Source organism: Mytilus edulis, chromosome 1 (genome assembly GCF_963676685.1).
Source record: "Mytilus edulis chromosome 1, xbMytEdul2.2, whole genome shotgun sequence".
Lineage (NCBI taxonomy): Eukaryota > Metazoa > Mollusca > Bivalvia > Mytilida > Mytilidae > Mytilus > Mytilus edulis.
Window position 1 is genome coordinate 27459693 of NC_092344.1, and position 72089 is coordinate 27531781.

The window sequence follows — 72089 nt, forward strand, 5'->3', positions numbered from 1 at the left end:
GTAGTCTGGAGCTGGCACGTCAGTTAACTGCTAGTAGTCTGTTGTTATTTATGTAATATTGTCATTTTGTTTATTTTCTTTGGTTTCATTTTCTGACATCAGACTCGGACTTCTCTTAAACTGAATTTTAAATATACGTATTGCTATGCGTTTACTTTCTACATTGGCTAGAGGTACATTGTATAAGAAGAGGGTTGAGACCTCATAAACATGCTTAACCCCGCCGCATTTTTGCACCTGTCCCAAGTCAGGAGCCTCTGGCCTTTGTTAGTCTTGTATTATTTTAATTTTAGTTTCTTGTGTACAATTTGGAAATTAGTATGGCGTTCATTATCACTGCACTAGTATATATTTGTCTAGGGGCCAGCTGAAGGACGCCTCCGGGTGCGGAAATTTCTCGCTACATTGAAGACCTGTTGGTGAACTACTGCTGTTGGTTTTTCTATGGTCGGGTTGTTTTCTCTTTGACACATTCCCCATTTCCATTCTCAATTTTAACTCAGAAAACAGACAATAATTTATTTCACTGAATGAGATTGGGCTGACGGATTTTGTTAATGGATTGGCAATTTCTTTTTTAAAGCGAAAGTTTACGAGGCAAGATTATTCACCTTTTTCACCTACAAATGTAATGGTTGCCCCCTTACACCTACACGACCTAAACATATTCATATAAACATTTGGTATCATTCATTTTGTGTGACAACAATTAACCAGTGGCCCGAGTGTAAGGTTGACGAGGGCTGATCCAGAACTTTTCATTAGAGGTTTGGGGGGAGGGTGTGTGTTTACTCCTGTCATGCTTCAGGGATTCCCTATATGACCAAAACAATTTTTCACACGAAAGAAGGGGGGTAGTCGTGAACCTGTTCTCGATGTTCTAGAGCCTCAACATTACCACGTGCTCTTGACTGTTCAAACATTACAAAGCTGGGATGCCGAGAGCTATTTGCATTACATAACAGATTATCAAAAAGAAATATTTTGATTTACTCCAACTGATGTTGGACCTTTTTTAAACGTTTTCCACGTTACGGCTGGAAGACAATAACAATTAAAATCAAGGACTAAACAAAGACTCATCAAACCAAACGACATTTACATCAACAGTTACAACTAATAAATAAGAAACAACACAAACTCAACTTAAAACCAGGAGTGAAATCAGGTGCTCCGGAAGAGTAAGCATTTCCTGCACCGTATACGGCAACCGTCGTGTAATTTCTTTGTTCAGTTCGTACGTAATGATGGAAGGTTATTATGACTGAGGAAGAATATCAAATATGATTTCTGACACACTTTTGTCATTTTTTGGAAATTATTATAATATGGTAAATTTGTATACCCGTGTTAGGCAACAATGACAAACTCTTACTTTACAAAGTCAAATGCTCTACGCAGGCAGCTTGCGTGAATGTAAGTGATCAAGACAAAGTAAATTAATAAAATATATATTACCTCAGTAATAAATTAACAAAATAGCAATTCAATTCAATAAAATATATACATAGTTTTGGTAGTCATTTCTTTCGTCATAAATTAACAAAATAGCAATTCAATTCAATAAAATATATACATAGGTTTGGTAATCATTTTTTTCGTCATAAATAACTGCAATTGAATGGTTAAACAATTTAAGTGAAAAAGCATATTTGCATAAATGAATGACAAGAATACAAAAATGATAATAGAACAATAACACAATGGCGGGATTTATAAGTTCCCAGCAACGTCAAATGGATACCACCAAAAGAACAGACTTGATAGTTAAAGTAATATTCATAAAGACAGATAAAAGAATTCTATAACACGTTATTAAGATAATAAACAACGTCAATACCCAAAATCTATACTTCAAAACTATCATGTATTATTTTTGACGTTGATACGGACTATTTATCAATAAGACATTGATATGTTCCGATGATCTTTTTTTAGAAAACGGACGTGACATACTCCTAGTTCATCAACTTTCTACACTGGTGGCGTTTTACAAAATCTGAGTAGTTGCTGCATGCTCTAGAATATCGAATAAGTGTTCTCTATTTATACTTAATACCAACGTACTTGCTTATGCCATCACAATTATCAATTACGACAATCCATCTGGTAGTTAGCAGTAAAATAAACACAATGTCTAACGTTACAAGATGTGTTTGTGACTCAGTGAAAATATGGTGAAAGCAATACATATATATCATTTTCATAAAAAGAAACAATTAATACAGAATAATTCTTATATAATTTGCATATTAGGGAATATGTTGATATGATTGGTCGAGAGGACTTCCGGTAGTTGATCTTGACGTTGGTTATTTTTCGATAGACGACGTTGACCGAATTTCTTTTCGTAACAAATGTAATGAAGATCGTGGCAATTATAACAACGACGTAAACAAAATGTTTTTTCACTGCACTTAAATCGTTTAATAAAATTATAAACACAAAAAACATTCGTTTGAATGATAATCAGAGTTTTTGCAGTTTATTTTTCATCAGATAGCAAATTTCATTGCGTACATAATTTTACGTAAGCCAACAAATATATCCATGCGCCAGGTCTATTCAATGATCTATATATATATACAATTTACGTGTGATAGAGGTAACGAGTTCGGACAAATATATTCCCTATCTCCAATTTTAAAGATTTATAAGGATTAAACGCCTTTTTCGAGGAATTTATTGGTGGATAAACTGGACCAAGTCACTCACAAACATATCATAAATGTCCTTTGTTTGTGAGTGAATTGATCGAGTTGATACAGCAATAAATTCATTATAAAAGGCGTTCAATCCTATATAAAAATACCACATTGAAACATCATTTATACATGCAAATTGGATAATTTAATAAAATAAAATAATACAAACCGGTTAGTAACACACTGACTTCATTTGTAGTTGTATTACTATTATTCTTGTCCAGAACGAAACGTATTTCCACGAAAGGAACAGTCGGTATTTGTAAATCCGTTACATTTGATCCTACACGAAAGAACTGGTCGTCGCGGGTAGGATTCAATTTATAATCAAAATATATAAAACAGTACATTATTATTAAAGTCAGCTTCCTTTTTTCTAGAAAAGCTACTACTTTAAATAAAAGAAATATCACACACCTTATTTTCTCATAAACTGGTAACTCAAAACTCCCATCAGTACTATATAATATATAAATATGTTACAGACAAACGTATTGTCTTTTTCAATGTTCACGTACTTTTACGATAGGGACAGTCCATCTTGATGAATCTGTTTCTATATATCACGTTTACCTGACATTAAATTGAGAGGATGCGAATCATTAAAGGATTATTGTAGAGTGGTTGTATCGGACAAAAATTAAGGCTTAGTAATAAGAATGTCTGCTTGTAATGGTACTTGTATTGAAACTCTGATTATCAAACGTCACAACAAGGGTGACGTCGTGTACATGGAGAGCGGTAGCCGGACCCACCTTAAGTGCAATTCTCAAAACATTCTGGGGCCTGCAAATGAATTTAATTGCAATAAAAGGAAAATAAATTATGAAAATATCTCTAATAAATATAAAACTTTGAATATCTGTATAACTGTCTTAAGCCGTATTTGGTACAACTTTTTGGAATTTTGGATCCTCAATGCTCTTCAACTTTGTAATTGTTTGGCTTTACAAAAATTTTGAGCGTCACTGATGAGTCTTATGAAGACGAAACGCGCGTCTGGCGTACTAAATTATAATCCTGGTACCTTTGATAACTATTTGATAATGAGCACGAAAAAAAAAATATTGTACAATCTGTAATAAAGCACGAACAGTTAACAGTCCATGAAATTATACGATAGTCTCATTTGGTCCACATTTTTATCTTTTCTTTTGCATCGGTCTTCGATCGTCCTGTGGGCAGTATTTAATCACGGTCCTACATATTCTTCAGTTGTCAGTTCTACCGGATATAATGATTGCGATTCCTTTTTAAGTCTTTTAATAACATTTTCTTTTCTCCATTTAAAAATATCTTTGTTCACTGGTAAAGGTGTGTGATAATCTTTCCGGGATAAAGTATCGAAATCTCTGTTGTCATGGTTACTTATACATGTTTTCTGATATGTCCCTTTGCATTGGTGTGAAACGCTGCAATAGCGATATGAGTTTCCGTGAATTGCCTTCCTCCATATTATTGAGTGCGTGAAATATCACATGTCGTAGGTAAGATAATTGCCAACGGCTCAAACCATGGTGTCTTGTGAAATGTATGCGTACTCCTCCTGGTAACTTTTTTCAATATGATAGGGACCATTAATGAGCCATAAGTATCCTCTGTCTGACCAAGTGATTCCAAACCACGTACATATGTTTCTTTTTTGTCATAATAATTACGTAAGCTTTGTAAGGTATTCTTATGTGATTGTATTTCAAGTAATACATGCATGTACTTTTGTTTAATTTTATGAATTTGCCGGTACCTCTGTTGTAAAAACGAAACTGCTCTTTCGTAATTTAAGTTTGTAAGCGCAAAGCCATTTTTGGTTTGGAATGCTTCATCATGCAACAATGACTTCAAGTAATTGAACCCTTGGACGTTACTCAATGTTGGATTTGTATGTATGGCTGCTTCATACGAGTTCCAAAATGACTGCCATTGTAGAATGTCGCCATCGAAAGTTGGTAGGTTGTGTTTAGTAAGCTTATTGTACTCGCTAGCAATTGAGGAATATGAGTAATAATCTGAACAGAAATGTGTATTGTGCTGATTTTCTGTGCTTGAGAGATTAATACATGTAGGATCTGACGTAGGATCAGACGGTGGAACGTCGCTTCTAGAATTTGTAAAGCTTGTGGCATTTGTATGTAGCTTAGGTAGCGATACACAGTTAGGAGTTTAGTTTCGCATTTGTGGATTTTTCAAATAGGGAAATTATTGTGTAATAAAATTCATTTTTAGACAGCTGAGTGTTAATTTAGACTTCAAAGATGGTTTATAAGAGCACCAAGATTATTCTTTACATGCTTTATAGGCTATTTTCTCTTTGACAATCCGTATTTTCATAGCTAGACCGGCTATCGGTCCACAAATTAATGTAATGTTTACAAACATTTTTTTCTACACGAAGTTTTTGACCCAATTTTATAAAAAAAAATGAGACTAAAGACATATGATTTTCATTGGATTTGCTGAATGATATATGTACACAGATTCAGAAAAGGTATTACTTCAAGCGATTAAATTTCTACTTTTAGCCAAATTTTGGGGAAATATGTGACCCCCCCCCCCTTTTGCAATATTTTATAACAAATAAATGCAGATTGTTGCCATGAATACACCCAAAAGAAATTATATTTTACCATTTTATATACTGGATATAAAATCTATGAACGATTCTGATTACATACATATGCACATAAATGACACAAACAGTAAGCTTGATACTGCAAGAAAGCAATGAAAAGGGGGTGGTAAATAAAGGCTAAAGTAGTATACCGCTGTTCAAAACTCGTAAATCTATGGACAAAAAACAAAATCGGCGTAGCAAGCCAAAACTGAGGGAAACGCATTAAATATAAGAGGAGAACAACGACACAACATTTAAGTGTAACACACACAGAAACGGACTAAGCATTAGACAAAAGCCGATAGATACAAATATAACATCAAAACCAAATAAATGAATTTGGGATAGAAAAGTACTGTGACACGTCTTATAGTAATGTGAATTCACACTAAAATCTGTTTCAATATCCTCTGGATCCAAATCCTGAACTATATTCTCATCTTATTTCCTGAAATATTATTGCTTCCTTTTCAAAGTGTCTAAAGTGTTCGAAAGTTCATCAGAATCAATAACTTCTGTTCTGTTTTCCCAAATTTCGTCGAATTTCTTGAATATTCTTGAAACGGCGCTTTTATGTCCTGCAAGTATCGATTTCTGCTTCAAATTCATCCTGGTCACTAGGCACCAATATCGTAGAGTGGTTGTATCGGACACAATTAAATTAAGGATTAGTAATAAGAACGTCTGCTTGCAATGATACTTGTATTGAAACTCGAATAGCTAACGCCACAACAAGGGTGACGTCATGTACATGGAGAGCGGCAGCGGTAACACTTCATGTGAAATTATTAACAAGGATATATACAAAGTACACTTACATTTCCATTCGCTTAATGAGCGAAAGACAATGTGATATTTTTTTTTTGGTTTAATGCTTGTCTTTATTTGTTATATTGATGACGATAGAAGAGACACCATGTACCGAGTCAAATAGATTTCTGTGTAAATATTTTAATATTTTTTTGTGGAAATATGACAGAACATATAAATGCTGTTCCATTTTAAGATTTTAAGATTGTTTTTCTTTAACTCAATCATAGCAAAAACGTAAAAACGTTAACCTGAAAAGATGTAGTTAAAGACAGTTTTTATAATACAGAAAGGAAACGAGATGGTAAATAATCCTTGTGGTATTAGTTGGTTAATATCGAGTTTTGTTTAAACGTTGAGACATCTGCAAATCAATGTATAAAGGTTTTGTATTGTATTTCAAAAGATAGTTTTAAATTTCTATAGGAAAGGATGTCATCAATCTTGATAAGAAATTTTGTGAATACGTGCACGATCTCTAGCACAAAAAAAAACTGCCAAAACTATAACATATGATCATTCAAAACCTTCCGCTTAGGAAATGAAGATTGCATAGCTTGACGAAAAATGAATTCACAATTAGTTATCAGATATTCAAATCGCAATTTATACTTTTGTGGTTGGGGACCCAAGGTCTTTTCGAGATTGAATCATTGCTGAAAAAATCATTTATACTCTCAATCACTTGGACCAAAAATACATTTTATTTGTGGTATATTTATATTAACGTTTGGCTATTCGCATTAAAAATAACGACAGTTGTTTAGAAAAATAATGTTTCATTTAGAGTGAAAAACAAAATATAGGGATGAATTCATATATGATCTGTAAAGATAAAACGTCATATCTTTTCATGGAATATAGCATTTGTTTAAAAAAATTCCTGCGCCAGTAAAAAATAATCATTTCTGACCACACCATTCAAACGATTCATGTACATTGACTTAACAGTAATCATCTATGCAGTTTTTGAAGCTGAATTATGTGTGTACCTCTAGCTATGTTAAACAAGTGTTAAGGTGCTGGAATTCAATGTACCCTATCAAAATGGAAGGTGAAAATAAAAAAAGGACATTGATCAATTATCGAATATTGAAAATGCATCTGTATTTTAATGGAAATCGCAATGCATACTCTTTTCAGTAACACGTTACCATATTGTTAGGATCTTCAAGAATTGTTATTTTTATTTTATTATTATTATTATTATTATTATTATTATTATTATTATTATTATTATTATTATTATTATTATTATTATTATTATTATTACAAGGCATTTTTATAGCGCATTATATAAAAAATACAATTACTCTAAGCGCTTTACATGTTAAAACAAAAGTACACAAGTTCGTACATACACGAAATTACAAAGTTAAAAATATACCGAAATATGTATAAAGCATACATCAAATCAATTATAAAAAACTAAGACTACAGCAACTTGGTAAAAACTGACTTAAAATAATTATTAATGAATAAGTAAAAATTTGAATAACTAATTATTTCAAAAAAATTGCTGAATTTGTATTTAAAGATAAGTTACTAAATTATTCCCGCTAATAAAATGTACAGAATATTAAAAATCAACAGCAGTCAAATACAACCAATCACAGTTCCAGGTCTTAACTTATGAGCGATCCACAAATGCAACTTTGAATAGATGCGTCTTTAGTCCTTTCTTAAATAGTTCAAGTGATTGTTCATTTCGAAGATTTGTTCGAAGGCTATTCCACAGAGTCCCGGCCGCCACATCGAACCTCCGTTCACCATACATTTTGGTCCGTGCATTGTTCGGCATCTCAATTAAAGAAGCATTTTCAGATCGCAACGATCGTGCTGGTTTATAAAAATGTATTAGTTCACTAAGATACAAAGTTGCAAGTCCATACAAGGCTTTAAATACCTAAAGCAACAGTTTGTCCTGGCATCGGAATCTGAATGGTAGCCAATGAAGAGTCATAAGTGTTGGAGCTATATGTTCAAACTTCTTTATGCGGGTCACTAGTCTGGCAGCTGTGTTCTGAACACATTGAAGTTGAGATAGACTCGAGGCATTCACGCCATACGTCAAAGCATTACCGTAATCAAGTCGCGACGTAACAAGAGAGTATACAAGAGTTTTGCAAGCGTCTTCCGTTATATATGGTCGAATCCGTCCTATGTTACGAATCTGATGGAAGCAGGATTTGGTAATTGCATTTGTCTGTTGCTGCATGCTGAGGGTTTGATCGAGAAAAACTCCAACATTTCGAACACAGGTAGATTCACTTAGTATAGTTCCGTCAAAATTCAGTTGTAACTTGCTAAGACTTTTGACTTTGTGTTTTGGAGCAAAAACAATCAATTCGGTCTTGTCCTGATTTAACTTCAACATATTTGTACACATCCAAGTTTTGATATCTTCCAGACAAGCTTCTAGGCGCTCGGTAATGTCATCCCAGTTATCTAATGGCTTGATGACTTGATAAATTTGCGTATCATCCGCATAACAGTGGTATGCCATACCATGCTTCTTACATATTTCACTAACCGGGTACGAACACATGGAGTAAAGTCTCGGTCCAAGCACGGAACCCTGTGGAACGCCATATTTCAGAACCATGTTGTCGGAGTGAACAGATCCAATAGAGACACATTGCGACCTATTAGTCAAGTATGAATGAAGCCACGATAAGGCTGTTCCAGATATACCAAACGTATGCTGTATACGATCGAATAGAATGCCGTGATCGATCACGTCGAACGCTGCTGAGAGATCCAACATCAGCAATATTGCACAAGAGTTGTTGTCGAGTGCGTATGTAATGTCATGATGAACACGGATCACACTGCATGAAATGATGCATTTATTAGAAAATTATATCCATATAAAAGCTAATATATATTTAAAATTTCAAAATTTATCATTAGTATAATCCATTTGAAAATATCTTATTTACACCGTATTTACTTTAAGTTTATTATAACCAATAAACTTTTAAGAATAAACCCAATTTACATATACTTTTAAAGTTGTATAAATCTAAAATTTATTTTCTTTTAAATTGCAGTAAACCTATCTAAATGAGAAATTTAAATTAGGGAAAATTTATGTAAATTTAATAAAGTTAGAAATTTAAAGCAGAACAAATGTCTTTATTTTTCTGATTTAAACCATTTACTGTGAATAAAATTTAAAGTTTACAAATGCAATAATTAAAATAAACTTTTTATATACTAAATTAAATATTGTTTAATTTTCGTAAATTTGAAAATTATTCATATGTAATTGCCATTAAATTTAATATTTAATATTAATTTATTACCCGCAATAAACTGTTCCAAATGTTCTACGTAACTTCTTTCTTCCTTTTTTTTTGTTTGTTTGTTTGTTTGGTTTTTTTTTTTCGAATGTTATAAGCGTTAAAAAGGGGAAAGGGTGTGTGCAAATATGTTGATAGTTTGATGATATACAAATCTACAAGATTCACAATTAACAAGAGTGTTTGTATTTTTATAAAGATGGTTAAGTGAGACTTAAGGCCATAACCTTATCCACAAATTTGCTGTCCCATATGGCTGCAAAAGTTTCAAGCTTCAGGTGTATCTTGACTTGCTACATGCCTTTATCATGTTTATGTCATTTATCGTTTTTTGTTCCGTAATGAGGTAAAAAAGAAAAAAAAAGCTGCATTTTGCTTCACATATTCTAAACGCTAAAAAAAGTTAAAAAAAACACTAACACTTTGACTTAGCAAAAGGTAATTCGATCAATCAATAATCAGAAGACTCTGGACTATAAATCTTAGAAAAGACTGCCATGAGAACATTTTTACATCAAACAATTAGAATTAAGAAATTGCAACGATAAACACCAAAATCGAGCAGCACACCTATAGCATAGTCCCGATACTCAAGAAGTATATTTTGCAATATAAAACTCTGAAATTATATTTTTCTTATTTACACAAGAAGCCCCGGAACAAGCTATTTACAAGTATAAATAATAAAGTAAATACATTTTATGTGGTCATATTCGTTATTATACACATTCAAATAGCTACATGTTTGGAGAAGTTTTACATATTTGGCATCACATTCTGATCAAACCTTATTTTGATAAATAAAAAATCTAGACAAACTGAAAACGAGTTCTTTATATTTCTATATTCATTTTTTACATTAAATTTATGATTTCTTTTTTTCGAAAAGTCAGCGTATTGATGACATGTACATATAAGTTCATTATTCGCCATACCATGTTCCTCGTGAGAAAGGGCAACCAGGATAAGCAAATCTATATATAAAAACCACAAAAATAAATGTAATGAATTTTGTGAATTGATTAATAGTTTTAGTGGACAAAATTAATAAGACAAAACAAATGAATAACAAATCATAATCAATGACATACACATGCTACATTTCATTTAAAAATAAACATGTACATTATTGAAAGAATAAGCGAACAAAAGTTTACAAAAAATAAACAATTGTGTACAAAAGTGAAAATATGTTTGTGTGCGGCGCGTGCGTGTCAATCCGCCGCTTCCCTATCCCACCAAGCATATCAAATGGTTTTAAGTTAAGGGAGAATGACCCGTGGTTCTTACATGTTTAACTGAAACTGAATATAAACACAATTTAACAAAATAAACGAGACGGCAACATAAGTTCAAATTTATTCGTCGTAATAAGTTAAACAAGACCATGTATGTATGCCAAAATGTTCATTAGTACATGTATCTGAAATGACTAATGGTCAAAACTCCATATCACCTTAGCCAAACATCCACTGCAGTCCCTTGGGCTTTTTGGGACACGGTCTATCTGATGGCTCCCCGACTGTTCTTTTGGATTTTAATCTCTTCCTCTGAGCATTTAACGTACGATCGTATTTTCTATCCAAACGCTCTATCAGCTGTTTGAACTCTATCGACACCCACGACAGAGGACGTGTAACGAAGATAGAATCGTCCTCAGAATCGGAATCTTCTGAGGACATGGTTTCAATCTCCAATGCTTTCATGAACCTTTCCTCCTCCTTCGGATCAATTTTCTTTCTTTTAGGGTTCTTCTTCTGTTGATAAGTTTCTGAAAAAAAGACCCATATGTACAGTATACCCAGAAGATGGTGAAATAAAAATTTAAGTAAATACCACATGATGTATAATTTGGATAATTTCCCTTGCATTACTATCAACAAATAAAATTGAAATCGCTATAAATAATGAATAATTAAGTATTGGTACCTTGTACAGTTGTTTTCGTATATAGCATAGACGTATCACGGGGGTCCCTTAACTCGGATTAAAAAAACTGGTATTTTAGGGTAAAATGGGTCCGCCCTCTTTAACAGATTTTAAAAAAGGCGCACCCACATGACCCATAAGGGTCAAGCAATACACACAAACAATGATTCAATTAGATAAAATACAATGCAATAATATGCAATACAATAGAACATATTCTAAGAAAGAGTTCAATTTACAAATATATAGCACACACAAAAGTTATGTGAAATTACACATTTTTTATATGAAATGTAGTAAACTGATATGAATTATATATAAATAAAATTGGCTTAGATGCTGAGAGGACAAACGCGTATTGCCAACCCAGGAAAAGTAAAACTAAGCCGAAGAACAATCTGTGTTTGTTTTTCAAGGAGACCACAGCTTACCGACTTTCCCTTTGCACCTAGTGCAGACAGAAGTATTGCCGTACAATATTTCTTATTAACTTCTCTGTAAGGTAGCGGGGTTGGGTGTCTGACCCTAAATTTGGACCTACGTTAAAAACAAACTGCGCCGAAGAAAACCTTGGGTTTCTTCTCCAGTACACCTCAGCTACCAAGCGTCCGTTTGCTACTAGTGCAGACACAAGTATTGCCGTAGCACATTTTTTATTAACTTTTCTGTAAGGTTGACTGTAAGGTGATAAGACTGGCCGACTCAATCTTTGAACCTACTTAAAAAACAATAAACTAAGCCGTAGAACACCCTGTGTTTATTTCTGAAGTAGACCACAGCTACGCAGCTTCCCTTTACACCTAGTGCAGACACAAGTCTTGCCGTAGAACATGTTTTATTAACTTTTCTGTAAGTGTAAGGTAGACTGTAAGGTAATAAAACTGTCCGATTCAATCTTGGAAGCTACTTAAAAACAATAAACTAAACCGTAGAACACACTGTGTTTTTTCTGAAGTAGACCACAGCTACACAGCGTCGCTTTGTGCCTATTGCGGACAATAATTTGACATCAATATTTTTTTATTATTTTTTCTGTAAGGTGATCGGGTAGGGTGTCCGACACCAATTTTGCACTTTCTTTCAAAAAAATAAACTAAGCCGAAGAACACCCTGTGTTTTTTCTCAAGTAAAGCACAGCTACCCGACCTTCCTTTGCACCTAGTGCGGACAAAAGTAATGTCGTACAATATTTTTTATTAACTTTTCTGTAAGGTAGCGGGGTTTGGTGTCTGACCCTTAACTTTGACCTACGTTAAAAAAAACTGTGCTGAAGAACACCTTAGGTTTCTTCTCAAGGACACCTCAGCTACCCAGCTTTCTTTTGCACCTAGTGCAGACACAAGTATTGCCGTAGAACATTTTTTATTAACTTTTCTGTAAGTGTAAGGTAGACTATAAGGTAATAAGACTGTCCGACTCAATCTTTGAACCTACTTAAAAAAACCAATAAACTAAGCCGTAGAACACACTGTGTGTTTTCTCAAGTAGACCACATGTACACATCTTCTCTTTGCGCCTATTGCGGAGAATGATTTGACGTCAATATTTTTTATTAATTTTTCTGTAAGGTAGTGGGATAGAAGGTTGTTAGAAATAAAATATCCAAACCACTAATTCCCGATCAATAGAACTTTGCATATGTTATTTCCTTTTTCAAAAGTAATGACAAATCATTACCCTCTTACTACAGGCTTGATTTAATATATAAACAACTAGGTTTTCAAAAGTAAAACACATTTGTGCCTCAGTATTCGGTGTTAGGGCCGTTATGATGTTTAAAATATATTAATGATATGGTTTGATTTGACAATGAGTTGATGGTGCCTCTAACGAAAGGCTTTTTACAGATAATACGCCTATAGATCTTACTGTACCTAATGAATTTAATATTTTGTTATTGTTTAAGGAAGTGGTCAAAAAGAAGGCTGGTAACGTTTATCCATATATAACAGAATTATTAATAGTTATGATATTCAATATGAGATACCATACAAAGTAATTTTTCTTTTTATTTTAAGGATGTTACATTAGAAACAGTTCATACGCATAAGTATCTCGGTGTCATATTTAGTAATGATTTTGAATGGGGTAATCATGAAGATAAACTGAGGAAAAAAACCTCAAAGTAGCTTAATATTTTACAAAAAAGGAAATTTACACTTAGACATTGTAAGAAGGGAATATTTGGAGAATAATTACATCACTTGTATTTGTCCAATTCTGGTGTATTTATCACAAGTTAGGGATAACAATGAGAAAGTAAATTCTGATCGATTGGAGAGTAACCATATCGAGGCTGCTCGAATAGTTACGGGATCAACAAATAACGATAGTGTGAACAGTATCTTTAATGAGGCGTAATTTGAAAAACATTAACGGAAGATAGGAGGTTAAAACACTAGCTTTTTTTATAAGATTAAATAACCAAGCTCCAGATTATTTGGTTCCAAATTTTGTATCAGATATTAATTATAATAATTTGAGTAACAATCAGAATACCACGATTCCCGTAAACCATTCATCAACTACTCCAGTATTTTTCATCATCCATTACATTGTGGAATCCTTTGGACAGAAGTGTTAGACCTATTGCTTAATAGTTTTGTTTAAACGAAAGTTGCGTTAACTATATTATAGAAACAAACAAATCTCCGAGATTTTTTTTCGAGGAAGACCATTTGCGTTTTTTACAACAGATGAAGCGTTCTGCATTCTGACTTTAACAAATCAAAGGAGTAGGGGCTATAATGGCCTAAAATGGCCCCAGATTTACAAGATAATAAAAATTCTAACAGAGCAAATTTTTCTCCATAAATTATTAGAATATGAGTCAATGATTTGAAAAAAATGATTTTATCGAACAAAAAAAGGTCCAATGACGTCACAATGGTAGGTGCAAATGACGTCATAATGGGGAAAATAAGCAAAAATTCAAAATTTTGGATGGTGTTTCTAAAATTTGACCACCGCACCATGCTTGCACCAATTAGAAATTTTAACATTTTGACAAGTTCATACATATCAAACTTTGGATAAAAAATCTTTTTGGTGCAAGGTTGGTGCGATAGTTTATTTTTTTATTTTTCATAGCCAAGCGGGGCAATAAAAGCTGAAATTTGCCGTCCAAATTGGACCTTTTCATCTGACAAAGTTTCGTTAATACATTTTTATGCCTATAGGAACTTTATTTTTTTGTTTATGAATGTAACGTGTATTCCTAATATTATTTTCATAAGTATATCTAGTAAAATAATTTTATTTCTTAAAACAAAGCTGAAAGCAATGAACTACATGCATAGGGGAGTCAATAACAACTTTTAGGACATTTAGTTTTAATTATGAAATTTTAGATGGACCTTCAATATAACAGAATTTGTACATTTCTTATGTTTCTGCTATTACAATTCAAAATCTGGTGTTTTTGAATGAAGCAATCTTCTCTCTCTGGTATTAGGGTCGGATCTATGATTTATGTTAGAAAAAGGGGGGACCGAATTTAAAAGATTATTTTGCTTAAATTTACATAATTCGCGAGAAACACGAAATTTATTTTGAAAATGAAATTACCTATATTCCAATTGGATGTGTCTTTTTTGGTAATGAGCATAGAGAACAAGTTCTATATTTAATGGTAAAAGAAAGGAAACGACAATAGGAAAACTATCCATATATCCGTATATACATGTATATAAACAAGTCTAAATTGAAAACTACGTTCAAACCAAGTATGATTGCTTTGGATTAAAACTGCTATTTTCATACGTGTGCATGTAAAACAAATTTTGTTGTAGTAGGGTTTAAATACAGCACAAACAACAATTTTCAAAAGACCAAAAACGTGAAAAAGTAATACAAAACGCATTTAACTAACAGGTCGAACAATTGATGTTGTTTAACCCTGTTGACTGCCATTGGCGATTTCCAAATAAAATTGATCACTAGATGTAACAAAATGGATCTTAAAATAAATTTAATACTAATTTAATATACATGCATATATATATATATATATATGCATATAAACAAGTGCCTAGAGTCTGTAAGCATCCTACATGTCTGTTACCTTTTTAAAGGTTATGTTCAACTAAGTTTTATTGTGTGGTTGATATTTTCTACTCTGGCTAGAGGTAAAGGGAGAGGGGGTCTGACTTCTCAGAATAAACCTGTTTAAGCCCGCAGATTTTTCCGCCTGTCCCAATTCAGGATTATCTGGCCTTTGTTAGTCTTGCGATTTGGGCATCCATGTATGTACTAAAGACACATTCTTTTTTCAACTATTTTGACGTATATAGATAATAAATATTGTCATAATAATCAAAGACCAAGTCCTACTACACTAAGATAAGTGAAGGCGAAAGATAAACTAGTCACAGTGACAAGAACTACAATAAAACAAATAATATATACATAATGTATATAGAAAACGTTTAAGAGTACAGATTTATTTGAGATAGTATCATGTACCAGTTTTATAATGCTAAAGATTGATATGGTCATAAATCAGGACGTCTGAAATAAATAATAAAAATAAGATAAATTTCGGAAAGTCAACCTTAACAATCCTCTACATTTATCTAGAGGGGTGGGGTGGGTTGTACTTCAATACTTAATTGATAGGGGGAGCTGTTGTTTTGTTAATTCACCCTGTTTTACATTTTAAAAATATATACCTTTTCATATATTGCGTAGTAAAAAAAGTTACTTTTTCCCCTATTGATTTGGTTTCATGTGGTTTTATGTAAAAGAGGAATACTTAAGTGCTAAAAGAGAAATATTGGTTGGTAAAGACACAGCGGGAACATCAAACAAGTTGACAGTCAAAGAAGTTATGGGAACTTTATTGTCCTTTTCATATATATCTGATAGTTTTCACTTATTTTAAGCTTAAAAGATGAACTATACCAGAGGCACGTCCTATCACCTCGTAAAAAGAAGTGCCTCCCTCCAACCCCAACCCCTACCTGAAACATAACTACTGTAATGGAAATACACTAACATTTAAAAACACCATTAAATGCATGTGTCTGTATCTATTTACTTTAGACACTAGTAATCAAAATTAAAATTTCTTAGCGCTAAATATGTGTTTTTGTCTTTATATTATTCTTCTTGTCGCTGATAAGTGAGACCTCATCTAGCACTAGATGCACAATCTGCATGTATCAGCAACACCCGGTGTTTTGTTTTGTTTGGTGACGTTTCAATATTGCTTTTCCCCTTACGATTGACTTTGGAGCTTGTTACTTTTTACAATTTGCATCTTAAATTGTCTTTCTGTTGCAACACATTTAAAATTAAATCTTGTAAAATAGAAAACTAATTGTGGTTGCCATGGGCACATATGTGTTGCTAGGGAGAAACAACAGTGAATTTTGCAAAAATGTGCATTTAATTATGTAATATTTAAATAGTGTCCAAATATAAAGTTCACTACATGCTAAACAGGTTTTATTTCAAATATATATATATTAAAGCTGTATAATAACCATATTTGATGGGTTAAACTCCGCCATTAAATTGGTTGCTAGGCAACAGAATAAACGAGCTAGACCCAAAATTTAATCATTTTCAGAAGGTCTATGGTATAGACTTACAACATGACAAATTAAATGAAATTTGGGGGTGGGGCCAAAATTGGCCCTTATAGCCCACAGACGTTACTAAGTTGTAAAAAATACGGCTGATCACTTTGTCAATTTTAACCATAACTATATGTTACATAAATGAAATATTATTATAGATTATATTTTAAAGAGAATATTCGGGATTTAGTCTTTTTTTGTTGTTTTTCTTTCAATTTGAGAAAAAAATAATATTATCCATTGATAAGGTGTCTTGATAACATTTACAGTCTGTCCATGGATAACGATCATGTCCGTTTTGTAATGTTGAATGCTATTTAACAGGATGTCAAAGTAGAAAAGTGTTTTCTTTTCACGACAACGACATCGTGTCATACAGTGCAAAACTAAAAAGTGCAAAGGGGGTCTGTCATTATGTCATTCAAATGTATCATGTTACACAGGTAATACTGGTCGTTATTGAAGTAAAACAAAATCTATTAAATGAAGTCCTAGTATGTTGGATTTAAACCTTTGCAGTAAGTTTATTGATTTGTATTATGATTTCTTGAATGGTTAATTGCAGAAATTCTTGATTTATTTGTTTTTCAATATAAAGAACAGTTCTGTCCTTGCAAATTCTTGCCAAAGGTTACATTTGATTAAAATATGAACTGTATTATATTGAACGTTATTTCTCCCTTTTTTAAAAAGCTTTTATCACTGATGTTCCAAAATGAACCTGGATTTTCTATCAAGTAGACCTAGGTTACCCGGCTTCTCTTTGCACCTAGTGCAGACAAAAGTATTGCCGTTGAACATTTTTTGTTAACTTTTCTGTAAGGGTGGAGAAGGGTGTCCGACCCCAACTTTGAACCTACTTTGAATAAAACTAAGCCGAACAAGACCCTGGATTTTTCTCAAGTAGACCTCAGCTATCAAGCTTCCCTTTGCACCTAGTGCGGACAAAAGTCTTGCTGTAGAACATTTTTTTATTAACTTTTCTGAAAGGGTGGAGAAGGGTGTCCGACCCCAACTTTGGACCTACTTTAATTAAAACTAAGCCAAACAACATCCTAGATTTTTTTCTCAAGTAGTCTCAGCTATCAAGCTTCCCTTTGCACCTAGTGCTGACAAAAGTCATTAACTGTTAACTAAGGGTGGGATAGGATGTCAGACCCCAACTTTGGACCTACTTTAAAAAAAAACTGAGCCGAAGAACACCCTGGATTTTTTCTCAAGTAGACATAAGCTACCCATCTTCCCTTTGCAACTAATGCAGACAAAGGTATTGCCGTAGAACATTTGTCATTAACTGTTCACTAAGGGTGGGATAGGATGTCAGACCCCAACTTTGGACCTACTTTAAAAAAAAACTGAGCCGAAGAACAGCCTGGATTTTTTCTCAAGTAGACATCAGCTACCCAGCTTCCCTTTGAAACTAGTACGGACGAAAGTATTGCTGTAGAACATTTTTTTATTAACTTTTCGGTAAGGGATGGGTAAGGTGTCCGACCCCAACTTTAGACCTACTTTAAAGGAAAAAAATTAAGCCGAACAACACCCTGGATTTTTTCTCAAGTAGACATCAGCTACCCAGCTTCCCTTTGCACCTAGTGCGGACAAAAGTATTACGTAGAACATTTTCTATTAACTTTTCGGTAAGTGTGCGGTAGGGTTTCCGACCCCAACTTTGAATCTACTTTGAATAAAACTAAGCCGAACAACACCCTGAATTTTTTATCAAGTAAACCTCAGCTACCCAGCTTTTATTTGCTCCTAGTGCGGACAAAATTATTGCTGTAGAACATTTTTATTAACTTTTCGGTTAGTGTGCGGTAGGGTTTCCGAACCCAACTTTTGACCTACTTTAAAAGAAAACACAAAGCCGAACAACACCCTAGATTTTTTTCTTATGAAGACCTCGGATACCCAGCTCCATTTGCACCCAGTGCGGACAAAAATATTGCCGTAGAACATTTTTTAATTATCTTTTCTGAAAAGGTGGGGCAGGGTGTCCGACCTGAACTTTGGATATACTTTAAAAAAACTAAGCCAAACAAAACCCTGGATTTTTTCTCAAGTAGACTTCAGCTACCCAGCTTCCCTTTGCTCCTAGTGCGGCAAAAGCATTACCGTAAAACCTTTTTTATTAACTTTTCTGTAAGGGTGGGGTAGGGTGTCTGACCAAACTTTTGACCTAAAAAAAAGTAAGCCGAAGAACACCATGGATTTATTCAGCAAAGTTCCACTCAAATGTTTTGTTTTCTACTGTGTGATGCATTGCTTGGAGACATAGAAATAATGAGCTGCTGTCGATCTGGTCTTCTAAGTGCTACCATATGTGCAATTCAAACCAAATTTTAATAAAATACATATCGTTTTTTTTATTACTCAGGTCACAAGATACCTGTACTTAATAATTTTTCATGTCAAATGATTCCATTCTATTTTGAAGGAAATTTACTCATACATATTTCTGAATGTTGTCTGATTATTTCTTAATCTTTCTGATTAAGTTCAGAATTTTTCTGAATGAATTCTAATTAATGACTTAAATTATTGTTACATTATTCTGATCTTTGTCTGAATGCTATTCTGTTTTTGTCTAAATGTTCGTATGACAATTTTTAATTTTTCCTTAAAAGTCCGAAATCCAGCAAAAATTCAGACATTTTCGTAAATGTACATTATTTAAGCCATTCAGACATTAGAAAAAAAATAAGAAAAAATAAGAATACTGGTCAGACAGAATTCAGACGCCATTTTTTCATGAGGGAGCTCTTAAATGTTGATTTCTTTAGAGCCTCTAGATATGTATGCAATGACACCAATTATATTTGTTTTTAGTCACATTGACATGAGGTCAGTGTCTCTAACATACTGTTACGCCCTGGTGCTTTGAAAGCTGACATGTTTACTGTGTTCTCCGTTCCACACTTGATATACACAGATGTCCGTTGTTGTTTTCTGATTCGTAATTTACAGAAGAGATGACTTACTTTGACCCTATATTATTCTTTAAATCTATATATCGACTCTATTTATATGTGTAATTGTTCTTTTTGTATTTGTTTATACTTAGTTTCAGTATAGCGCGCCAAATGTAACGTTACGTGTTCTTGTTTATGAATAACTTGTGTATTACGTCACACGTTGTATAAAATACGGAACGCATGTTCCTACGTTGAGATTCTCTCCAACAACCTCCAACAACCTTTATGCAGTTAGCAGTCTCTCTTAAATGCAGTGCACCAAGTAGATTTGCTGCACTAAGTAAAGTTGCTTGGTGAAAGTATTTAAATGCAGTGCACCAAGTAGATTCATGCACCAAATAATGCAGTGCACCAAGTAGATTTTCATGCACCAAGTATGAGTTTTTTAGAAGCAGTGCACCTAGTAGAATTGCATGCACCGAGTACGCTGAGTATTCAAGTTGAATGCAGTGCATCAAGTAGATTTGCTGCACCGAGTACGCTGAGTATTTGAATGCCGTGCACCAAGTAAATCTTCTTGCACCGATCAATTGTTTTATTAATCCTAGTGCAAGTAATGCACCTTGCCGTATTACTTATTGTATATAATTATTAACGTATTTTGTTTCTTGAACCGCCGTAATTGATATATTGTTTAAATAGAAATAATACAATTAATGAACTTCCATAATGATCTTTATTATTACTTCCTTCACCAGAGGCCCACAAAAGTAACTACGGGTGTATATCTTCACAAGAAAACCCCGGAACGTTACAATACTATGTGTTGAGAGGGGGATGAAATCCAATTTTAGCATTAATTCATAAATTCACATTTACTTGATAACTTGTGTTGACTGTTAAGACAATGGAGAGGGCATTCTGTTTCAAATGTCATACTATTTTAAAATCCTTGATCTTAATATAAGTGTTGGTCTGTTGTGCTGTTAAATTACAACTAGGGTGTACGATTAATGAGGTATCAGACATATGGTGTCAGTATATCAGAGCTGCCCCATTTTGACATACTTATTTTCATTTTACAAATGGCATAATGGCAAATGTATAATTACCTATTGTGGATGGTTTTCAGTGTATAATTTTTTCTGTAATTTGTTTTCTCACTAACCTGGCGTAATTTAAACATTTTTAATTGAAATTATCTATGATGTAAGATCAACATTTTAGTATGGGCTTTTAAGTCTGCATCTTAATTCTTGGTCGTTTGGTGTGAGTTATTTAATTTAGGGTTTAAAGATAGGGTGGAGTTTGATAATTTTTCACAAACTTATTCATTAATTACATTTGTTTAGAAATTTGAAATTAAGATTTCATAGTTACCACATTTTTATTTAATTTTTAGGTGAACAAAGACTCTTCATTATCTGGTATTGATTCCATGACTGATAACTTTGAAAGTACCAGTCTAGATTCAGACTCTTTTATCTATTACAAAAGTAAAAACACAACTAGAATTGAGGAGTATTTTAATCCAAGAGTCCTTGGACGGCATGCTGGGGAACTACTTCTGAATCTACACGAATTAACAAAAAAAATGTGATACTAGTATCTCAATTGTTTGTAAAACAATTGAAAGGTCTTTCCTGTAAAAGTGATGTTTTCGTAATGTACTTTGTACGACCTTTCGTTTGATATACGACAAGCATACCTTCTGAAACTTTTCACTTTTTACACTTAATAATCTCATCAGCCTACATTTTTGAGATCGGATGTATGTAACACAGGATAGATGAGCTTTAATTTGACATGCGACAACGCCATGTTCTAGAAAGTTTGATTTTTGCACTTAATAACCCCATCCAACTAATTTTTGGAGGTCGGGAATTGGATATTTCAAATGTACACATTATGACCTTTTATTTGATATACAGCAACCCAATCGTAAAAGATTTTTATTTATTTTTGCACTCAATGACCCCATCATACCAATTTTTCGGGTACGTCAATTTGAAATTTAAAATGTACGCTTTATGTTCTTTCATTTGATATGCGACAACCTTACCATCTGAGAAATTTGAATTTTTTGCACTAAATGACCCCACCCTTCACCCCTGGGATAAAAAAGAGGTTTTAATTTTTCATTTTTAAGCAGAGTTTATTGAGACAATCAATTTGGTATATCAGTTGACCCCATTTGACAAAGTGTCAAAAATGATGCAATATCAACGATATAAATAGAAGTTATGAAACTTACAAAGTCAATGCAAAACATGAAAATTTCAAAATGATTTTTTGGTGTTTTTTTCCATGGAATGTTTTTGGTATTTGGTCAAACATATAAATATGTGAACCTCTTCAATTTCTTAAACATTTTAAGTGGTAAACTGTTGTTGATTCAGAAATACATGCCGCCGCTCGCAAAATTTCAAACTGCATTATCTCTAAAACGACAATAGATATCTCAAATCTGTTAAATGGTAAATGATCTACAGTTAAAGGACAACATTATAAAAAAGAATTTGGACAATTTCAAAGTTCACCAAGGTCACAATTAATCATCAAATATATGATGCATTACAAAACTTAAGAACCGGAAGTCGTAGAGACATGGAACTATCACCATTCAACTCACGACCACTTGACCTTTCAAATATCACAAGGTCAAGGTCATAGCATAATGTGAAGGTCAAGGTGAAATTTCATCATGACCTGACACTGACCTCAAATTGAAGGTCTTGAATTACTGATCATCTTTGCAGTTTGTAGTAGGTTGATATCTGTTACCTTTAAAAAGATATACACAAAATACTATATTTATAAGAATCATCCCGTTGTAACTTTTGAACAGACGGTCGGACATTTTTGGGCTTATTATATAAAATGTAGAGCTCGTCGAGAGGAACATTTTATACGATGTATGTAGGCAGCAAAGTCTTATCGTTTTCATAATATATAAGCTTAAAATTGCAGCGTAATTTTTGTTTTGCACTCTGTGACCTTTGATAGGTCATATGCATTAGAGACTATTGGTGAAGGTCCCAAGTCTCTACGACTTCCGGTTCTCGAAAGAATTTTTTTCTTAAATTGTGTACAATTTATCAAGAAGAATAACTCCTTATAAGGTTTAATAACAAAATAATTGTATATGTTCATTAACATTGCCATCTGTTCCTGTACATGTTGCCGTTTCAAATCGATTCTATCTCTAATACTTTTTTAGAAAAATGCAAAGGAAAAAAATCGTTGCAAGGGGATATAAATTTCATAGGGGGAGATGAAATCTTATTCAGCCTCATATGGTAATACATCATGATGAGATGTACCTATTGTCCAAATAAGGTCATGATATCTTTAAAAACAACGAGGGGGGGGGGGGCTATGTTGAAAAAAATCAATAAAAGGGAGATAACTTCATATGGGGATGGTGAAATCCTGAACAATGTCAGCTGGTAATACTTCATGATGAGGTCTATCGATGGTTAATATTTGGTATTCATAACTTCAAAAGAACCAAGATGCGGGCATGTCAAGAAAATGTTGGAAGAAAAAAAAGAAAAAGAAAAAAAAAAAAAACTTTAGAAAAACAATAAGGTCTTTCCTCGCGTAGAGGAAAGACCATAAAAATCACAAAACTTACGATGCCAGGAATTATAGTGAACAAAACAGATGTAAATATTAAGTATACACCTAATGGTGATACCCAAAACCTTCACTAAAATTAATTTGATTCGTTTAATTTTCATAAAATTTTCACAAAGCATTTACTTTGACTCTTTGACAAAAACATAAAACAAATTAAAAAATTGAACCAACCATTTTATCAGGAAAATGCAATGGTTACATAGCAGTTTGACAAACAATAATTTTGATCATTGAGAAGCTAAATATTTCCTTAACAACACAACGTGATTAAATGTTTAGCTGATTTTTCAGAATTATATCTCTGTAGTGTTAGGTAACACCTTCGTTGACATATAAAAGATATGAATCAGATCAGCAAGATATGAAGTATAAAATGTTATTAAAAAAATATTCTAAAATACAGTATTATTGCTTGACACATTCGAGACATGTGAATAATAGCAACAACTGTTTGAAGGCATCACCTTGTAAAAGCCACATACATTTTCAATTTTGCGTTGCTCATGGTTTATTTCTAAATAATTTCTAAAAGTTACTGGATATTGTATCAGAAAAATACAGGGTTGGCTTCATTCCCCCCCCCTTTCATGGCATAAAAAATATGCAAGATTTGCCTTGCTCCTCTTGCAAAAGCTATTCCATTAACCTAAATTCAAGGGTTTGGCCCTGAATTTAATAAATATTCTTTTAATTTATTGTAGGTATTTTGCTCACTTATCAGAGATGACACTTTGAAAAATTGGTTGTATTAATGGACATAGAAATATCGGGAGTCCGTCTGTCCATCTGTCCTTCCGTTTGTCTGTCAGGTCTTGTTAGCGCTCTCACTTGACAATTCTTGTCAGATTTTTATGAACTTATATCATAGGTTTATATCAGAAATGTCTAGGACAAGTTCGAAAATTAGTGCCGGTCAACTATTTAAAAAAAGTTATGTCCCTTGGAAATATTAATTACATGGAAAATTGCACTGCTAGCACTCTCATGTGTATAATTCGTGCCATATTTTTATGAATCTTATATCATAGGTTTATATCAGATATGTCTAGGGCAAGTTCGAAAATCAGTGCCGATCAACTATTTTTAAAAGAGTTATGTCACTTGGAAACATTAATTACATGGAAAATTGCATTGCTAGCACTTTCATGTGTATAATTCTTGCCAGAGTTTTATGAATCTTATATCATAGATTTATATCAGCAGTATCTTGGACAAGTTTGAAAATCTACTATGTTCAAAAGAGTTATGCCCCTTGGAATCAATTACATGGAAAGTTGCATTGTTAGCGCTATCTTGTATACAATTCTTGCCAGATTTTTATGAAACTTATATCAGCAATGATTCAGATAAGTTCGATAATCAGTGCCGATCAATTGTTTTTAAAAGAGTTATGCCTCTTGAAAATATCAATAACATTGAAAATTGCACTGAAGCATTCCAAAGCTTACATTTCTATAAGATATTTATAAAACGTTTTAAAGAACAAAAAAAAATAATAAGCTGTTATTTATTACTCCAGACCTTTTGATATCATGTATGTTAATGATAGAAACACATTAATTGACAGCTTTATGAGATTAAACAATATTGAATATAAATAGACATGTTTTTATATCACTCAATAATATAAAATTATACTGTATATCTGGAAATATTCTGCAACTTAATCGGTAGTTATTGTACCCCAATGTTTTTGTTCATTGAAAGGGATTGTTCTTGGCCATGAAAGGAGAAAAAAATAAAAGCAGTGATTATTTAACTTTTCAAAGGCCCAAACTGCATACAAAATTTGATGCAAAAATAACCTGATATACGGTGTATTGGTACATGTGCATTATCATTGTGTGTTAGCATTTACTTGGTGCAATGTAATTGATTACAAAAATAAGAAATATAATTGATGCCTAAAAAGCAGCTTATTCAGACCATTTTAATGATGGACATACTTTATTTAGATATAAGGTATATCCACTTTTTTAGGCAAAACAAACCCAAGAATTAATTGTAATGGGGGGGGGGGGGGAGGAAGGACGGCACTTTTATTAAAAATTAATAGGTGGTGGTTATTTAAGAAAGATTGCTTGAACGTTTAATTGACATAACCAATTTAAAATGTATGCATGGTGGGGTCAAAGTCAAACCAGATTAAACAACAGTATTTGGTAACCATAAAGAAAAATCTTTGATCATTTAAAAAATGTGTGATTATACATTCATTGGGGGCCACAAGAGGGTGCTACAAATTTGTGTTTATTAAGTAATATTATTGCCAACTATTTCTGAAAGCTTGGTTCACAATTTTTGAACAAACAGTCCTGCAGACGAAAATGTCTGCTCTAATTGCACGGATGTAGCGGATAGGCTAACGTCCACATTTTTGACTAAAATGTTAGCTTAGGGAAACTGTCCTCGTGTATAGACGACTTCTTCTTGGGGCCATTTTAAATGACAATTAAGCACAAACATGCTTAACAAAACGTATTCTAACTATGATTAATCCTTGATTACTATTTAATTGTCAGATGGGCATTCACAGGAAAATTAATTTTATATAAAAAGTGTGTTCTAACAGGAAACTGATTAGTAGAGTATCTTTTTGGTATTCGATGCTCAGTACTACCGAGCAATTGAGTACTCGAGTACTCGTTGACAACCCTAATATATAGATAGTCTTTTGCACATAATTGATGTACCAACATGACATCATATATCCTGTTCTGGCATCAAACTTGAACTATTGACATTTCAAAACTTTTTGTACCCTTCAGAATGTAATAAAATTTGACAAAAATAATATTTGCAAGTTAAAAGTGCGAGTGTTTTGTATATGATGGAGAAATTGCATATCTCCTTTGCCATGGAGGATATGTGCATCGTTTTGACCTTTCAAAGTCATTAATGACCCAATGAATAGCCAATAGAAATGCCGCAATATTGCTTCAAATGCTGAATAAGTCAATCAAATTACACAATTTTCGTATCACATTCCATGCAGTAGTATGACACAAGAAATATCTCTTCATGTGAGAAATAGATAAAAGGCATACACCATAAAGAGCATTAGTTCTATTTATATTCTGCCTAAATGTAAAACAGAAATATACTATAAAAAAACAATACAAGATAAACGAATGTCCTTGGTTCTTTTTCAATTTTCGGTTATGAAAAATAAGAAGTAAGATAAACAAACGTAGAAACAGATAATAATAGTGTTTTAAATGACATCTGTGAAGGCAGCTTTTATTTTTTATGCTCTAAGGAAATAATAAAGTATATGAAGTTCTTATTTTTTGTTACACAACTATTTGAACCAAAAAATTACACAGCATTTGTCAAAGCTAACAATACGTCATTTGTATTGCATTGATTTACTGTAAGCATCAGTTGTGGGCTATTTTGTATCTTGTTGTACATGTTATCAATGATTATCATTTTGTCATAATTGTATGTAACATATACTTGATAACCTATTAAATTAAGTGCATAAATGTATATTTAAAGAAGTTATTTAAATGATTGTTATTATGCCAAATATGTTAAAAACATTTAGGGCTGATGTTTTTTTATGATGCATTTTATTTTGAATAAGAAATTATGTTACAAAATGCATATTACCAATTGTAGATACATGTGGAATGTGTCATATTTATATAATTATAGTGCTACAGTAATACTTTTAAAATGTTTCTTTTTTTCTTTTCTTTTTCTTCTGGGTTATTTCATGTTATTACAGTACCTTGATGAGATCAACATGGAAGAGTATTGCCAATTTTAGAATGCAATTCTGTTGATTAATTTAAATTCTATATTTTTTTCCACCATAGAACTTGTTTAATAATCTTGACATAAATAATAATTTTTGAACTTTAAGTAAGAAGATTCCTTGGTAGTTGTTGTTTATATCCTCTAGACAGGGTTTCATAAGCGGATTTATAGGAATTCATTGGCTCAAATTGGTTGCAAATAACAGATCTGATTTAACAATTTAAGACTAGTTTAGTGTCTCATTCCATAGATGAGAAAGCCATTAATTTGAGCGTTTGTTTTACTCATATGATAATCAGCTGGGATTCAACATAGAAACAATTCATGCCAGTAATGTAAATGTACAGATATTACCTTTTCCTTTTGATCTGCAACATTTATGTAGTGGAAGCGAGACATAACAATCCGATATTCCATCATCGGCTGTGACGTTGTATGCTCAGTGTGTGGATTAAGATTTTTCAGACATCATTTACTTTGCAAAACTTCATTTTATTAAATTTTTACAGAAGCTTTTTATGTCCAAAAAGACAGTAATATTAAAACATTTTTTTTTCCATTTTTGTCGAGCCTTCGGCTTTAGTCGAAAACGCGTGACACAGCGATCCTGCATTCCGTCGGCGTCGTCGTCATCGTCGGCTGAGGCGTCCACAAATAATCACTCTGTGGTTAAATTTGTTGAAATTTTGATAACTTTCTTAAACTATCCTGGATTTCTACCAAACTTGGACAGAAAATTGTTTATATTCACAAGATAGTATCCTGAAGTAAATTTTGAAAAAATAAAATTCCATTTTTCCCGTATTTTACTTATAAACGGACTTAGTTTTTCTGCCACGAAACATTTATAAATACAAATAACATACGTTTGACTATGAGCAAAAGAAAAAAATCGAATTTTTCCGATACAAAACTACAGGGCTCATTTTCATCTTAAATATGAAAAAGATATGAAACAACTCTCCACAAGACACCGGAAATAAAATCACTTTCTTGTCCCGAAAAACTAATAACAAGTGAAATTGACGATAGTGGTGTTTCTTTTGGAAAAACACAAACATTATTGGAGGACAGTACTTCAAATCAGACTTAAATAGATCAGAACTGTCATATAAATTAATTAGACGAAAAAAAGGCAACTGTACCAGAGGCATCTGTAATGTATATTTCACCACAGTTAAGAGTGAATTCTCGATTTGCACTTACTCTTTCCGAAACCATGCATCTGGACATAATATCTGTACTAGATGAAATGGAAAGTTGAGCTTATATAATGTAATAAAGTTTACTATGACAAATAATAATCTTTGATTTATTCACAAAAGAAACAAATATAGATTAAGTAGTACATATCCTTGGAATGTCTTTAATATATGTTAAAGTGAAAAATAAATTTTAAACACATGTGCGATAAGCGATACGTACCAAACAAGCTAGCTCCCGTTTCTTGTTTTCGTTTTTTTTTCCATACAATATAAATCAACAATGAAGGAATTAAAATAATTGTTTGCCACATACTGATCATGTTAAATTTTATAGAAAAAAGAAAAAAAAATGTGTTGTTCACATACAAAAAAACAAACATTTTCCCCGATCAATACATCAATTATAGTGTTTCGGTTCCTTCTCAAGATCACCTCTGGTTGCGGGATTTTTCACTGTGTTGAATGCCCTTTGTTGGGCGTTGATTGTTTTTTACATTTTAGGTCGGGTTGTTGTCTCTTTGACAAATTCCCTGTTTTTATTTTTTACTCTAAAAAAGAAACAAAAGAAACACGTATTGATGGTCAATCACATAAATGTAAAACAAAACTTTGAAATACGACGTTTTGTAGATAAAAACGTCCCGTCGTTGTGTTACGCTTACAGGTACGAAAACCGCGCGCAACGTCAGATAAAAGAGGGACGAAAGATAAAATATGTTACTTATATTAAAACCCATCATAATAACTCAAAAATGGAAATTTGTGTTAAATCATTTTGTTATCACAAGTTGTGGAACTGTTAACAAAGAAAATTTACTTATCCAATAAAAAAATAAATGGAAAACGGTGTGAGCAAAAAATCATATCTTATTTTTTTTTCTACATTTGACCAGTTCAAACCAGCTCGACTAGTGTGGTGAACAAAATATCAAATAAATATTATAATTATTCTAAAGAATCTCCACCCTTTTTCAATTGGATACAATCACTTTTTTTAATTTGTTTTTTTTTAATAAAAACATGAAAAAAGATTGAGCTAATTCTGTTTTTTTAACTGCTAAAATTACTAAATAAACTTACTAAATTTGAAGATCTGTCAAATGAATCTATATTTATACATGTGATATTAAAAATATAATTAAGAAACGACATTATATCAAGAATAAATAACCAAATATGCATAAATTCCAGAGTTCACTTATTGCCTAAAGTTATGTTCGGCAATCGGATGAATAATCATCATCATATTTCAGGAAATAAGCTTCATGTCTAGGCGTTAGCTTATTGCCTAGGATTTAAGCTTAACGCCTAATTTCACTTATTGCCGCTTACATATATAAATAGATTCTACCACTGCATCGAGTGTGATACGATATTTATCCACTCGAGACAATTAAATGTTTAAATTTAAAACACGAGGCTGGCCGAGCGTTTTAAATATTTAAAACTCAACTGTCGAGAGTGAATAAATATCGTATTACACGATATTTGGTGGTGGCATCTGTTTCCCTAATTATTTTAAATTAATAAGCAGGCAAACGGGAAAAAGTCGAGTACACCTTTAACGGATATAGACGTATATTTTGCTTGTCCTGTTTTGAAGTTATATTTTTCTATTGGATTTGGATATTACCAGCTGGAATAGTTAAAAACGCTTTCATAACAGTAATGTAAGTTTTATTACTGACATTTTTGCAAAAATAATGCCTTAATTTGATATTTGAGTGAACTTTACTTCTTCATGTGTAAATATTGAGGTACGAAGAAGGGATATTGTAATGGAGAAATTACCAAAACCATTAGTTGCGCTCATTAACAGTATTGTAGACGAATATGAACATTTTAATTGGAATTCGAATTACTTAGGTGATAAAATGAGAATTTCGTTGATTTGGACCAGAGGTGAATATGTGAATACAAACAAAGGTGTAAAACACAAGTCGAAATCAAGTAAAGCCAGGGACACTAAACGGTTAAAAACGTGGCAAGATAAGAAAGAAAATTTACATAACGACGATGATATAGATATTAGTGATATAGATACTGATAGTTCAGAGGAAGATATGAGCGAATCAAGTGATGAAAATCAACAAATCGACAAGGTAGATATCCCGCTGGTAGCCCCCGAAAAAGTAAACATTAGACCGGTTACGAAAATTACTCACCCGGTACGAGTGTCTATTAATAAGTCAATCAATAAAAACAATCATGAATCGCCACCAGAAAAAAGAGTGTGTCGTAGTTCGATATGTGGAACGAGTGTGGAAGTTCAAAAACAAAGTGTACACACAAATATAAAGGAATGTGAACATGTAGAAATAGATGACGAAATAAAAACAGTCGCATCCAAATCGATAATAACCGGGAACAGTCCATGTAATGACAGCCACTATCAGAAAATAGTGTTTAATAGACGACCAGAAGGTGATCTCGTTTTAGGAAAAATTAAAAAGAGAGATACAATAGTTATTTGTAATACAACAAAGAAGAAAATAATTCATGTGAATCTTGATACGAACAAATCAGGTTATGAAGACACAATGTATTATATTAATAGATATAAAGATTTGAGAAAAACGGACGATGAAGAAATAAGTAGTTATGTTTTTCATGTTCCGAAATTAGAAAGATACGCGGAAGTTCACAAACTTTGTCCGTGGTGTTTTTTGGAATGAACAGTTATTTGGGGAAAAACCAAGATCCGTTTCATGCGTGAATTAACTCTTTAATTATATTGTTTATTATGTATCAAAACTTAGGTTTGGAAACCAACCTATTTTTGTTAGGACTTAAAAATATTAGTTAAATATAACATTTGCGTATGCTAACATTTTGTGTTTTTTTTTTCTTGTAATAGTTCAAAGGCTATTTTATTGTTTTATATATGAAAAAGAAAATATAAAAAAAAGGAAGTATATTTATACAATTAGTTTATCATAGGATAGATTGATTAAAAAAGAGACATTAATATAATCAGTTTAGTATATGAGAATTTGATGACTAAGAGTAAATGAGCGATTTGTTGAATTGAGTAAATGAGCGAGCTGTTGACTTAGAGTAAATGAGCGATTTGTTGTTGTTGTTGTTTTCTTTTCAGGGAAAAATGACAATAATTGACATAAATGTTTGATATATGTGTAATTGTAATCTGTGATATGTATATAGAAGTGAGATTATAATAAAGATAAAAAAAAAAAAATAAGCAGGCAAACTTGTTCCTTCTTTTCGAGTGATCTGCAAAAAATGTGTTTTTTCTATACGGTACGTGATGTCATCAGGCATCGTCGCGTTCTCATGCCGTCACAATAGGAAATTCAGAAGGCAGCAAGAAAATTCGTTGTCATAATCGGATTTTAACCAATGAAGAACTGAGATCAACATTTTGTTTATACAATGGGTGCAGATAGGCATAAATTGACGAAGAATTAGAGAAATATATACATTGTCAAGACTAAATTGAAAACAACATTCAAACCTATGATTGCGTTGTATAAAAACCGCTATTTTATACGTGTGCATGTAACAAATTTCGTTGTAGAGGGGTCTAAAAACAGCACAAATAACATTTTCCAAAAGACCAAAAAAACTGAAAATATATATTATAGCAAAACACATTTGTGAGAGGTTTAGCGCTTTAAAACCAGGTTTAATCCACCATTTTCTACATTTGAAAATGCCTGTACCAAGTCAGGAATATGACAGTTCTTGTCAATTCGATTTTTGATGTGTTTTGTCATTTGATTTTGCCATGTGATTATGGAATTTTCGATTGGATTCTCCTCTGAGTTCAGTATTTTTGTGATTTTACTTTTGACTATATTTATAGCTAGCAGGTCGAACAACTGATGTTCTTAAACCCTGCTGGCTGCAATTGGCGATTGCCAAATAAATTTATCACAAGTTGAAAAACAATGGATCTCTATATTAATTTAATACGGAGTAGAAAACAATAAATTTGTTGCAAAGATGGTAACTCATAACAAAAGGTAAATTTTATACGCGATATCCGGGTTTCGACAATTAATATCTCGTCAGTGATGCTAGGGATCGAAAAGTATTTGGAAGGCCATTTAATTTACCTTTAGGATAGACTCATGAATTTTAAAAAGTCAAAAATTAGGATTAACGGATAATATAAACCGGAGGGAAAAAATTATACAAGCCCAAACGAAATAAATATTAACAAGTCTAAATTGAAACACCTATGATTTCGTTGTTAATATATATAGAAATGAAGCACATTCGGATGTGGGGATCACATCTATTCTTATTTGTGAACCCTTTGTAGATTCTGACAATCAGATAAAAGAACAAAACAAAACTCAATTACAGACGGGTAAACATGATGACAGACTGCTGAACATGTAAATAGACTGATGAGCATGTAGTCATTGTTTGATTGACAATAAGACCGACTGGTAGACCTGTAGACAGACAAGTGGACACATACACATACTAGTGGACATGAAGGCAGACTGCTGGACACGTAAACAGACTGGTAAACATGTAAACAGACTGGTGAACATGTAGACAGAATAGTAGACAGATTGACAGACTGGTGAAAATGAAGACGGACTATCGGACTCATAAAATGGGTGGTGAAAAAATATATAGACAAGTGGACATGTAGACAGATTTGTGTAAACGTAAATGTACAAAAAGTTGTCAGCATAAAAATCTAATTCTAACACTTCTAAATTTCAGACTTATATACATGGTGAAATATGAACTGTGGAGGAAAGATTGGCATGGGGAAAAAGGAATTTTTGTATACGTATTGCCAAATTTCCGCGGGGGAAATATGTCTATGATCCAACATTTCCCATGGGAAAAATTGGATCACGCAACCCCCCCCCCCCCCCCCCACCAACCCCCTCCCTCCGCTGGGGAAAATATGGCATTGGGAAAGAATGACTATATAACGCCGGTTATTAATCCACTGCTCTTGAATAAACAGAAATTTAGCGATCTAAAATATAGTTTTAGACCTACTTCACCCGGTCGTCTGTTCATGTGACTGTACTAAAATCGTCAGGGATTGTCCTGTATCCTAAAGCTATCTGAGTGTAACTTTTTATTTCAAGAATTTTTCAAGAATTTGTAATAATTACTTTTAATGTTTTCAGAGCTTTTGAAGACTCTGACCGTTTTTGTAGGGTATTTACGTTTATCTTTTTACCAACTGTGTTAATTTGATTGCTGTTGCATTGACGTACACACCGCATCTCCTTTGATGATCCTATTACAGAAATTATAGATATCTTTAGAAATAAGATAGCTGTATGTTTCTTAACACAATATCTAACAATGCCCTAGGAAAAATCTAGCCTTTATTCTATATACCATTAAAGCGCCCTTTTTAATGTTTTTCCCTGTGTGTTTTGACAGCAGCTTAATAGAATTTGATCGATTAAATGGTCTCATTTGAAATCTAATTATTCTCAAATAAACTGTTTATTAAATTCTGTCATTTCAGATTTTAACTTTAATATAGTGGGTTTTGTGAGTTAGACGAACATTGCCGTGAGACGATTGTATTTCTGAGAAAAATGTTGTTTACATGACCCAAAGAAACTTTTTTTCAAGGCTAATCAAAAACATTTTTCTTTACCACATATTGAAAACAATCCATTTTTGGCATGTCACTATTGCATAGTAGTCATGTAGTCAAAATAATTATGACGCCTTGCACGGCTATTTTAATTTTTTTCTGTGATGCTTTGCAAGATGTCATATTAATTTTACTTATTTAAAGCAGCTGACCAAAAAGAGTGTGTGTTGGGGGGGTGGGGGTGGGGGGGGTGGGGGGGGGGGGGGTGGGGGTCAGAGGTTTTTGCCCTTTTTTCTTTTACCTTACATAGACAAAAAGTAAGAAAGATTATATAGAGAATCACTGAATCATGACTTGAGGCGGGGCCCCATGTTATGACTGTTAGTGCCCCCTACAAAGATAAGTTAAGGTTGTAGTTGAGTTATTTTTCTTAGATGCTAAGGTACATGAGTATAGAGAAGACAGATATTTTTATTTCATATTTTGTCGTACCTGCGACTTTTGTCGTTAAAACGAGATAGCGATCCTTTCGAATAGTTCGTTACTTTCTTAAACTACAATGGATTTCTTCCATACTTGGAAAGAAGCTTGTTTATGATCATAAGATAGTATCCAGAAGTACATTATTGTAAACAAAAAGTCCCGTGTCTCCGTATTTTACTTATAAATGGACTTCGTTTTTCTGAATGTTATCATTACATTCACTCATTGATTTAAGTTTTTATAATTTTAATGACTGCAGTAGTAAAATATCCTGGATTTATATATATATTGGAAATCCCAGTTCAATGAAGTTACAGTTAAAACACATTTTTTGTCACTTCCCCTCAGCCGAGAGTTTTTTTTTTTTTTTTTTAAATCAAGAATCTGATAACTTAATAAAAATCACCATATCAAGTAAAAGATTAATGTTGTAGACATGTGAGACTAAATTGCAACTTCGCAGGTAATTAATTAATTTATAAAAACACATTTTAGAGGTAGGGATGCTACGATTTGATTATTATTCGGGAACAACGGAAAAGACGCATAGGGGGATGGGTAGAATAGATTTAAAATACATAGACGTGATCTTTAAAAAAAAAGCATAATGTGCCATCAATCCCTCCATTCGTCGCCAAATATATGAATTCAATACTATATATGAATTCAGTACTATATATGAATTCAGTACTATATATGAATTCAGTAATATATATGAATTCAGTAATATATATGAATTCAGTAATATATATGAATTCAGTAATATATATGAAATCAATTATATATATGAATTCAGTATATATGAATTCAATATATATGAATTCAGTATATATGAATTCAATATATATGAAGTCAGTATATATGAATTCAATACATCTGAATTAAGAAATAATTGATGCAATCTATACTTTATTATAGTTTTAACATCAGTAGACATTATATTCGTGATTATTTTATCCCGAGCGATAGTTGGGGCTAAAATAACACGAATGAAGTATAGTTTGCATCAATTATTTCGATTCTGGTTAGGACAATTAAGGTAATGCCTATGTATGATGTGTATAAGTGTAGAGAGTTTGTGTAGGCTCTTCCATGAATCTGCCTTTCTTTAATTGTAAACAAGCAAACGGCTGGCAATATGATTTTTCAGAGGGAGGAGTTTTGAACAGCCAGCAAGAATGGTTGTCGTATCTAGGCCAAATATGTCAGTTTCGAAATGCAACACATTGCATTCATTTTAAATGAATTAGTAACAACATTTGCATCATTTAAGAGTTTGGAAATGTTTTAAGTTTTTAAAATATTTCAAATGCATGCTTATTCGACAAAATACACTATTCTGCATTAGTCAATATACGCATGTGCAAACAAATTTTATTGGATTTAGAGCATGGGTTTTATTCACAAAGCAAAAGAAGCATGTCATATCATAATGTAGTTTAAACAGGCATTATATTAGTGATTATTTTTGCCCAAGCGATAGCGAGCATCTATTATTTCGATTCTGATTAGGACAATAACGGTAATTTCTATGTTCCATGTGTATAAGTGTTTGTGTAGGCCCTTCAATGAACCTCCCTATCAGTTTTTTTTATCGAAATAGTTCGAATCAGTTTAATTTCGCAAAGTAGTAATTCTTAAATTCAAAATTAAAACAGGAATTAATAAATTTATAAACAAGAACAATATTTGTGTCACAATATAACAGAACAGTTATAATTGAACGTCTTTTCCTTTGAGATCAGTTTCTGACACACACAGTCTGTACTGTTTACAAAACTTTTAATTTGTTGTCCTACTCTGGAATAGATTACCTTAGCTGTATTTGGCAAAACTTTTAGAATTTTTTGGTCCTCAATGCTCTTCAACTACGTACTTTATTTGGTCTTTTAAACATTTTTTAATTCGAGCGTCACTGATGAGTTTTTTATAGACGAAACGCGCGTCTGGCGTAAATATAAAATTTTAATCCTGGTATCTATGATAATTTTACTTACAGCCACTGGTCGATGCCACTGCTGGTGGAGATTTATTTCCCAGAGGGTATCACCAGCCCAGTAGTCAGCAATTCCGTGTTGAATTGAGTAAATATAAAATTTTACCCCTGGTATCTATGATAATTTTACTTACAGCCACTGGTCGATGCCACTGCTGGTGGAGATTTATTTCCCAGAGGGTATCACCAGCCCAGTAGTCAGCAATTCCGTGTTGAATTGAGTAAATATAAAATTTTACCCCTGGTATCTATGATGAGTTGATTTGTACAAGTCATGACTATGACTGATCAATTGTCAATGGCGGTGGACGCATAAAGAGAATTGTGTACGTCTTTCTTTACTTTAACATTAATCGTAAATGTTCCGCCGGTTATTGTAGCATTAGTTAATATAGTCATATATAATGGAGGATTCCTTAATAAAGTTTTACTGACATTCGCGACTTGGCAGGAGGGGCCCTAGTCCAAATAATTATAACGTCTTCAAAGGCTATTGTTTTTTTTTCGTTGACGCCTTACATCGACGCAGAAGGCGTCATTTGACGCAAAAAATTAAATTAACCTTCCAAGACGTCATAATTATTTGGACTAGAGGGCCCTTTTACACGGATTCATTGCAATTGAAAGTACTTGCGGAAGCTACATCCTGTAAAGTTGATGAACGGACACGCTTTTGGTCCAGCAACGTAGCTTTCTTACGATTTAATGCTTCTATGACCTGTTAATGACATGATAGTTTAATCATCGACCCCGACGCTTTTTAGCCAAGTGCCAACGGCAGCTTTTCTACAATGGTTGGTGTATCTGTAGGAAAGGCCAGCTTCATTTGAATTCCTTGGCATTATTTGACTCAATTTGTTTTTTCCATGGCTTGATGAGCATACCGACAATTTGGTTTTTGGATAAAGCAATGGCTGTGTGAGATGACGGGATATTGCTGCACGTACTTAGTATTCCAACTAATGCAGATTAGTATATCTAACAAAGTGTGCATCATTTAAGAGTTTGAAAGTGGTTTAAGTTGAAATACATTAAATGCATGCCAATTTGATAAAATTCATTTTTCTGCAGTAGTAAATATACGTATGTGCAAACTTTTTTTTGAGATTGAGAGCATGGGTTTGTTTGCGAAGCTAAAGAAGCACGTCATATAAACATAACTGATAACCAACAAGCGAGAGCGATATCTTTTAACCCTTTAATTCTTTACCTAACTCAATTGTAATAAAGATCTTCAAAAAAGTAGGAACAAGAATGTGTCCATAGTACACGGAAGCCCCTCTCGCACTATCATGTTTTTAGATTTAACTTCAACTTGATAAAAAAATACCCTGTAACTTTAACCATAAACTTTATCCTGAAACTCGCACTATTCCATTTTTTGTGTTTAGTGGACCGTGAAATTGAGGTCAACAATCTAATTTGGCATTTCCGTTATAAAGATCATATCATAGGGAACATATGTAATAATTTTCAAGTTAATTGGACTTAAACTTCATCAATAACTACCTTGACCAAACATTTTAAACTAAAGCGGGACAGACGGACGAACGAACAAACCAACAAGAAAACACAATGTCCCTCTACTATCGCAGGTTGGGCATGAAATGAAAAAAAATATCAATCAAACTTGATCTGGATATTGAAAGTGTATGAATACCAAATATTTTTCTGTCCACGTCATGCATAACTATGAGTTCAAATTGAGCTTTGAATTTAAAAATGTAAGTCGCATAATAATAAGATATGATTCTATCCACTACACATTGGCCAAGAATTATGAATAAAACGAAATTAGACTTCTGATCAAGCAAAGATTATAGAAAACACGATCACACTCATTAAATTTAAAAATAAAAGCATGTAAAAGTACCTCTTTTCTGACAAAACAGGGCATTTGATGTCATGTTTTTTTAATCTAACCTAACAATTTGCAAAAAAGAAACTGTAACTGTATATTAATAATATTTCGACGTTTATCGAAAGCTACTCAATCAAGGGACGTTTCTGTTTAGAAGTTGGCGTATCAGTAACAGTTTTTGTTTGGTCGCAGAACCATTTGTTCAAAATATTGTTCATGTTTTCAAATTTGTCCATTATTGTGTCTATAATCAATTGAATTATATACTTGTCATCAGATAAAACGATAAACAAGTTTGAACTCCAATTTATCATAATATATAATAAATAGACAAAACGTATCCTTTGAAAAACATCTATTTGAAAAGCAAATGCATATGAATAAAATAATCCGACAAATTGGAATGTTAGTAAATACCGTGTTTAACATAGAACACAAGAGTCAGCGAGATTTTGCGGAAAATAATGAAAAGTCGCTCCTCAACTATGAAGATGGAAATTAAGTACTCAAATATCTGCAAAGGCACTAACAAAGTGTAGCAGACAAAGTTTAAACTTTAAACTTTTAATATCGATTTTTGAATTTTCAGATGAAAAGATGATTTTATTTCGCGTATTGGTCTTAGTTATTTGTTATTTAAATATCAGACCAATTGGACACTTGATTACCTTGGTACAGTATAACCAATTTCATTATGTATGGAAACATTTTTAACTTGTTTTGTTTCTATTGTTGACTAGTATATTTTTATAAACATCATACGTTATGTATACTATGTGTCGGTATCGCGGACGTTCGGACGGTAGTTATCGTGTATATGTATTTGTATTTATACTAGTTTTAATACATTCGAAAGATATTTTGCTACAACATGTCCTATAAAATTAAACATGTTTAATGTAATAAATATCCTGCTTGTAAGAATTCGGTGCATAACTTTTTTTTAACCAAAATCAATGCAATTTCAGAATACTAATTACGTCATAGGAACATAACAACTAATATGTCTTAGTTAAAATGTTCTGATTTTACCATCTTTTTCTTTTTTCGGTATAAATTTGTACTAGAGGCGGTGATGATACAAGATAACTGAGTGCTCAAATTAAAATTTAACCGTTCATATGTTATATAGATATCTGTAGAATATTCATGGGCATTTCGTGTTTCTTTCTCTTTCTTTTGAAATGTCCAAGGACATAAATCAACCTTAAGTCTGTATTTTATGTAATCTTCCTTTTTATCATGCCTCCATTTTTTGTTAAACCTTCGTTTTACGTCTTATTACTGATTGTGTGTCACTGCGAGCAGAGTACCAATGACAGGGATTTATTTGACAGTTTGTGTCTATGTTCATCCTCAACATGTTTATATTATTACTGGCAGAACATTCATAGTTCTCTCCTTGTTTTCAAAGTTTTTAAATTGCTGTCCTTGGAATAATGGCATTTTTAACCTACTCATTAATATATACTGAAGAGCAAAAATAATCATTGATGAAAGATGAAAGCAGAAAAATAACAGGTCAGCGATTCATGCTCTTGAGAGCCTCTTGTTATTGTATATCCTGCTTTGTTAAACCGTCGTTGTAATCCATAGTACCGGTTGTGTGTCACTGAAAGCATTGTACCATTGGCAGGGATTTATTCGACAATCTGATAAAATATGTGTAATTAATTGATATACCGGTTTTATAATTTGGTACGCTAAACCCGTGGTGTGTCCTCATAAGACTCATCAGTGACACTCAAAGCAAACAAGATTAGAAGATAAATCCATAAAAAAACCACTTTGACAAACAATTTTTACTTGGATATAATAAGTTGCTTGATTTAAACAGAACAACGATAGTCTGTATGTTAAAACTAAAATCACAAAAATACCGAACTTCGAGAAAAATTCAATTCAAAAAGCCCTTCTCAAATGGCAAAATCATAAGCGCAAACATATCAATCGAATGAATAACAACTGTCATAATAATGATTTGGTACTTGTCTTTTCTCACGTAAAAAAATGGTGGATTAAATGTTTATAAGACTGATGATGCATTTAAAGAAAGAGATATAGAATGACAGAAACATAACGTATTTGATAATAATATCTGTGACACAGGTAATTCAGGTTTTATCAAAATTATAAATCGATTTTCGGATAAATTAAATATTATGTCATACTGGATACTAACATTAGCGATAAGGTAAGTCTTTTTTTATCTTAAATATAAACATTTAGTTTATCTGGCAAACATTTGATCATTTACAATCTAGAATTTCTTTGATAATCACTTTGACACAGTTGAATTATTTTTGTTAGTTTATCGTTTTGTATTTCAATGAATGTTGCTTGCTCATGTATTATTGTTCTATTTGGCGTCCGTCGTCTGTCGTCGTCTGTCGTTGTCCGTCGTTTGTCGTCGTCTGTCGTCGTATACTATTTCAAAAATCTTCATCTCTAAAACTACTGGGCCAAATATATTCAACCTTTAACTACATGTTCCTTAGGGTATCTAGTTGATAACTTGTATCCATTGACAAACATGAACGCCATGAATAAACATAGAACATAGGGGTCAAATGCAGTTTTGGGCTTATATCTCAGAATCGAAAGCATTTAGAGCAAATCTTACATGGGTTAAACATGTTCGAGATCTGTCAGCTATAAAATTTTCAGACAGACCGAAAAATCCATTGTTATGTTGCTGCCACTAATTTGGTTATTTTTATGACATTGTGCAGATTTGTGTTATTACCGTTCATATTATTGAAGAAATAGAAAAGTGTTCAGCAAAGTAAGATCTACAATAACGTTTATTTGACGTAAATTGTCAGTTGAGCCCTTAAGGAGTTATTGCCCTTTCAGGACAATTTTAAACATTTTTTTTTGATGATTTTTAACTTTAAAAATCTTCTCAAATAAATATAAGATAAATACTTGTAAAAATACTAAGGGGGGACATTTACAATAGTATCTAAATCCAAATGATCCATGAAGGTGTAATACAAAAAACCGGTTTGTTGTTATAACTGTGTGTATTGTTTCTGTAAAATAACCACGAACATATCCTTCCATGAGATAATCAGGATAATATTCAAAGTACAAGGGAATGCAATCGTACATCTGACATTAGCACGTAGATAAAATAGTGACACATATAGTGTCTGTTTATGTTGGGAAACATTATTATTGTTGATGTCTTGGGAAAGGAAACAAACCGTATATCTATTACATATGAACTGTGAATTCGTGTTAAAAGAAAACCTTCCATTGATGAATATCATCAATTTTTCGTATACTTTTATTTATAGCATTGATCAGTCAAAAATACTGCAGTGATTCTGAAACAGATTTTGTAGCTAAAAACCCTAATTATTATTTAATATGTTCTATCTTATGTAGACTTACTGGTGTTGTCAACTGATTTTAAGAAAAATAATTAAAAACTAGGTCATATTCAGGTTACTTCTGTAAATATTAACAATGTAATTTTCCCAAAGGAACTCATTTTATAGATAAAACTGCCACATTTACTATGAAGTTGCGAAACAAAAACCCCGATAAAGGTTTTCAAGAAAAGCGTTTCTGACGCAAGAATAATATATATATATAAACGAGTTTAAATTGAAAACTACGTTCAAACCTATCATTGCGTTGGATAAAAACCGCAATTTGTATACGTGTGCATGTCACACAAATTTCGTTGTAGAAGGGTCTAAATACAGCACAAACAACATTTTCCAAAAGACCAAAAAAGAGAAAAGTATATTTAAACAAAACGCATTTGACTAACAGGTCGAACAACTGATGTTCTTAAACCCTGCTGACTGCCATTGGCGATTGCCAAATAAAACTAATCACGATATATATAAGTACGTCTGAGCCAGTGACAACTCTACAACAGAATGAAGTCCAGGTGGTCATGTGGTCTGGCGGGACGGCTACATTGCAGTCGATTTGGTGTCACGATATCTCAGTAGCATGGGTTCGAATCCCGGCGAGGGAAGAACAAACAAATTAGCGAAATCAAATTTACAGATCTAACATTGTTGGGTTGATGTTTAGACGAGTTGTATATACATTACGAACACAGCCATGAATCACCATCACTGCTGGTGATCCATTGGATAAATCTTTTGTAGAGTTGTCACTGACTCAGACGTAATTATAAATATAATAATTTTCTGTGACTGTATCTTACATTAATTTGTAGGAGTCTTTACTATAGATAATTTAGCTGATCTGTAAGAATAACATCTTCATGCCTTATATATCATATACTGTAGTACGACGCTTGATTAAAACTGACGTGGAAAGGTAACACCCGGCTACCGAAAGCTTCATTTTTATGGAGCCCAGGTGGTCGTGTGGTCTAGCGGGACGGTTACAGTGCAGGCGATTTGGTGTCACGATATCTCAGTAGCATGGGTTCTAATCCCGGTGAGGGAAGAACAAAACATTTGCGAAAGCAAATTTACAGATCTAACATTGTTGAGTTGATGTTTAGACGAGTTTAATATATATATATATATATATATATATATTGACAATTTTATTACAAAATTCTATCCTGAACATAGTGTAAGTGTTTTCTATAAAAAAAACTTTGCAAGTAGACAGTGGTATTTGACACCATATTTGTGTATTTATAAATTAGTGATTACAGACAACCGTGATGCACATTTGTCCTTCAATCATGTAATGAATGGATCAAATGTCGTGGTTTGTCTTTGTTACAAAAATTGCGTTTTGGTTAAAAATATATATCTATATATTGAGTTAAGTCCTATTGCCAAATTTGCAGATTGAAACAAGACTGTTTACGTATATTCTTTGTATTCTGCTGAATGTGTTAGTTTGTGATCGTTGTGGAATTGAGATATAAAACAAGGAAACAACTGAAAATCACAATATATCTGTAAAAAGTGTCATTTCTACAAGCGTTTGTAATAATAAAATAGAATGATTAACAGTAAAAGATTGAGAGAAAAATCATTACTAAAATTGGAAAGTCAATTTGCTGGCGTAGCTTATTTTCGAGTAAACTTAACCAAAATCTAAAAACATTGACACATTCCCCATTTCAATTCTCAATTTAAGTTAAATTTATTTGTATGGAGACATATGGGTGCATACTATTAGAAAAATAATAATTATAAACAGAATACGAAGGATAATTATTTGACATCTAATTTCAAATAAAAATCCTAATATGTTCCTGTAAAAATCTTGTCTATTGTTATTATCAATTTAATTGTTAACATATTACCTAGTTTTGTTTTAAATACTGTAGATCCAATCTCCTATTTTAGAATCGTATTCTATAAGATGTGAACTAGTAAATCAATATCATATAAAATTTAAGGTAAAGAGCAATTTTTTTAATTGTTCCGTTTTGTTTAAAATAGAGATGTTTGTATCAATAAACATCATTCATGTTTTCTTTCATGTGCTAAAATTTTTTATGAATAAGTTTATAATCAATAGACTAATCCAATGCATCATTAATAACTTCAAAACACAATAATTAAAAAAAAACACCTTGTTAATAGGTAACACCCTATCACGAGGAGTACTGTACCAAAAATTGCATCCATACTTGAATTCATATCCTTGAAAATCGATTACTGATATTTTCTCTTATTTTTTTCCAATTAACCTATTTAATGTGCTCATTTTAAAAGATGAAATTTTGTGGACGTCGCATGGATACGTTCGGTATGTTTTTCAGTGATTACAGCTGAAATTTGTGTATCAGGTGCATTTTGGGTACTATAACGTTAAATACTAGCCAGTGATTTATATGATAGCATTGTCTGAACACGCTTTATTTCATTTTGTATTCAGCATCCCCATTCAGAAAATTGATACCACAATTACGTATTTGCGCTATTAAGTAAAAAAATAAATCTCAGTTTTATAGAATAAAAGCTCCATTTCGTATAAAAATCGAAGTTATCAATTTAACAATATGAATAAATATCTCGAATCAGTTAATGAAGAATTCGTACAAATGATTCAATTTTTTGATTCGTTAAAAATAGCTGTTTTATATAATTTAGATCATTATACATGAAAATCTTGGTCAAACAGTCGGCTTTGTTACCATGATTTGTTTCAACACTTTGGTAGTGACTAATATTCTTAATGATTCAATAGATATGTCAATTCAAACTTATAATCAAGTATATATGAAGACTGATCATCAAATTCAATTAACTTAAATGAAGTCTCATATTCACTGTGTAGGAACTGTTTAGCGATTATTACTTCCAATTCCCAATTATTAATTGATTGATTGATTGTTTGTGTTTGTACGCGTCCTTCATACCTCGTTTCTATATCGCAGCGCTAGCTTTTTTTGAGGAGGCTTGAATTCCCAAAACTACCACCGTCCTTTGGTAAAATTTGAAATAAACATCGCGTAATGTGTATGATATAAAATAGAAACAAAAATGTAACTCGCTCTTCATACCATCATTTATAAAAACAACACAATCAATATTGTGCACTCTAATTATTTTCATAACAGGTTTGTAAATGACTTTTTATAAGACTTCTTAGATAGTCTATAGCTATCAATAACACACAAATAAATAATGATAGGATTGTCATGTTCAAAGGTGAACTATCATTTAACATATCATATAAAGTGTCCGCAACTTGTAATTTAAGATATTTTTACAGTACATTTGCGCTACGTTACACCCTTTTTTATGATTCGAAATGGATACCCGCCTCCGTGATCTAACAACCTGATTCACCAAGTAGATAAATGTACCAAATGACTTTCAATAAATGTTTTAAAACATCTTACTTTTACCGAATTAAAAAGGTTGTTTTCGAGACAATTACACAGTATAAGACTCACTTGAACTATCATTATATTTCTGTCTACTATTTCCCCTCAAATACTTATTTACGTCAACATTTTAAACAGTAATTTGAAATACAAAAATATATCTTATTTTTAGTTAAATATATTCATTAGCGAGGAACAATCGAACTTACTTCATGTCTTTTCATTTTAAACAAATTAACATATTTTTCGGTAATTTAAGATTTTTTTCTTTGATGCTAACTCTCTGATAATGTTAGTATCAGTGGACTGGTTGCGATATAAACATTTCTGTGTCAGTAAGCAATTGACATGAACGGGTTCACCGCATAAGGATCTACGTTCCCTTTTCATTTTCTAAATTGCGCGTGATATTTTTCGCCGAAAGGCACGTATTTTTTTTTTTGGGGGGGGGGGGGGTAAATGAAACACTTGTCATTGTTTGAACGTTTCAGTACTCACAGTGGAGTAAGCATAGCCTTTATGGCCGTTTGGTGTAAAAAGTTGAACAGATATTGAATGAAAACCCGAAAAAACTTTTAACAAATTTGCGTTACAAAAAGGTTAAGAAATAGATAAACATGACTTTCAAATTTTCGCACCTGCAGGCGTCCTTCAGCTTGCCCTTTACAAATATAGACAAATATATATTATATATATATATATACTAGTTCAGTGATAATGAACGCCATACTAAACTCCAAATTGTACACAAGAAACTAAAATTAAAAATAATACAAGACTAACAAAGGCCAGAGGCTACTGACTTGGGACAGGCGCAAAATTGTAAAAATGTTAAAGCTTTATATCTTATTGTACATGTGATACACGTGCTACCGTGAATATTCATGCTTCGGTGTGAGTCAAGGCTCTAGGTTGAAGGCCGTACCTTGACATATAATGGTTTACTTTTATAAATTGTTACTTGGATGGAGAGTTTTCTCATTGGCACTCATACCACATATTCCTATACCTATTCTTCGTTGGTGACAATCAACTTCGGTTTCAAAACACGACCATTACGTAAATGTCATATTTTCACAACAGCATTGACCAAGTGAAATAATACGATATTGATACATAAAAAAATATAAAATCGTGCACAGAAAACTACGTTCATATGCATGCATTGGTTCAAGTATTGGAGTAACGTTATTTTCACCAGTCACTCGTTTTATGCGATTTAAGCTATCAATTCATCTTCATAGGTGTGACAAAAAGTCATTTACATTTCATTACAGTATAAATAATCCCATTTTCAGTACGTCACTTAAGACAAACAGAAAAAAAATGAAGTAAAATTACTATTCGTGTAAGCCTTATACATCATATCAACGTACAAAATATCACTAACCGTCATATTTATGAATTTTCTAAATTTATAAATATAACAAGGTCCTAAACGGTAATTGGTATCTAATTTCACATTGATTTCAAATTTAGTGATGTGTATCAGTTAAAATTGTATGTTTTGGAAAAACAGAAGTAAAAAGGAAAGAAAAAAAGTATTTTTTTTAATAAAAATTACTATTGTAGTTGTAAGTCACTCGGATACCTATTATTATTTTTGTGTATTGCTGGTTACTTAAAGCTCTTGTTCATTAAATAAAAAAAAAAACGTAAATAGAGGAACAAGTTTACGTTTGCCTTTTTTATATGATACACATTAAATAAATTTACGTCATCTAATTGTTAACACAAATCAAAGGGAAGACCACACTTGTCTAGTGCACTAACTAAACCTTTATAACGATAATAATTTATTATACCCAATTTATAAAAGTGCAACTACGTTTGTATTCCGTATAACTAAATTCTTGAAAATTCAATCAAGAGAACTGACGTCAATAGACTAAACATGTATTTCTTTACATCGAAAATAGATACTATAATCTAATTTGAGCAACACGACGGGTGCCACATGTGGAGCAGGATCTGCTTACCCTTCCGGAGCACCTGAGATCACCCCTAGTTTTTGGTGGGGTTCGTGTTGTTTATTCTTTAGTTTTCTATGTTGTGTCGTGTGTACTATTGTTTTTCTGTTTGTCTTTTTCATTTTTAGCCATGGCGTTGTCAGTTTGTTTTGGATTTATGAGTTTGACTGTCCCTTTGGTATCTTTCGTCCCTCTTTTATTGTCAATCTGGAAAAATTTGCTGTACCTTTTCATACATGGTGTGTACCAGATTTTCAATAGACGGTCAGTTTGATTTCATACATATCGTAAGAAATAACCTGTAAGAGATGGTTAGTAGGATTTCATACAGGGTGTATACAAAATGTTTTATAGATGGTCATTACGATTTCATTCATGCTGTTTACAAAATTTTGTAAACACATGGCCAGTTCGATTTCAAACATGCTGTGTAGAAAGTTTTAAATAAACGGTCAGTACGATGTCATTCATGTCATATCCATTCAGTAAGGTTTATACATAATGTGTACAAGAATTTGTATACACCACAGTGGGCGAGGTGAACAGTGGCGGATATTAGGGTGGAGGCGTTGCTCCAGTTATGCATGAGTAATTCCCAATATAATCAACGAAATGTGTTCCACAAACGGGGGCAGGTTTCCCCTGGGTCCCCTATGCTCACCCAGTAAGATTTTATACATCATGCGTACATTTTATTTAATATATTTAATACACAACCAGTAGCATATTATACCCTTTTTAAAATTGAGTACTCACCTTGTGATTTTGACATCACTCCTGACACGATTTCTTTGTCGAATTCACGATGATTTTTTGTTAGCTCGTCTTGTATCTTAATAACATATCTTAAGCCTGTCTTATTGTCAGTTTTAACAGAAAAAGTTTTTTATGTCATGTTATAGAGTAGAGTCTTTTGTCAGATTGCACTTTATTGACACGTCCTGTAGGTTTGTTGGGAGTAAGATATAAGGAGGTGTAAAGTTTTTCTCGGTCAACTTCGTCAATAAATGCATGGTGTTTAATATCACAGAGGCCTAAAGTATGGTTCAGCACGAGGTCGAGTATGGTACAGACTAGGTCTAGCATGATTCAGATGCGTTTAAAATAGCTAAGTACTGGTCGAGTAAAAGTCAAGTACAAGTTTCGAGTATTTCAAAATAAGTGAATGTCAGATCAATTCAGACAGGTCGAGTTAAAGGCAGAACAGTGAGTGATTGTAGTGTATCCTACACTTCCTACCTATCTACTAAATTAACGATTTAAAGTAACTTCTGTTTTGCTTAATAAATTTTTTGAACATTTGAAAACAGCCAGTAATACATATACATATTTTGTAAATTGACCAATGCACTTGTCCTCGTTGTCACAAAGACAACAGAAACCTTGAAGATGTCTGAAATTTCATCAGATTGTATAATTTTGACATCTATTTCATTCAATAGATAAGCGGTATTTCCATACTGTCACGGAAAACACATTACTTTGATTGAAATTAATCTGTAGCATTTAAATGAGCTTTATTCATGGAACAGACATTTTAATTTATTAATAGTTTAATGCATGTTTTATGCAATAATTACACTGGGTTTTAATTTTTTCTTAACAGAGACCAGATATCCGGTTGCTCTTTTCATTCACACATGAGGATCATGTTTATGATGAATAAACCACTCAAGTGGTTTGACAACTATTTTCGATAACTTTAAAGTTAAAATTTGTATCGTCAGCATTAATCTGAAATTCTAGATTTCTTCGTCTTTAGTCATATAAATGTACGATCAAATCATTATTAGAACCATATATCAATTCTTATTGATTTCATGTTTTCATATTTAACATATAACATGTATGATGTAATTTGCGTGTATTTGATTTTGTTTTATTATGTATTGTTAAGCTATAAAGAAACTAAGGTTTCAACTCAGAAATCCAGAAAAGGGCTTTCGACGTAAGACACTATTAACGTGTTGTTTCTATTTTGTAAATAAAAAGTTCTTCTTAGTTAAAAAAAGCGTTTATGATCCATTTATTATTTTTTTGACAAAGAAGTATGTTAAAACACATCGTAGTATCTGTTAAAAGATATTATTAATACTATAGTGTGCTAGTGACATAATACGGTATATATATATATATATATATGGGGTTAGTAAAATCCATATAGGATGAGAGCGAATATGGAATCCCTATATGGAATTTACAATCCATATATACCGCGTACTACGTCCTCGCACACTATGGGACGAATTATCTTACCGACTATATTAACGTGTGAAAATTCAATACCGTTAGCATTAAGAAACTTCTTCAATCGATCCTACAAAAACAGATGTCTACAATAATAACTGGTTAGGTTTAAATATGTGAATCAATTTATTTCAATCTTCGTCATCAATTTCCTCATCTGTTGAAACCTTTAAGAATTTTTCTCATTATCGTTTTGTTTTTATAAAGGAACGTAACACCACTACTAACCGTGTATGAAGTAAGCTCTGCCTCCCTACAAACCTAATTTGGAATATACATGGTCTCCACGTAGACGCTTTTAACAAATCATATTTAGAAATATATAGGAGGTACGATAAAAAGAAATATATTGATATATAGTCTCAAGACCAATTTTCAATGAATTAGTTATACGAAATAGGGGTCGATGCTTCTGCTGGTGGACTGTTAGTCCCCGAGGGTATCACCAGCCCAGTAGCCAGTACTCCGGTACTGGCATGAAAATACGGATTTTTTTGTGTTATTAAATTTGCTGCTACAAAATGTTAAAAATTATTATAGATTAAGGAATGTATCTCCCTCTGCAAAGCTCTGGTTCCTTTCACGAATTGGGCTATACTTTTTGGAATTTTTGGATTATAGCTCTTCATCTTTTATATAAGCTTTGGATTTTACATATTTACGCCACGAGCATCACTGAAGAGACATGTAATGTCGAAATGCGCATCTGGTGCAGAAAAATTGGTACCGTTGATGTTACTACAACAACTGGGTCGATGTCTTTGCTGGTAGACTGTTAGTCCCCGAGGGTATCACCAGCCCAGTAGCCAGTACTCCGGTACTGTCATGCAAATACGGATTTTTTTGTGTTATTTAATTTGCTGTTACAAAATGTTAAAAATTATTATAGATAAAGGAATGTATCTCCCTCATGCAAAGCTCTGATTCCTATCACGGATTTGGCTATACTTTTTGGAACTTTAAGATTATAGCTCTTCATCTTTTATGTAAGCTTTGTATTTCAAATAATTTGGCCACGAGCATCACTAAAGACACATGTATTGTCGAAATACGCATCTGGGGCAGAAAAATTGGTACCGTTAATGTTACTGCTACAACTATGTTAGGGCTTTCTTAATTAAGGATCAAGGAATATAAGCCACATTAAAAGTGTATACTCTCTAGTGTTTGTGAACTGAAACTGGAAAATGGTTATTTTAAAAGTTTTGAAACTTCCTAGAAGTCATTTTCATTACGCAAGACAATGATATCTATCCACTATTGAGAAATACATTTGTGAGAAGTTTATAGGCAACTTCGTCACCTCTTTTTCATAATTTGATAATGCCAAATTTGGTTGAATTATCGTGATAATTCTTAAAATCTCATAATTTCTTTAAATTAAAATCTCCATCAGGCATACTTGCCAAATGAGACAAGTGAAATTCCATTTACAAAATAGGTTTATTTAAGATTTCTTTTGTCAGACTGTTGCGATGAAGCTGACATTCTTCACAAACAAATTCATACACTTTGATGGTGTTAAGAGTCACATTTCATATTTCTGTGTTTCTCTTTTTTATGACTATTTTAAGACCTCCAAACTTAAGCTTATATATCTGCAATAAAATTTTATCATCGTTTTTACTTGTATACGTCACCTAAATGGTCGATCCCTTTTTTTCACTTTCAATGTTGTAATTCTGTTTCTTTTTGTCGAAACTGCGACTATTGTCGCAAAAGCGATACATAGCAAACCATTCTGTCATCAGAAGCGTCCACAAGATTTTCAAGATTTCAAGATTCTTCATTTCTCAAACACCATAAAGTTACAATGGTACAAAGAAGTTCATCAAAAGTTATATAACATAACACAAAACACACATGACAAGATGAGATGAAAATATGAAATAAAATAAAATAAACAGCATAGTAGCGAAGAGTGGTGATTCTCCAGGAAGACTCACTTGAAAAGTTATAACCCTGATAAATTTGCACAGCTTTTTCAACATTTTTTTAATTTTTAACTGAAATAGTTTTTCAAATTTTAGAATGTTACATCTGTGCAAGAAAAAAGTTTCCAAATATTGTGCTCGAAAATTTGGCACCATGTGGTTAACTGCATAGCAGTTGTAATTATGTGCTTATTATGTGCTTATTGTGTTGTTCTCTGTTTGTTTACTGTTATTATTGTAATTGTATATTATGTTATTTTGATATAGCATCATGTTTGCTTCTGCAATAAAATATATTCATTCATTCATTCAAAGTTCTTTACATTTTGATATCTTGAATAATCCTGGATGGATTTCCACCAAACTTGAACAGAAGCTTGTTTATGATCATAAGATAATTTTTAAGAAGTAAATTTTGTAAAAATAAAATTAATTTTTCCGTATTTTAATTAAAAATGCACCTAGTTTTTATGTGAGTTAACATTACATTGAACTTCAAATTGTGGTTAATGTGTTTAGAATTTTAATAACTTACTTCGTTTTTTTCCAATTAATATTACATTCACTCTCCAGTTAAAGTTGTTTTTAAACATTTATTAGATTTCATAAACCATCCTGGATTTTAACCAAATTTGGAGAGAAGCTTCTTACAGTACTAGTCCAAAGATAGTATCCGGAGGAAAAATTTAATATTTTTTTCCCATTTCTGTTTAAACTGCAACTAACAGCAAAAGTAAGCGAGATAATGGTTCCACGAAACCTTACAATTTCATGTAATTCCTAATTTCATCTATTTACTGTAACACACACACACACATATATATATATATATATATATATATATATATATATATATATATATATTATCAAATTGTTTCTGCCAATGACCACCCTACAGAGAACATATCAGAATTGATTGACTTTCATCTTAGATCACATGTAGAAAATTTACCATCCTATATTCAAGACACAACACACTATCTTAAGAAAATGGAATCCCTGAACCCTCTCCCACCTGAAAAGATCCTTGTCTCGCTTGATATTACCTCCCTCTATACTAACATCCCCTATGACGATGGTATTGAAGCCTGTAGGGAAGTCTGAAACTATCGCAACACCTTACATCCACCAATTGAATGTCTCATCCAGCTTCTAACTTTGGTATTAAAATGCAATAACTTCACATTCAATGGTGAACACTTCTTCCAAGTTAATGGAACAGCAATGGGAACAAAGATGGCCTCGTCTTATGCCAATATGTTTATGAGAAAATTAGAACAGAGAATTCTCAATTCATCTCTTCATCAACCCATCTTTTGGTTCCGATTTATCGACGATATTGACATGAAGTGGGACAATACTGAACAAGAACTAAATTTCTTCATTCATAATGTCAACGATGCCCATTCCTCAATCAAATTCACATATGAAATATCTGACTCTAAGATCACATTTCTTGACACTACAACAAAATTAAGGGATGGAAACATATTTACTGATCTGTATTGCAAGCCCACAGACAAACATCAATATCTATCTCCTTTGAGTTGTCATCCCAAACACTGCACCAAAAGTATTCCCTTCAGCCAGGCCATACGAATAAAAAGGATTTGCTCCACCAACGATATTGCAAAAAAACGTCTACAAGAACTTCGTAGTCACCTTCAACCTACAAAAGAAAAGACATTGATAAAGGTTTTTCCCGTGCTAACAACTTCAGCTGAGATGAGCTTTTACAGTATAAAGACAAAAAGGTCAACAAGAGGGTGCCTTTTGTGTTGACATTCCATCCAACATTTGACAACTTATCTCACCTAAGTCCGTGAAAATTGGAAAGAGATAAAAAAAAAAAAACATCCTAAACTATCCAAGATCTTTTCCGAGCCACCTGTACTGGCTTTCCTTATGCCAAAAAGCCTTAAAGACTTGCTGGTGAGAGCTGACATATCCTCTCAAGCAGGCTCTTCATCTGGGGGCTCTTGCCCTTTACAAAGACGCGATAAGAACGTTTTAATGTCCTGCTGTGAATGGCAAAAGCAAATTCCCCGTGATTTTGATTGTGATGCTGGTCGTCAAAATGTTCTTATATTTTGTTTTTTAAAATGCAATCTATTTAACGTAACACTGGTTGTCTGAAAAAAAACCCAATAATTTTATTCTTGATACATGTACCCTAAGATTTAGTTTGAGTTATATTGAATGATTTACTTATCAATGAACATTATTCTTTCACATTTTGAACGTATGCTGTATTTGCATAGTACTGAGCACATACGAATACGCAATACAACACGATTAAATATTTACAACTTTATAATTATTATCTGTCAAAATATAACCGGGGCTATTCAACATATTACTGTTTTTGTTTATTAGTTCTTTTTGATCTATTATATTACTTTAATAATTTGGTGAATGAATTCTGCTTAACGTACAGAAGTAATAATATATGCATATTCATGATGAGAACATGTAAATGAATGATGAATACAATCTTCTATATGCTAGTCCGACATGTTGAGCCGGATACCAATTTCAAAGTCTTTTGTTTGATCTGGCAAAGATTCGAACCCACGACCTTTCGCACTAGAGACAAGAACGCTAACTACGAGACTATATAATTTTAGTCTCCCCTGAACAAATATGTGTTATAAATATTTTCCTGAATCCTTGTAATTATAGAGCTACTATTCCATGTCAATATTTCAATTTGTTCTCTCAGGGTAAGTAGTTACTACTCATTAGCCAGTCAACACTGAGGTTGTGACTTCGAACCCCGCTTGTGTGGGTGTACTCGACTCCAATCTTGATTGACTAGGATTGTGAGTTTTCCTATCTCAGGTCGGGGGTTTTCTCCGGGCACTCTGGCATGCTCCACCAATGACAAACTTACCGCCACGAAATAGACTAAATGCAGTGCTTAACAGTCGCGTTAAAACACCAAATAACAAAAACCAAACCCTTTTATTTAACTTTAAGTTTTGATACTGCAGTTAATCATAATGTGATTGTATTGGAGGTACGTCCGGGAATTTTTTCCTTGTTGATTGGCATACATACGGAGTCTAACAGATATATACGGACACGCACAAACTGTAAATTTAAGCTCCGGTCATATCTTACCGGATAGCACGAATGGACGCCAAACGGATAACTTTGTTTTATCATCTTTCCGTTCATGTTCGTTAGAAGCCCGTCCATATCCGTTAGCCGTACGTCCATATCCGTTTAGCTTCCGTTTTATCTGACGACGTCCGTTCTGTCCGTTGTATAATTTTGAGCATGTTAAAAATTTTCCCAAGATAATCAATGGCTATTTATAAAAGGTGATAATCTATAATGATCATATATTACAATTTTAATTTACTTAAACAATATTAAACTAATAACAAAATTAAATAAGCGTAATTGAGATAATTGTTCTCTCTCTTATAGCTAAATTGTTACATTTAAAAGTCATAGACTAGCACTGGCTATGAGCACCAGTTTTGGGATATTATTATCATAAACTAGCTGATTAGCCATGAATAACTGAGGTAAATGAATAATACACGAGTTGATAATTGTCTCTTCTCTGCTTATTAATGTGCATGCAATTCACCCTGATTTACTTGTGAGACCACTATAATAATTACCTCAAAGTTAGAGGTTCTCCGTTACTGGGAAGGTCATATTGGATCCGATCAATTTATTGGTTCCATTCTCCCACATAAGTCATCACTTCTCCTCGGAAAAAATACATTGCAATGCGTCATAATTATCAAGACTACTAAGTACTTCCATATAAGATATGCGTATTGTTATCTTTCAATCAGTTTAATTGTAGTCTGGAGCTGGCATGTCAGTTAACTGCTAGTAGTCTGTTGTTATTTATGTAATATTGTCATTTTGTTTATTTTCTTTGGTTTCATTTTCTGACATCAGACTCGGACTTCTCTTAAACTGGTATGCGTTTACTTTCTACATTGGCTAGAGGTACATTGTATAAGGAGAGGGTTGAGACCTCATAAACATGCTTAACCCCGCCGCATTTTTGCACCTGTCCCAAGTCAGGAGCCTCTGGCCTTTGTTAGTCTTGTATTATTTTAATTTTAGTTTCTTGTGTACAATTTGGAAATTAATATGGCGTTCATTATCACTGCACTAGTATATATTTGTTTAGGGGCCAGCTGAAGGACGCCTCCGGGTGCGGAAATTTCTCGCTTCATTGAAGACCTGTTGGTGAACTACTGCTGTTGTTTTTTCTATGGTCGGGTTGTTGTCTCTTTGACACATTCCCCATTTCCATTCTCAATTTTAACTCAGAAAACAGACAATAATTTATTTCACTGAATGAGATTGGGCTGACGGATTTTGTTAATGAATTGGCATTTTCTTTTTTAAAGCGAAAGTTTACGAGGCAAGATTATTCACCTTTTTCACCTACAAATGTAATGGTTGCCCCCTTACCTCTACACGACCTAAAACATATTCATATAAACATTTGGTATCATTCATTTTGTGTGACAACAATTAACCAGTGGCCCGAGTGTAAGGTTGACGAGGGCTGATCCAGAACTTTTCATTAGAGGTTTGGGGGGAGGGTGTGTGTTTACTCCTGTCATGCTTCAGGGATTCCCTATATGACCAAAACAATTTTTCACATTAGGGGGGTAGTCGTGAACCTGTTCTCGATGTTCTAGAGCCTCACCATTACCACGTGCTCTTGACTGTTCAAACATTACAAAGCAGGGATGCCGAGAGCTATTTGCATTACATAACAGATTATCAAAAAGAAATATTTTGTTTTACTCCAACTGATGTTGGACCTTTTTTAAAACGTTTTCCACGTTACGGCTGGAAGACAATAACAATTAAAATCAAGGACTAAACAAAGACTCATCAAACCAAATGACATTTACATCAACAGTTACAACTAATAAATAAGAAACAACACGAACTCAACTAAAAACCAGGAGTCAAATCAGGTGCTCCGGAAGAGTAAGCATTTCCTGCACCGTATACGGCAACCGTCGTGTAATTTCTTTGTTCAGTTCGTACGTAATGATGGAAGGTTATTATGACTGAGGAAGAATATCAAATATGATTTCTGACACACTTTTGTCATTTTTTGGAAATTATTATAATATGGTAAATTTTTATACCCGTGTTAGGCAACAATGACAAACTCTTACTTTACAAAGTCAAATGCTCTACGCAGGCAGCTTGCGTGAATGTAAGTGATCAAGACAAAGTAAATTAATAAAATATATATTACCTCAGTAATAAATTAACAAAATAGCAATTCAATTCAATAAAATATATACATAGTTTTGGTAGTCATTTCTTTCGTCATAAATTAACAAAATAGCAATTCAATTCAATAAAATATATACATAGGTTTGGTAATCATTTTTTTCGTCATAAATAACTGCAATTGAAAATCCGTTACATTTGATCCTACACGAAAGAACTGGTCGTCGCGGGTAGGATTCAATTTATAATCAAAATGTATAAAACAGTACATTATTATTAAAGTCAGCTTCCTTTTTTCTAGAAAAGCTACTACTTCAAATAAAAGAAATATCACACACCTTATTTTCTCATAAACTGGTAACTCAAAACTCCCATCAGTACTATATAATATATAAATATGTTACAGACAAACGTATTGTTTTTTTCAATGTTCACGATAGGGACAGTCCATCTTGATGAATCTGTTTCTATATATCACGTTTACCTGACATTAAATTGAGAGGATGCGAATCATTATAGGATTATTGTAGAGTGGTTGAATCGGACAAAAATTAAGGCTTAGTAATAAGAATGTCTGCTTGCAATGGTACTTGTATTGAAACTCTGAATATCAAACGTCACAACAAGGGTGACGGTGGTACATGGAGAGCGGTAGCCGGACCAACCTTAAGTGCAATTCTCAAAACATTCTGGGGGCCTGCAAATGAATTTAATTGCAATAAAAGGAAAATAAATTATGAAAATATCTCTAATAAATATAAAACTTTGAATATCTGTATAACTGTCTTAAGCCGTATTTGGTACAACTTTTTGGAATTTTGGATCCTCAATGCTCTTCAACTTTGTAATTGTTTGGCTTTACAAATATTTTGAGCGTCACTGATGAGTCGTATGAAGACGAAACGCGCGTCTGGCGTACTAAATTATAATCCGGGTACCTTTGATAACTATTTGATAATGAGCAGGAAAAAAAAAAGTATTGTACAATCTGTAATAAAGCACGAACAGTTAACAGTTCATGAAATTATACGATAGTCTCATTTGGTCCACATTTTTATCTTTTCTTTTGCATCGGTCTTCGATCGTCCTGTGGGCAGTATTTAATCACGGTCCTACATATTCTTCAGTTGTCAGTTCTACCGGATATAATGATTGCGATTCCTTTTTAAGTCTTTTAATAACATTTTCTTTTCTCCATTTAAAAATATCTTTGTTCACTGGTAAAGGTGTGTGATAATCTTTCCGGGATAAAGTATCGGAATATCTGTTGTCATGATTACTTATACATGTTTTCTGATATGTCCCTTTGCATTGGTGTGAAACGCTGCAATAGCGGTATGAGTTTCCGTAAAATCAGCTGCTCCTGGTAACTTTTTTCAATATGATAGGGACCATTAATGAGCCATAAGTATCCTCTGTCTGACCAAGTGATTCCAAACCACGTACATATGTTTCTTTTTTGTCATAATAATTACGTAAGCTTTGTAAGGTATTCTTATGTGATTGTATTTCAAGTAATACATGCATATACTTTTGTTTAATTTTATGAATTTGCCGGTACCATCTGTTGTAAAAACGAAACTGCTCTTTCGTAATTTAAGTTTGTAAGCGAAAAGCCATTTTTGGTTTGGAATGCTTCATCATGCAACAATGACTTCAAGTAATTGAACCCTTGGACGTTACTCAATGTTGGAGTAGTATGTATGGCTGCTTCATACGAGTTCCAAAATGACTGCCATTGTAGAATGTCGCCATCGAAAGTTGGTAGGTTGTGTTTAGTAAGCTTATTGTACTCGCTAGCAATTGAGGAATATGAGTAATAATCTGAACAGAAATGTGTATTGTGCTGATTTTCTGTGCTTGAGAGATTAATACATGTAGGATCTGACGTAGGATCAGACGGTGGAACGTCGCTTCTAGAATTTGTAAAGCTTGTGGCATTTGTATGTAGCTTAGGTAGCGATACACAGTTAGGAGTTTAGTTTCGCATTTTGGCCCCTGTGGATTTTTCAAATAGGAAAGTTATTGTGTAATAAAATTCATTTTTAGACAGCTGAGTGTTAATTTAGACTTCAAAGATGGTTTATAAGACAACGAAGATTATTCTTTACATGTTTTATAGGCTATTTTCTGTTTGACAATCCGTATTTTCATAGCTAGACCGGCTATCGGTCCACAAATTAATGTAATGTTTACAAACATTTTTTTCTACACGAAGTTTTTGACGCAATTTTATAAAAAAAAAATGAGACTACAGACATATGATTTTCATTGGATTTGCTGAATGATATATGTACACAGATTCAAAAAAGGTATTACTTCAAGCGATTAAATTTCTACTTTTTGCCAAATTTTGGGGAAATATATATTTTACCATTTTATATACTGGATATAAAATATATGAACGATTCTGATTACATACATATGCACATATATGACACAAACAGTAAGCTTGATGCTGCAAGAAAGCAATGAAAAGGGGGTGGTAAATAAAGGCTACAGTAGTATACCGCTGTTCAAAACTCGTAAATCTAAGGACAAAAAACAAAATATGCGTAGCAAACCAAAACTGAGGGAAACGCATTAAATATAAGAGGAGAACAACGACACAACATTTAAGTGTAACACACACAGAAACGGACTAAGCATTAGACAAAAGCCGATAGATACAAATATAACATCAAAACCAAATAAATGAATTTGGGATAGAAAAGTACTGTGACACGTCTTATAGTAATGTGAATTCACACTAAAATCTGTTTCAATATCCTCTGGATCCAAATCCTGAACTATATTCTCATCTTATTTCCTGAAATATTATTGCTTCCTTTTCAAAGTGTCTAAAGTGTTCGAAAGTTCATCAGAATCAAAAACTTCTGTTCTGTTCTCTCAAATTTCGTCGAATTTCTTGAATATTCTTGAAACGGCGCTTTTATGTCCTGCAAGTATCGATTTCGGCTTCAAATTCATCCTGGTCACTAGGCACCAATATCGTAGAGTGGTTGTATCGGACACAATTAAATTAAGGATTAGTAATAAGAACGTCTGCTTGCAATGATACTTGTATTGAAACTCGAATAGCTAACGCCACAACAAGGGTGACGTCATGTACATGGAGAGCGGCAGCGGTAACACTTCATGTGAAATTCTTAACAAGGATATATACAAAGTACACTTACATTTCCATTCGCTTAATGAGCGAAAGACAATGTGATATTTTTTTTTGGTTTAATGCTTGTCTGTATTTGTTATATTGATGACGATAGAAGAGACACCATGTACCGAATCGAATAGATTTCTGTGTCAATATTTTAATATTTGTTTGTGGAAATATGACATAAAATATAAATGCTGTTCCATTTTAAGATTTTAAGATTGTTTTTCTTTAACTCAATCATAGCAAAAACGTAAAAACGTTAACCTGAAAAGATGTATTTAAAGACAGTTTTTATAATACAGAAAGGAAACGAGATGGTAAATAATCCTTGTGGTATTAGTTGGTTAATATCGAGTTTTGTTTAAACGTTGAGACATCTGCAAATCAATGTATAAAGGTTTTGTATTGTATTTCAAAAGATAGTTTTAAATTTCTATAGGAAAGGATGTCATCAATCTTGATAATAAAATTTTGTTAATACGTGCACGATCTCTAGCACAAAACAAAAACTGCCAATACTATAACATATGATCATTCAAAACCTTCCGCTTAGGAAATGAAGATTGCATAGCTTGACGAAAATGAATTCACAATTAGTTATCAGATATTCAAATCGCAATTTATACTTTTGTGGTTGGGGACCCAAGGTCTTTTCGAGATTGAATCATTGCTGAAAAAATCATTTATACTCTCAATCACTTGGACCAAAAATACATTTTATTTGTGGTATATTTATATTAACGTTTGGCTATTCGCATTAAAAATAACGACAGTTGTTTAGAAAAATAATGTTTCATTTAAAGTGAAAAACAAAATATAGGGATGAATTCATATATAATCTGTAAAGATAAAACGTCATATCTTTTCATGGAATATAGCATTTGTTTAAAAAAATTCCTGCGTCAGTAAAACATAATCATTTTCCGACTACACCATTCAAACGATTCATGTACACTGACTTAACAGTAATCATCTATGCAGTTTTTGAAGCTGAATTATGTGTGTACCTCTAGCTATGTTAAACAAGTGTTAAGGTGCTGGAATTCAATGTACCCTATCAAAATGGAAGGTGAAAATAAAAAAAAGGACATAGATCAATGATCGAATATTGAAAATGCATCTGTATTTTAATGGAAATCGCAATGCATACTCTTTTCAGTAACACGTTATCATATTGTTAGGATCTTCAAGAATTGTTATTTTTATTTCATTATTATTATTATTATTATTATTATTATTATTATTATTATTATTATTATTATTATTATTATTATTATTATTATTATTATTATTACAATGCATTTTTATAGCGCATTATATAAAAATACAATTACTCTAAGCGCTTTACATGTTAAAACAAAAGTACACAAGTTCGTACATACACGAAATTACAAAGTTAAAAATATACCGAAATATGTATAAAGCATACATCAAATCAATTATAAAAAATTAAGACTACAGCAACTTGGTAAAAACTGACTTAAAATAATTATTAATGAATAAGTAAAAATTTGAATAACTAATTATTTCTAAAAATTTGCTGAATTTGTATTTAAAAATAAGTTACTAAATTATTCCAGCTAATAAAATGTACAGAATACTAAAAATCAATAGCAGTCAAATACAACCAATCACAGTTCCAGGTCTTAACTTATGAGCGATCCACAAATGCAACTTTGAATAGATGCGTCTTTAGTCCTTTCTTAAATAGTTCTAGTGATTGTTCATTTCGAAGATTTGTTCGAAGGCTATTCCACAGAGTCCCGGCCGCCACATCGAACCTCCGTTCACCATACATTTTGGTCCGTGCATTGTTCGGCATCTCAATTAAAGAAGCATTTTCAGATCGCAACGATCGTGCTGGTTTATAAAAATGTATTAGTTTACTAAGATACAAAGGTGCAAGTCCATACAAGGCTTTAAATGCCTAAAGCAACAGTTTGTCCTGGCATCGGAATTTGAATGGTAGCCAATGAAGAGTCATAAGTGTTGGAGCTATATGTTCAAACTTCTTTTTGCGGGTCACTAGTCTGGCAGCTGTGTTCTGAACACATTGAAGTTGAGATAGAATCGAGGCATTCACGCCATACGTCAAAGCATTACCGTAATCAAGTCACGACGTAACAAGAGAGTATACAAGAGTTTTGCAAGCGTCTTCCGTTATATATGGTCGAATCCGTCCTATGTTACGAATCTGATGGAAGCAGGATTTGGTAATTGCATTTGTCTGTTGCTGCATGCTGAGGGTTTGATCGAGAAAAACTCCAACATTTCAAACACAGGTAGATTCACTTAGTATAGTTTCGTCAAAATTCAGTTGTAACTTGCTAAGACTTTTGACTTTGTGTTTTGGAGCAAAAACAATCAATTCGGTCTTGTCCTGATTTAACTTCAACATATTTGTACACATCCAAGTTTTGATATCTTCAAGACAAGCGTCTAGGCGCTCGGTAATGTCATCCCAGTTATCTAATGGCTTGATGACTTGATACATTTGCGTATCATCCGCATAACAGTGGTATGCCATACCATGCTTCTTACATATTTCACTAACCGGGTACGAACACATGGAGTAAAGTCTCGGTCCAAGCACGGAACCCTGTGGAACGCCATATTTCAGAACCATGTTGTCGGAGTGAACAGATCCAATAGAGACACGTTGCGACCTATTTGTCAAGTATGAATGAAGCCACGATAAGGCTGTTCCAGATATACCAAAAGTATGCTGTATACGATCGAACAGAATGCCGTGATCGATCACGTCGAACGCTGCTGAGAGATCCAACATCAGCAATATTGCACAAGAGTTGTTGTCGAGTGCGTATGTAATGTTCCTGAACACGGATCACACTGCATGAAATGATGCATTTATTAGAAAATTATATCCATATAAAAGCTAATATATATTTAAAATTTCAAAATTTATCATTAATATAATCCATTTGAAAATATCTTATTTACACCGTATTTACTTTAAGTTTATTATAACCTATAAACTTTTAAGAATAAACCCAATTTACATATACTTTTAAAGTTGTATAAATCTAAAACTTATTTTCTTTTAAACTGCAGTAAACCTATCTAAATGAGAAATTTAAATTAGGGAAAATTTAAGTAAATTTAATAAAATTAGAAATTTAAAGCAGAATAAATGATGATTATTTTTATGTTTTCGGTTTCAATCTTTTTGTTTTCGTTTGAAGTATAATCAAAGTACTGAAGAACTGAACATAGGTTGACCACAAGTTCTTGTGGATGGTCACAAGCACTTGTCTCAGAAAAAAATCACACTTATATACCTGAAACTGAGATTTATGTACAGAGATATATTTGTTTCTGAGACAAGTTCGTGCGTTGATGATGAATAAATGACAGGGAATTCAACCTCACTGCTTTATTATCTATTATAGTGTGGCGATACAAATCAGTATACTCTTGTTTTTTGTTATATTTTATATTAATATTTGTATATAGCAGGTACATGTACGTATAATTTCCATCCAATCGTATATCATTCTATTCTACGATTCTAATAAAAGTGCAATACAAGTGCATGGTGGACACTCTTCTATAACAATTCGATTTTTTCAATAGATTGGATTGAGTAGACATTCATAAAACAAAACTTTCTTGAAGATCTATATTTTTATTCATATTAAACGGGAACTTTATTTTATTTAGACCATTTCATGAAATTATGTTATGGCAAATATGCAAGATAAGTCGTTTAACGTCAGGGTACCCAAATTGCACCTATTTTGACAGTTTTTTTAACCTAATTCTATTTATACTTCAGACAAAAGTTTTGATTATATGTTTATTTTGTGGATGTATAATTATTCAATATATGGTTTCACCAATTTAATTTTGAATCCATATGGAATCATAGAAAAATTGGTCTAAAGTGACCTCCAAACCATCAATGATTCTGAAATGAGGAGTACCCAAATTGCATTCATGCTTAAATTCGCATCGTCAAAAGTATAATAACAGAGCGTTTGTTTAATTTTTTCAAATATTTTGAACAATTGGATATTAATCCATGCTTACTCTTCGTTCTTTTTGAAAAGGATACTTGTTACATATTGTATTTGCTCATTTTTAAAAGATGACGTTTTGATGACGTCGCATGGTGACGTTTCAGTAGATTTTGTTTTTTCAGTAAACACTTCATCTGTTGATAAATACTATGAACAATTTGTGCATATCTAAATATTTTTACGTATGTTGAAAGATGTGCATAGTATCAAATCATAAAAATACAAATTGTTTAGTCTCCAGGAAATCTCGTAGATTTCCGCTGCTTTTTTCGCTAAAAAGTTGCAATTTGGGTACTCGTTGCAATTTGGGTACCGTTACGTTACAGTTTACGTTATTATAACTCGAACGTCAAATTACGAACAATACGGTTACGGGGACATGTTATTGGACATCTAGATCGTTTCGGATTTTCTACCTGCAACTCAAACGAAAGTACATATCATATCATTTTAATGGAAAATAAATGTAATTTTCCATTAATATCAGTTAACAGGTGTTAAAAAATTGAGATATAGGAGAATTCGTTTGATAAAAAGCCTCTGAATTATTTTTTGTGTTATTTTGTCCATCGGGATATTTTATTGGACACGGGAAAAATGACGATGTTTTTAAGATAAGACCGCAGTTACATAATGATGACTTCAAATAGCTTCTCCAGGACATGTATAATTTTTCTGATATTATTAAAATCTATTTTCGTCCGTTATATCTTATGAAAGTGAAGACAGAAAGTATTTTGCATTTTTTTGACATTTTTTTCTCTTTTTTATTTATACTCTTCTGACGATCTTCCTTCTCTTACAGTTAAAAACGTCTATCACATCATTTAACGTTAAATGTATACAATACAGTTGTAAAATTTTAAACCATTCTACTCACTAAAGAATCCGCACTGGGATTTCAAAGACGCAGATAAAACAAAATTGTAACAGCGGGACATCTTTGAAATGACGTTATAGGCATCGAAATGAGCAAATTTTTTCAATAAAAAAATAGACATAGCAACAAAATCATCTATGTTATTGATTTCTATGGCTAATTTACTTTCGAATGCTATGCATAACATGGATATTTATTGTATAGGATAAGAGCTTGAATTTGAATAACCCGCCTTCTAACACATATTTCCAAAGTGACACCAATATCTTGCGCAACGTCAAAGTCAACATTCATGAAATTAAATGAATACCTTTTGAAGACAAAAGTTTAGTCATAAGAATAACCTGCTACAATAAAGACGTTCGAAAAGCATCTTTAACTGTGGTTTTTGGAAGAGGAGTCGTCAAATGATATATTACAACCAAAGATGTTAAAAATGATCTTAGAACTAAATGGATATTTATTGTATAGGATAAGAGCTTGAATTTGAATAACCCGCCTTCTAACACATATTTCCAAAGTGACACCAATATCTTGCGCAACGTCAAAGTCAACATTCATGAAATTAAATGAATACCTTTGGAAGACAAAAGTTTAGTCATAAGAATAACCTGCTACAATAAAGACGTTCGAAAAGCATCTTTAACTGTGGTTTTTGGAAGAGGAGTCGTCAAATAATATATTACAACCAAAGATGTTAAAAATAATCTTAGAACTTAATGCATTAATCCCCAGGGGTAAGGTTATATGGATAGCTTGAATCGGTCTTTCAAGCTTCATTAATATTTATTAAAAGGGTGGGAAATTTAAAACGGTCAGGGTTATTTCTGATTAAATGTCTGATGTTAGTATTTATTTTGTTGCGGTTAAAACCACATTATATTCCGCATTATTTTGAAATTTGCACCCAATTGACATCAGAAGTAGACTGTAGGAATTCCTAAGTATCTATAAGCTTTGTTTTAAGAGGTAATGACAATGTTGCGCATATTAAATAATTATAATAGGTATAGGTCTCCATTTTGGTATATAAATGTCTTGAAATATACATGGGTATATATCATATTAACACAAAAAAGAATGTATCTATATACATGTATGTTTCTGTACGGCTTCGTTGTTGCGTGGTTATCCATTTGTAACATACCACATTGTCATAGTTGTATGCATATTTGTGTAAACTATGTTTGTATTTTACCCCGTCTGGGTAATGCGCCCTCATAACTAGACCTTACGGAAACGCGAACTATGTTGTACAAACGCGTAATACGATTTACGAAAGAGTCAGAAGCAAATACAACCGGAATTCAGAAAAATCCCGTTTACTTCGTGAATATTTAAAAATTTGCGCTTAAAACAGCTTTCACTTTTTTTTTATTGTGTCCTTTTATACTAGTGTGCGGCAAATTTTGTTAAATTTATAAAGATTTATCCATCCATGCTTAAGCTTGTATTAAATATGAAGAGGAAGACAGACTTCATATGTATTTTTTATGCTTTACCAATGCAATGTTAGGGGAGATAACTTAATTTAAAAACAAATATTTTCCTCTGAAACAGATATTGTTGACAAAAAGAGTGTATCCCATTAAATATATTACTAAAGTAATACGATATTTACGAAATACCTGAGACAGTACACTGTTAAGGGAAAACATAGTATTATGATTATTATAAATATTATCAATTGTAATTAAAATGTCATAAATGTCAAAATATATTTAGTTTGTTATAAGGGGGATAATCAAAACTGCTTGTTTTCAAAAAAAATATTCTATTTGTGTATTGTATTGTACATATGTAATTCAATAAATTTATTTGTTGAAACTTATCAGAGCTGAATAATTTCTAAAAAAAAAAGCGATTATTTAAGCTCTTGTCATTTGCCTAGTCAGTTTTGTATTTTCTGTAATTGAGAAAAATAACCAGAAATATCTATGGAAATCCGAGAACGACATATCTTGGTTTAAATCTACCCCTCATTTGATGTCATTGTGAAAAGTTTTGGGATATTCAAAATTTGAATATTTCCTTACGTAAGTTGTTGATATATTTGCAACGAAACTTTCTATTTTTTTTGTTTGGACAATTTTAAAAAGCCAGATTGTAACGTTGTCTTTTTCTTCTTCTTTATAACGCTCGGTTTTACTTTGTACAACATGTATTCTTCAGTATTGAAGCCTTGTTGACACAAAGAAGAAGAAGAAGGAGAAGTAGTCCTGTGTAATAAAACAAGATATAAACACGTTACGAAAACTGGCATTAAATTTCAAATTTATTGAAAAAAATACATTCGTATAATCTTGTTACTTAATCCAATTTAAATTCAATTAAATTGTCTTGTATTAGTAGTTTTGTTAAAATATAAACCTATCTGTAAACTAAAAGTTTAATGAGGATTAACTAGATTTAAATCTTTTAAATAACAAATTTAAACTGATATTATTTTTCAAATAATTAACAAATTTAATAACCCGTATATCGGAATTAAACTCAAGAAAATTTGAAATTTAACAAAAGCATTAAATTTTCATAAACTACTTAAATAATTCTTCGTAAATCAGAAGTTAAATTTAAAACTAGAAATTTAATATGAGAATAAATTTTGTAAACGTATCAATTCATGCAGTGTCAGTGCTGTTCAGTTGAATGTCCGGTGCGATATGCTGGCTGCATATCGTCATATAAAGAGTTAAACATGATATGAGATCCAAATCTCGTGTCAACAACTCTCTCAACAACTTTGGATACAAATAGCAAGTTTGACACTGGGCGGTATCTTTTTAAAACTTCTTTGTCTAGGTTCGCTTTCTTAAGTGATGGCCGCACAACTGTTTCTTTGAAAGTTGAAGGTACTATTGATTCAGCCAAAGACATGTTCACTATGTTCGTAATGACCGGCGCTAGAGTGTCTATGCACTCTTTGAGAAGGTGTTTTGGTAGAGAGTCCAGTTCACAAGATTTGGATGGCGCTTTCGGAATAATTTTCTTGACTTCTTCGAGTGTTGCAGGAGGTAGAACATGTAAATGCACGCCTTTGAATTTCTGATCAGCTGATAGATAATTTCGACTTCCCGACATTTCGCCGATCGATGCACATAATCCAATTCGAATGGTATCAATTTTACCAAGAAAAAATTCACAAAACCTATTTGCTAAATCCTTATCATCATAAGACAAAGGGAGAACCACTTCACGTTTGTTCCCCATTAAATCTCCAGTTATTTTATGTAACTTTTTCTGATCGTTATTCTCTCAGCAATTTTGTTCGAATAATAGTCTCTTTTACATTTTAGAAGCTGTTTATTTGTCTGGAGACACGTTTCTTTGTAAATTTGCTGATGCACTGTCAATTTGGTTTTTCGCATTTTTCGCTCCGTCCTCCGACATTCCATTTTAGAGTTTCGTAGCTCATCGGTGTACCATTCAGTATTAGGTCGAATTGTAATTGTCTTTGATTTAATTGGAGAATGTTTGTCGATCATTGACTTAATTTGAGAATTGCAGCTTTCGACAAATTTTTCAGCAGACTCTTGGTTGGTCTCGGGATTTGAGATGTGTCGTAAGTCGTCCTTTAAATCAGACATATCGATGTCACGGTACTTGCGGTATGTAATTGTTGTTCGTTGTTTAGGAGGTTTGGTCACATTAAGTTTGGTCAGGAGCGCGAAGTGGTCGCCAGGTGGATTTCCCTTATTATCACAAAGATATGGATTTTGAACTAACGGTGTTCCGAGTTAAATCGGACTATCCTCTCTAGTAATTACCACATCAAGAATATGCCCACAAATATGTGTCGCGTGACGAACGTGTTGTACTAGTTCATGCTCTATCGATGTTTCTAGAAATGTTCCTTCCTCAGAATTACTCGGATGGTCCAGATGGAAGTTAAGATCACCTGTGATCACAATATCATCGTTACTAACTATAATTTGATCAAGAAATTCCGACCACTCCGCGAAAAAGTTTGAAGATTTAATATTGTTAGTCTTGGACGATGGTGGACGGTAAATGACGTAGAGTTGAAAACGGCGATTTTGAAAGCCTACGTCACATTGGATAAGTTTGAAGGTAGTAATTAGTCTCTTAATTTTCACAAGTTTAACATTCAAAGCAGTGTTATAAATGACGGCAACTCCCCCTCCTTTTTTTTTTTACCAGATCTTGGAATTTGGAAGATGTAATATCCATCGGGAGTTAATTCTGATATAACACTTTTATCAACTACAATGCCTAGACAGCTGGTTGCAGTAAGAGCTAGGATGTCAACGCGGTTGTAGAGAATAAAGTCGTTGATAGAAGTAGCTTAATTCTTAACCGATCGCGAGTTTAATGAAGCAAGCGACACATTGTTTCCTTGATTTTTCATCGTGGTGGTCGGTAGAATTGATAAGTTGGAGAGAGTAAACTTTGATGTTTGTTTTTTGGTAAATAATCGAGGTCTTATAACAGGACAAATACATTTGTCCTCTGTACCATTTCATAGTTTGATATCAACTAGATTGGATGTATTTACACAGACATCATGATTTTGCTTAATTTTTCTTTCGAATCGTGCGTATAACTTTTTGCCACCTTTGGTTCCCCTTCTAGTTCTACAAGTAGGTTTCAATATGGGCGTACTGTATTGATTTGTAATCAACAGATTCACATAGGCTGTAGGTTTAAATAGACTTTTAATATACGAGTTCATAGCTGATTGAACACAATGTAAACAATCGAAATATATGTGTCTATAAAATATGATGTTTTTCCACAAATTGTGATAATATTTGAAATCACATTGTTTAAAGTGTTTCTAGATGAACTTCCAGAACAAATTATACAGATAGACGTTACGGAAATGTCACATACAAAGGAAAAAACACTTACTCAATGAGAGCTGCCTGTCAGCCCTAACCACTAATCACAAAAAGTATTTACATGCCAGGAACAAGTTGCACTAGCTAGAGGGTCCGGTAAACCTACCATATATACGTATTTTAAGATACCTTAGGGAAAGACACATATACTATCTGGTTGCATGTACAGCAAAGTGTTTATTTTAAAAGCTCTTATCATGACATTATATTTCAATTTATTTTAATCGTTAAGTTTTGTTAAATAAAACATGAACATGAGAGCAATACATCGGTACTGATGGTCACAAACCTGACATCAACAGCAAGATAACTTGATAACCAGTCACTTTGATTGCAACACGTTTTATGACTGTTCCTGCCATCATATTGGTCCTAGTAAAACATCAAGTTAATTTTGAAAGCATGATTAGCCTTAGGACTGTTTTGATTACTGCGTTTAAATTAACTTTATGAGGGACAGCTACATAATTAAATTTACAATCAGTCATGCACGATGATAACTTTGACCTCGAAAATTCCGATTGACCTAACCGAATAAAAAGATAACTTTTAGAAGGTCTAAGTACAACTACTGTATTTTAATGTGTTACCCATTATTAATTGTAAAATACAAATGACAGCAATTATGATACAGAGTGACTTCTAAATTGTCTCCCCCTCAATTGAGAGTGCCAGCATTTCCTCTTTTAGTTCCAATTACTTAGCCGTCACTAAAACCAGTAGTTTATATATCTCAGGATTGTTTGTAAAACAAAAATGTTTGACTGCAACTTCAAACACACCATATATGTTATATTATAGCAGCGATAAGATCAGTAAATCTATTACCATGAGTACTCAAAATGGGCTGTGTGATAGAAATAACAGTAACATTGGTACACAATGACTACACATATTTGTCTGCATTAGCAAACAGTGCCAACTAGTCCTCCTTTTGATAAAAAACAGTCTATACAAACCAGAAATTTCATATCTCAGAATAATTTGTCGAACAATACTATTTGGCTGCAACATCAAAAACTGACAAAGAGTAGTGTTCAGTGTAAAACTACAATAGCGGTATACATTAAATCAATTTATATTGTTACTCATGAAGCAATGAACAGTACAAATGGCAGCACTTATTGAAACACAAATACAATCAATCAAGTGTGCACACAATTCCCCTTGCTTTTTAGGATATATTGTAAAATACGAGCGACAGTAATATAAGTACATAATGACTTCAATAATTTCTATAAAATAAAATGTATGACGAGGATGTTTCTGCAGTAAGCGTCTGAGGTTGTTCTCCCTAAATGTTTATAAAAAGAAGGTTGCCATTCGGAACTCAAAACACAATTTCTTTATAATACCACCATAAAATTAATTATCCCGTGCAAAAGTACACTATAGTTTGAATAGCATTTTCAAATGAGCCCTTACGGGTATTTAAATATCGTTTTACGTTACTTGCCAACTGAAATTGATATCAGTATTCATGATCGTCCTCTGACGAAGATAAATTTGACATTGACACAATGATAGCAGGTTTAAATCCACGAATTTAAATTTGTCATTTAGAAATGGTTTGAACAGTTTCTTGCAAAACAGTTAATACTATGTGATTCAAAACTATCTTAATACATGTATGCATTTAATGGTTTGAGCGTAAGAGAATAAAATATTCATTAGTTTTTTTAGTGTTTTTTTAGCCAAAAAATAAAATCGCACTTTTTATTAATTTTTTGGTAAGCTGAAATATTGTCTTTTCTATTGAAAAAGGCGCTTTTACTTAAATCCTGAAAAAATCACTTCAAATAACTTATTAGAGGCCAGTTGCTAGTAAATAGTTTGAAAGGTCTTCTGCCACATTTATATACCAATTATTAAAACATTAATGTGTTTGATATACAGAGCAATAGTGTTAATGTGTAGTATTTACATTACGACATAAAAAGTAATACTAGTACTTGGGTTTCGTGCACACACAAAATTCTTGTTTCTAAATTTTTTGGAATATCCTACTACTAATTTCACTCTTCAGCTCTTCGAGGATATAACATTAGCATCCTATTTACCGGAGTTAGATGAGGCAAAATAATTAACTCCCTTCTAAGAGGTCAAATTTATGACTTATGACGTACATACATGCTCATATAAATACGGCATAGCTGCCTGTGAAGCATATTTTTATTTTCCAAGCGGCGAGGTGTATATGCTTTAAAATGTAATGAAGTGCCTATACCCAGGTCAGATTTGATTAGCTTGGGTGACAATGACATAGATTATGATCAAATCTGTAATTATAATTTTGATAAATTTGATATATATTATTATCAACATACAAGTACTATAGAGCTTTGTCATTGTAAATTCTATTTGGATAGTGCTAAGCAGGGGTTGGGAGTCCAATGACTTATATAATTGCCCGTGTTACGAAAAAACAACAGACGTTTTTTTTTAAGTAGAGCCATTCCCTTGTTCTCAAAAAATATATAGTAAAAATAAAAATATTTCAAAACTTGATAACAAATCTCTTTTTATTTGGCTAATGGGAAATGAAGATAAAAACATTTTGATAATAATTTGTCAATTACTAGAGGTTTTAAATATAAACAGAAATACAATT